This window comes from Festucalex cinctus, chromosome 13 (genome assembly GCF_051991245.1).
Source record: "Festucalex cinctus isolate MCC-2025b chromosome 13, RoL_Fcin_1.0, whole genome shotgun sequence".
Taxonomy (NCBI): Eukaryota; Metazoa; Chordata; class Actinopteri; order Syngnathiformes; family Syngnathidae; genus Festucalex; species Festucalex cinctus.
In genome coordinates, this window is record NC_135423.1 from 10,552,910 (window position 1) to 10,623,012 (window position 70,103).

General features: G+C 39.5%; 7 protein-coding genes across 11 annotated transcripts in view; 4 read left to right on the forward strand and 3 right to left on the reverse strand.

Moving 5' to 3' along the window:
• Positions 1-2,409: 2,409 nt before the first annotated feature.
• Positions 2,410-4,328, reverse strand: gemin7 (gem (nuclear organelle) associated protein 7). The gene is made up of 2 exons (XM_077541388.1): positions 4,217-4,328; positions 2,410-4,035 (listed from the first exon to the last, which is right to left on the reverse strand). The coding sequence occupies exon 2, from the start codon at positions 4,019-4,021 to the stop codon at positions 3,626-3,628; it is 396 nt and encodes a 131-aa protein (XP_077397514.1). The 5' UTR covers positions 4,022-4,035; positions 4,217-4,328; the 3' UTR covers positions 2,410-3,625.
• Positions 4,329-5,200: 872 nt separating this feature from the next.
• Positions 5,201-7,987, forward strand: kcnk20 (potassium channel, subfamily K, member 20). Its single transcript, XM_077541736.1, has 2 exons — positions 5,201-5,534; positions 7,264-7,987. The coding sequence occupies exons 1-2, from the start codon at positions 5,201-5,203 to the stop codon at positions 7,983-7,985; spliced, it is 1,056 nt and encodes a 351-aa protein (XP_077397862.1). The 3' UTR covers positions 7,986-7,987.
• A 1,781-nt stretch (positions 7,988-9,768) lies between these two features.
• calm3a (calmodulin 3a (phosphorylase kinase, delta)) lies at positions 9,769-19,466 on the forward strand. Its single transcript, XM_077542084.1, has 6 exons — positions 9,769-10,001; positions 14,467-14,497; positions 14,888-15,031; positions 16,665-16,771; positions 17,608-17,743; positions 17,860-19,466. Exons 1-6 carry the CDS (start codon positions 9,999-10,001, stop codon positions 17,886-17,888), a joined length of 450 nt encoding a protein of 149 aa, XP_077398210.1. The 5' UTR covers positions 9,769-9,998; the 3' UTR covers positions 17,889-19,466.
• A 143-nt stretch (positions 19,467-19,609) lies between these two features.
• ptgir (prostaglandin I2 receptor) lies at positions 19,610-49,698 on the forward strand. 2 transcript variants are annotated; one of them, XM_077542082.1, is made up of 5 exons: positions 19,610-20,399; positions 25,384-25,453; positions 26,175-26,364; positions 28,433-29,391; positions 47,368-49,698. In XM_077542082.1, the coding sequence occupies exons 4-5, from the start codon at positions 28,546-28,548 to the stop codon at positions 47,668-47,670; spliced, it is 1,149 nt and encodes a 382-aa protein (XP_077398208.1). In that variant the 5' UTR covers positions 19,610-20,399; positions 25,384-25,453; positions 26,175-26,364; positions 28,433-28,545; the 3' UTR covers positions 47,671-49,698. The 2 variants fall into 2 exon arrangements, with proteins under 2 accessions (XP_077398208.1, XP_077398209.1); XM_077542083.1 differs by lacking the exon at positions 25,384-25,453.
• Positions 49,699-50,833: 1,135 nt separating this feature from the next.
• On the reverse strand, positions 50,834-56,024 carry LOC144033078 (amino acid transporter heavy chain SLC3A2). Of its 3 annotated transcripts, none has more exons than XM_077540869.1 (10): positions 55,858-56,024; positions 55,009-55,405; positions 53,976-54,128; positions 53,683-53,771; positions 53,531-53,608; positions 53,409-53,464; positions 52,372-52,567; positions 52,190-52,294; positions 52,058-52,090; positions 50,834-51,311 (listed from the first exon to the last, which is right to left on the reverse strand). In XM_077540869.1, the coding sequence occupies exons 2-10, from the start codon at positions 55,394-55,396 to the stop codon at positions 50,934-50,936; spliced, it is 1,476 nt and encodes a 491-aa protein (XP_077396995.1). In that variant the 5' UTR covers positions 55,397-55,405; positions 55,858-56,024; the 3' UTR covers positions 50,834-50,933. The 3 variants fall into 3 exon arrangements, with proteins under 3 accessions (XP_077396995.1, XP_077396996.1, XP_077396997.1); XM_077540870.1 differs by lacking the exon at positions 55,858-56,024 and adding an exon at positions 55,731-55,804; XM_077540871.1 differs by lacking the exon at positions 55,858-56,024 and adding an exon at positions 55,501-55,559.
• Positions 56,025-57,659: 1,635 nt separating this feature from the next.
• Positions 57,660-63,471, reverse strand: ppm1na (protein phosphatase, Mg2+/Mn2+ dependent, 1Na (putative)). Its single transcript, XM_077540876.1, has 6 exons — positions 62,726-63,471; positions 60,539-61,110; positions 58,581-58,698; positions 58,377-58,491; positions 58,226-58,289; positions 57,660-58,038 (listed from the first exon to the last, which is right to left on the reverse strand). Exons 1-6 carry the CDS (start codon positions 63,129-63,131, stop codon positions 58,006-58,008), a joined length of 1,308 nt encoding a protein of 435 aa, XP_077397002.1. The 5' UTR covers positions 63,132-63,471; the 3' UTR covers positions 57,660-58,005.
• A 3,563-nt stretch (positions 63,472-67,034) lies between these two features.
• rtn2a (reticulon 2a) overlaps positions 67,035-70,103 on the forward strand; it is a 13,104-nt gene continuing 10,035 nt past the window's right edge. Inside the window, exons 1-4 of one of the 2 annotated variants that reach the window (XM_077540873.1) lie at positions 67,035-67,244; positions 68,532-68,585; positions 69,078-69,590; positions 69,921-70,103. The exon at positions 69,921-70,103 is cut by the window's right edge and continues 3 nt beyond it. In XM_077540873.1, coding sequence (XP_077396999.1) covers positions 67,214-67,244; positions 68,532-68,585; positions 69,078-69,590; positions 69,921-70,103 — 781 coding nt within the window. In that variant the 5' untranslated portion in view covers positions 67,035-67,213. The remainder of the gene's footprint in view (positions 67,245-68,531; positions 68,586-69,077; positions 69,591-69,920) is intronic. The other variant, XM_077540874.1, reaches the window with a different exon arrangement.

Sequence of the window (70,103 nt, forward strand, 5' to 3'; positions counted from 1 at the left end):
GCTGCAGCGTCATAATAACAGTAAATATTTGTATGAAAAATACTTCTGGGCCATGACTCTAATAATCAACAAAGTTTGCTTTTTGTGTCATGTGAGCATGTATTACGCCGCTGCACAGTGCACAAACTACTTTATTGCACACTGTTCTGTCAGTGCCATTGTGAACTGAGGACTCTCTGTACTTTGAATTCTTTAGTACAATTGTGCAAGTGGTCAAACCTGAAACAGAAATTCCATACTTAAAAACTGCGGTTGTACATAAACATAAGGCCAATGTTCCAGGGTGGCTATGCTCCCACTTTATCTCCCCGAGCTGCTGGAGTCAGGAAGTGAGGCTGCCATACAGCTCCTGGCCCTCACAATCACTGGAGCTCCTCCAACATTCCCCGCTGATAGCCGCTCAAACAAGTCTGAGGACTAACAGTGACTCAGCCATTCCTATTGTGGTGACCCCGGACTGGCTGCCTTGAAAACACCATCCAATGGGCACGCATGTCACCGTTTTAAACAAACAACCTCAAAACTCACTATAGTGTACATTTTAGAGTTAGAGAACCAATCCATCAATTTTCTGAACCGCTTATTCCTCACTAGGGTCGCGAGGGCGCTGGAGCGTATCTATCTCAGCTGGCTAATAGTAGGTTACTATTGCTCTCTGAGAGGCAGGATGAAGCTAACTAACGTAAAAATACAAAGAACAAGAGAGTAAGGGTGGAAGAATTAGAACTACAAGAAGCTAGGCTTAACACAACCATGATGGAATTGTAAACATTGCTGTGTGTTTAGCCTGATTTAATGGCGTAACGATAGTATTTTCGTAAACAAACTAACATTATAGCGTTGTTTTAGCCATGACGTGTACACACATGTAGCTTACATTGGAGTAGACAAATAAGGGATTCAATTGACTATATAGATGAGAGCATAGCTTCATCCAGAACATAAAATTACATGTTTAGTTTTGGGCTTTGGAAACTGAACTAAACACAATTCAGAGTATTAATGCATTTCTGTCTGCGGAGAAGCTACAAAAGCTAGTAAGTTAGCTCATTTCCCATGTAGTAGGCTATTCCAGCAGGTTCTATCATACAAACAGTGGTCTTGTTGTCTGTGAAATGTTAAAAAGAAGCATCCTAAAAATAAATTAAGCATGAGGTCACAGCCCAGTTATTTCAGTCCAGGTTTGGGCAAAGCATGATGAAATGCTTTTAAAAGTTATCAGACATTGGCCAGGAAGTGTGAGAGAGAGGGCCACAAACAGGAAGGAGTTCGGAATGTGCTTCCCGTCGACCGGCTGCATGTACAGGTCAGATTTCTTGGACCATCACGGCTGAACAACTGTACACCAACACACGCACACACGCGCGTGCACACACACTGAAGTAGAGATGTTTTCCCCCAGAAGGTGGGGACTAGAAGGAAAGCGTGAGGAGATAACATTGAGACAGTGTCTCCCTGCACGGTTACAAATAGAAGCTGCCATAATAATTCAGCTCACTCTTGTAATTGATCACCACATTATCACATATTTATAACTGATATTATTCATTTTACTCCCACTGAATGAATTTTGGTAATATTATCAGACTGATATTTACAGGTGTTACCTAAAAAACAGAATATAATGACATCACTTAACTAAGGTCTACTCGGTAGAATCAAGTCAGTGCAGCACACATAGGGTCTACTTTAGTTGTCAATGAGTGTGACCATCTCAATACTAATGCACAGCACCACTCGGTATGCAAATATGATGTACAGCCATCATGTGGTGGACATGGGTGCTCGTCAGGTGAGAAGAAGTGACAATGTCTGAGGCTGTAGCCCACACAAGCATGTCTGTGTAAATAAAATTAACCTTGCTCGTCCTTGAGGGTTTCCTGATTGAATCACACAGGCCCCGATGACGTCATTTAAGTCATATTTCGGATTAGGGAGGGCAAAGAGGAGGAATGAGTCACTCCCTCATTGATGACTGTCTCCATTGAGTGGTCGGATAATTCAGGTACCAAAAAAAAAAAAAAAAAAAAAAAAAAAAAAGGAGAAAAAAAGACAGGCAGAGCACGGCCGCCTAATGGCACTCAAATAAAATGACTTATTGGAACTCGCAAAATACACCTTTTAGGGAGATTAAATAGTATTGATGTCCCCTGCTCATCAGACTGGCACAACAATGAGGAATCCTGCAGCTCGGAGTACTATATGAAAGATGTGTGCTGCCATCCCATGTGGTCACTGTTTGACTTGTTTGCATTAAAGGAAAAAGAAGAAGAGGGAACTTTTCTTTGTGTTTAAGAGCCACTTGGTGTGGATTTTTCTTTTTAAAATAAATACATTTCAATAAATAGATGCAACATCAATTTTATAATTAATTTTACTGATAAAAACCATAAAGACATGGGAGTGAACTTGCATTTGAATTGTATTTTATTCTCTGAGAAGTATGTAGTCAAATCATAAAAACAGTTACAGATGCAAAGATTAGAATATGACACATCCACTTAGTATTTAACAAAATGTTTTAGTAAACAAGTACATTGAGGGAAAACCAAAATTTGAACATTTACTTCAACAAATCTTAGCCTTAGCAGCATTATGTCTGCCTTATCCTGTGATTTGGGTTTGAATTTCAGCTCATGCCTTTCTGTGTGAAGTTTTCATGTTCTTCCTGTGCTTGTGGATTTACTCTAGTAACTCCAGCTTCCTCTCACATTAAATACATTTAAAAAATAAATAAATAAATAAATTGTTGGGTTCATGAAGATTCTAAAAAGGAATGAGAGTTTGCGTGGTAGTTTGTCTCAACATGCCTTGTGATCAGACTGCCACCATAACACAAACCACCAAAGATGGATGGATAAATTGTAATTTAAATTTAATTGTCCAGCCCTAAACATCATTCAGAATTGGTTATTGTAACACAGATCAAATTAATGCATGTTTGTAAAAAGAAAGAAAAAAAAAACATGGGAAGAAGACCTTGAAAAAAATAACTAAAATCACATATTGAATAGAGGAAAGAAAAATATTAATGTTATTATTTTTCAAAATCATCCTGCCCTATTTTTAAACAGAATAGTAGATGTAGTATGAATGACTATTGATTTTATGACACACCAAGTCAAATCTAAGTAATTATATATGTGGTCCAACACAGTGGGTCCTGCTGTCACAGCAAAAATGAGCCAATATTACTTAATTTACACATATAACTTATAGTATCTTTGTTTAATTATCTATCACTCAGTGATAGAACAAGTATAAAAGTTACATTATAATCCAGACGCTGTTAGACTTCTTCCTAATGTAATCTTTGTGCCTTGGCTCAAAAATAGATGTGACTAACATACACACTATGAGTAGATCGTCATTAGGCACATGTGCAATACAAAACCTGTACGCAAAATTCAATATTTACAAAATAATGATTTCTGCCCTGTACAGACTTCACTGCCATAGAAAAACATGAGCATGTCGCCATCTTGTGTTAGATAGCAGGTTGTGCTTTTAAGTTTGTATCCCAAAAAAACAAAAAAACAAAAACAAAAAAAAAAGCTCACAAAATGGAGGTGTATATTTATGTAATCAAATCCGCCTTGGCGTACAAAAAAAGGGACAAAAGTCTTCACAAATCAAAAGTGTATGAAATGACGTCCTGGCATCTGATGAGCGCTTCCTTCTGTACGCCAATGGGAGTGTGCAGGTCGGACACCTGCAGGTTGAGCACGTCGATGTCGCAGCAGCCGAACGTGGCGTCCACGGTCACGTCACCGTGCATGTGGAAGGTCACCTTCTTGTCGCGTGTGGCCAGCAAACACCTGAGGAAGCGCTCTCGCAACTGCGCACGCGCCACCTGTTCCTGCTTCAGCGCCTCCGGGTCTGCGCACGCGCATGAAGTCGAGGAGGAAGAAATGATGGAGGTGCTACAGAGAGCGATGTAGCGAGGGGATTTGGGGTCGAAGCCACGGCTGTGAGGGTCGGGGCCTCTCGGCAGACGAAGTACAGGCACCGGTGTTGCCATTCCGCAAACTGAGACTTTATTCATAAACAGAAAACAAGGGCTAGTAAAGGGTCCATTTGAGTCATCTGCTCCCGTCTAAAAATTCTCAAAGTAAAAGCCACGTTATGGACGCAAGCGGCGACATACACACAGTGCACTGCTGCACAAATGTTGCAAATTTTGACAATAAAAATCAAATAGGTTTGTTACACTTACCGACTCAGCCCTGTTGTTAGCAACCTGCTAGTAAAACAGCACACATACACACACATTAACGTTGCTTGGTCTTCTTCTGTTGTACTTCATTTGCGTCTCGCTGACGATGAAGTTAACCACTGCCATCCTATGGATAGAAATAAAAGTGCAACTCCTTCCAAAAGTACCGTCGTGCTCATAAGTTACACGTGCAAAATTTGTTGGTAATATAGCCTATGCCTGATGTCTATGCAAAGATAATCTAATTATTTTCCTTAGTGCTGTTTTGTTTATTAATAATTGTGAAATTTAGACATCCCTTGAATCACTTTTGTCAGTTGTTGACATCTGACAAATTCTGCCAAGGCAAGTAATATGAACACCACAATATTTGGAGCATGGATGTCAAACTCAATGGTCAAACAACGTTGACCCACTATATGATTATTAGGCTCATTAATGCAAAAACAGTCAGTCTAGTAAGTCTTTAATGATTCACAGTTGATGTGTTATTTTAATTTGGGCGGAAAATGTCATTGTTTTCCTTCATGTTAAACAATTTAGCAAGCATTTATATTCGCCAAATATATTTTTCTGATTGTTTCTGGCCTTCTAAGAACTTCATGAGAGGTTGTGCAAGCGGTAATAATGTTATGGCCGTGTGTGTGTTTTAAGCTTGTGTTTCCATGCATGGGTGGGAGAGCAGTGGTTTCTATGTTTATGGACTGAACATGTTTGTACTCATAAAAGTAGAGTAATGGCTGATTATTGAGCTGGTGATAAGCAGAAGCCTACCAACACACACAATTAAAGGCCCTTTTAAAGCCATCTGCACACACTGATGTAATCAGAACACAATCGGATAAGGGAGTTGTTGTTTTGTAAGTAACTCTAATTCATTTAATGATTAAAATACAATAGAGGTTTGATTTTTATGTACAGTAATGAAGTAATTTTTTCCCCCCAGTTCACAGAGCGAACAAGTATTCAATGTTTTGTTCCCGCATGCCACTCAGGAAAGATTCCTGCCCATCTTTGTCAGCCAGTGTGGATACCGCTCGCTTCATTCTCCTTGGAATGCTCATTGCCCTTTACATGGTGGCTGGCGCCGTCTTGTTTTCTTCCTTAGAGCGATCAGCAGAAATTCTGGCCCACCAGCATTGGCAAAAGAGACTAAGGGACTTCAGTCACATGCATAATATTAGTTACCAAGATCTGAAATCTCTTTTACACCACTACGAGGAAGCCAGGATGGCGGGCGTCCGTGTGGAAAGTGGCAGAGCTCTGTGGGACGTTCCGGGAGCTTTTTACTTTGTGGGAACTGTGGTGTCCACCATTGGTGAGTTCAGAGGATCAGTCCAAAAGAATTTGCACCATGAGATAGAGTAGTTGATGATGGCACATTATATCTTATAATGGGTTTTAAATAATTAAAGTCCAGACTTTTAATTTTAAGTAAGTGTTCCACAAAAGTATGACATTCACCACTGAAGAATGAATGTCATTTTAATAATGATAATACTATTACATTTTATTTTTATGTCTACTGAATTTGACACATAATAGAGAAGAGCTTGCCTTTTACATTTGAATAATTAAAAAACATTTCCACATATTTAAAATGAGGCTTACATCATAATTGCGTCACAAGTCAAAATGGTGCTCTCATGCTGTATTCCTGGACAAGAGAAAGGTGGGAAATCGGACTTTCCGACTTCAGACCATGAAGTGTGCATGGGAAGGCTCCTTTGAACTTGGAGATCTGAGTTGCAAAGTTGGAGAAAAAAAGACCTAGACATCACCGACCAGCTTTCAATCTGGCGTCACTCGACAATAGAGACAAACCGTGAATATGGCAAAACATAATTTACACTATTATAACCACATTTAACTCTTTAGTTATTATGACATTAGTTCAGTTATTCGAGGTAATCAAGGTATCCAATGTGATATGGACTGCCTTGCTCTAACCACAACAATTGTAATCAGGCATTTGTTGGCCATTTGCCTTGAGCACTTTGAGGTCAGAAGTGGGACAATCCGAGTGATAATTCCATCTTCCCACCTTCCTCGAATGCAGCATTAACTTGTTGAAGCTCTCTGCTCATTGAAAAATATTAGACTTTGGATTGTTGTAATTTGATATGTGTGTACGGATTATTTTGATTTAAAAATGTAATGAAATGTCATTTGACTACTACATTATAAAAAAAAATCTGCAGGGTTTATAAAATAGTCACATTTAAAAACAATACAATATTATGTTTGTTCACTCTGTAAGGTGCAGGAATATTAGAAGTGCTAGATAAGCTACACTGATTCAGTCACACAGTGCGGAGGCGTTTCAACCTCCAGGACAGTCCATCAATATCCCTCTAAATCATCAGGAACAAACAAGTCATTTAGATTAAAATTAAACAAATTTGATCGAAGAAAATCAATTGCTTGCTTTATGACTATTTCCACTATCTTTAGACTGCCTTTGTCACTGTGGAAACGTTGGAGCAAACAACATTAATCACAGATCAATGTCCTTTCTTTTTTTCTTTTTTTTACTGCAACTTCCATGTTTACTGACATTTAATGATGTAACCGTGAGACAGTTGATGTTTCACAATAGCCAGTGATTCATACAGTGGCATTCAAAAACAACTTTTCTATCTCTGCTTCACAAAATTTTGCATATTGCCTGCACACAGTTGTTCAATTTATGTAGAATGTTGACCATTTTAAGTAAAGTACTGATCTTTCCATTTGTTTTTCTGCATGACAGACTCTTCCTGGTTATTTTGGTTCTGTCTACAAACTATCAATAGTTCATGATTCTTAGCTATTCTTCGGTATTTCTAGCTACTATAAGTGCTTTGGTCTATATCCTATGGAAGGACCCATAATCTGTGACACATTCAAAGCATACGATGCCTGATGTAGCAAAGCGGCCCCAGACCAGCTGATGTCTTTTATACATTTTAGTAAGTTAGGGTATTTGGGAGAAACTACAAATCCCATCCTTAATACATCGCATCATTCATGTTATTCTGTGCAATGACAGCCTTGTTTCTCGATAGGGTTTGGTGTGACGGCCCCATCCACAATAGCAGGGAAGGCCTTGCTCGTTTTCTACGGCTTCTTCGGCTGCTCGGCCGCCATGCTGTTCTTCAACCTCTTCTTGGAGAGAGTCATCACAATGTTGAGCTTCATATTATTCTGGTGCCACTCGAGGAGAATCCGACACAGCAGACTTGAGACTCTATGCTGCCGACGTGGCCACAAAAACGAGTGGAAGCCACCCACGTACCAAGTGACCCTGTTGCTTTTCGTTGTCGTCATGGTCGTCGCTTGCGGTGCGGCCTCCCTTTACACGGCCATGGAGGGCTGGACTTACCTAGAATCTCTCTACTTTTGCTTTGTGGCCTTCAGCACGGTGGGCTTCGGGGACTTTGTGAGTGTCCAGAGGAAGCAACACGAGGGCATCCGAGCGTACCAGGTGGCAAACTGCGTCCTGATGCTTCTCGGGGTGTGCTGCACGTACTCCCTCTTTAACACCGTCTCTGTGATGATCAGACAAGGACTCAGCTGTATAATGAGGACACTGGCCAGGGCTTACAGCCGTTTTCTGGAGCTCAGCTGTCTGTCTGACTGTATGGTTTGTCCACGTGCAAGTGATGCGTGCTGTTGTGATGAGGCTAAAGTGGAAACAGTTTGCCACAGACAACTCTCTGACAAAGACAATGAACTTGGGGAGAATTCAAGCAGTAGTAAGGAATCACTTCCTATTGCAGTCATTTGAAATCTTGCAAATAATCTTTTCTTGTGTTAAACTTCCTAGCCCTAGCTCACAAGTGGATTCATAATATTGCATATTTTATTAAATTTGTCAACGTCTGCGCTTGCTTTGATTGTGTAGGCCTTGAGAGGACTACGAACCATAAATGATAACTTCGAACTGGACCCCACATTGCTCACTGTAAGGCAATAAGAACCATGTGATTTGTTCTAGCCAATCATCAAAGAAGATAATTCAATTAAATTGTTTATTTCAAGCTTAAGGTTGAATAAAACAAAAAAAAGATCATATATCAAATCTATATTTACAGTGCAAACATCCTCAAGAACCACAGCCAAATTTTTGTGATAGACCAATATAAATCATTTAAAAACTGGGACCTATAACATGTAAACCAATTGAAAAAAAAAAATCTTCCAAGAGGGGAAGTAAAAATAATCAAATGAGATAACGTGGACAAGTGTACACACCCTCTTCGGTGATTGTTTTCAGAATTAACCAAACACATTCAAACCCATGTTACATACGAGTCAGCACATCTGCCGCCATTTAAAGGATGGCCCATTTTTTCACTCTGATTAACCTCAAATAAAATTTAGATGTTCTAAGACGGGCGCGACACGGTGCGTGAGTGGTTAGCACGTCCGCCTCGCAGTACTGAGGACGCAAGATCGAGTCCGGGCTTCGGCCTTCCTGGGTGGAGTTTGCATGTTCTCCCTGTGCCTGCGTGGGTCTTCTCCGGGTACTCTGGTCTCCTCCCACATTCCAAAGACATGCTTGGGGGGTTGATTGAACACTGAATTGTCTCTAGGTGTGAGTGTGAGTGGTTGCTCGTCTCTGTGTGCCCTACGATTGGTTGGCAACCAGTTCAGGGTGTCCTCCGCCTACTGCCCAAAGCCAGCTGGGATAGGCTCCAGCACCTACACATACATACTGTGACTGGTATTTCAAAGTTTTTATATTTCCCTACATTACTAAGGCCGTATGGACAATTCCATCTGACCCACATTCCTAAAATATGCATGTTAATTGAAGATTCAAAACTGTACATAGGTTTGAATGCGAGTGTGAATGGTTGTTTTTCCCATGCAATTGGCTGAGTGTGCCCCTTGTCTCTTGCCCAAATTCAGGTGGGATAGGCCCCAACTCATCCGTGACCCCAATGAGGACACACGTGATTAAGGCTGTGTAAATCAAATATGTTTTCAGCTAATTTGTGAATTTAAATACACATTTGTGTGTATGCACTTAGGACACTTGGATACTGTAGTTTGACTCTTGTCTTGTTAATGTTGATTAAATATATAATATTGTAACTATTATTTTATGGCTTCATACTGTCATCTTTGTGCATGTGCTGGGATAGTTTTTGTACTGCATGTGTTCTTGGAACAAGTGTTTTCTTCAACTCTTTTGATCATTTTTTCCCCCTCAATATATGTATACATTTCTTTTATTGTACACTGTAATACATTTCAGTACACAGCGAAATTTTGACGGACTGCTTATGGCTTGATTGTGTTTACCAGTTAATAGTATTGTCAGTTTTAATCCTCCATATAGCTCCATCCTCTTTATGGCGTGCTGGGGTGGTATCGCTGCGCCTGGCGGTGCGCAATATAGATCCTCTTTGTTGGGGGATATGAAAAGAGCTTAAATGAATATGTACAAAAGAGCAACTAATTATTTTTAATTTTAAAATAAGTCATATTAATAATGAGGCTCATTTTAGGACGTTTTTTCACACTGCGTGGAGGTCAAGCAATGTTCGGGCGGAGGGATACACTCGTCCGAGTAGAGCATGACAGGCCGGCGTCTCTCGGTTGAGGTTTCCGGGCAACTCTACCGCAATAACGGTATTCTGACTCAACAGATTCTCAGCTGTATCCGCGAATAAAGCCGAATTAGACTCAAGTACCCCCGGCAGAGTGTGCGTCATTGAGGTATTTTACGTCTCAAAGCTTCAACTTGACGTTTTTTTCCCTTCTCCATCTTCGCAGAGCTTGAAAAGTCGAAATGGTGAGTACCAGGCCAACGACGTGGTTAGCTAGCTTGGACATGAAAGTGGATAGCCCTCGATATTGTCGTCAACGATATTAAAACGGCGTAGATGAGACGCATTAAATATTAAGAGAATCACTTTAAAGTCGGTCTCGTGAATTAACGTTTAGTCCAGTTTTGGGCGTTCATTAAAATATTTTTAAATAAGCCCAGCTAGCTAAAATGAGCGATTCCAATGTGGGATTTATAACGGTCACTTACGGTTATGTGTAATTAATTTTGGAGGCTATTTCCAATATACCTATTCGTTTTATATTGAATTACATTTATGTGTCGCAAAAGCCTCTATTGCGCACCTTGTATGTTGTGCTGTGGAACTAAATGGACGCCGCATCCATGGCGTTGCGGCGTAATAGCACGCAAGTCATTTCGATGATTTACAAAGGCGTTTCGTTTAATCCTTTGCTGCACAAGCGTTTTTTTTTTTTTTTTTTTTTTTTTTTTTGCAGCCTCCTTGTAGCTAAATGTGACCGAAGAAGAGTGGGCGTGGTGGTGCAAAGAGGGGCTGCTAAGAATAGACCACCCCGGCCCCGGTGTTATCTTGAAACTCATCTCGTCTCTTATAACCTTTCGCGAGGAGGCAGAAGCATAAAAATGATCGCTCACGCCTTCGTAAAATGCTCGCGCAATAAGCCGTCTGCAGCCGTGGCCGGCGGCTCTCGCTGGTGTGCATCAACAGGGGGTTGTGGATCTACTTTGACATGCGCAACAAGCGTTAAAAAGCGTATTCGCCACCCCAATTGCATTACATAAGATCACTGCCCACAGGTAGTGGTTACACGCGTGTGATGTTTAGTAATCGAGTGCTTCGTAAATGACGGCGTGCTTCCTGCGCCATGCTGTTGAACCGCATTCTGCTCCTGCTGAATGAGCTTCCATGGCACCCCCCCCCGCCCCCAACCCCTTTCCTCCTCCTGTGCCACCCATCCAATCCCCCACCCCCTCCCGCTTCCAACCAAGCCATGCTTGGCGCAGTAGGCTGTCATCATCTGCAGTGCACCCTTCACAATGGGAAGAAACTAATTCCAAACCTCCTTAACTATGCTCAAACAAAACCTACTTCTGGATTCTTTCCAATTGATCATCTCATCGATATTTACAAAGAAAATATAATTTGCGTTGTCATGCATCATTCTTACTAATCACATCTCCACTTCCATCTAGATGACTTGGATAAATTGACTTGAATATCTGCTAGCATTGCATCCACCTTGCACAGGGGTGCACTGATAACACTTACTTAGACGAACAAGTACTTAAATTTGAGAACTGATATTTGATAATGACATTTTGCCTTGCTGTTTTGTTAAAAATGTGTTTTATTGTAAAATATTGGTCAAAGCTAGAGCTGCAGCAATTAATCTAGTATTGACAACTAATCGATTATCAAATTACCGGTACTCAACAATCATTTTGATAATCAATATTTAGACCTTGTTTATTTAAATTTAAAATAATCCAAATTCTCCTGTATTTCAGCGTTAAACAGGAAATGTTCAGTTTTCTGTAGACCTCCATGAAAGCAGTTTTTGTTTTGTTTTTTTGTTAAACAAAATGAAACATTTGAAAACTGCAAATCTGTTTTTACTTTGGCAAAAATGTTTATCACTGTTTGCCAATTTTCTGATATGTTGCGGACCAAACCAGTAGCTGTATCAGAATCATTGCAAAATTGTCTTTTAAAATTTTTTTTTAAGGTTTTTTTTTTTTTTTTTTTCCCCTAGATCTAGTTCGATTAATTGGGAAAAATAATTGTCAGATTAATTCTTAAAATAATTGTTAGTTGCAGTCCTAGCCAAAACACAAACTTTTGTTAAACATATCATGCGTTACTCAAACATAAGACTTCTTATACACACAACCAACAGATCCTTTGAAATACCCATCCATTTTCTGTACTGCTCATTCTCTCTCTTGCCATTGGTGAGTTTTAGCTGCCTGCAGAATGGAGCATTGCTGGGTGGGAGGGTACGGCTGGAGGGCGTCCACCGCAATGGCGAGGCATCTCAAATTAAAAATTGAGAGAGCGGCGTTGCCATGATGTCAGACACCCGCCTCCAATACAAGTGGAGCCTGCGGAGTGATTTAGGGCTATTTTGGCGGGCTTCTTCACAGGTAACAGCATGAGGGCAATGGAGGAAGCCTTAATAAATGCAGTCTCTCATCGTCCTGAGCTTTGGGACACACGAGCGATGACATACAGTGTTGTGAAGAAGACTGCTCCCTGCTCAGCCTGAAATGTACCGTGCCTCGAAGCGGTTTTGGTGGAACTGTCGTTCACAAACAAGATGAAATACTCAGTTCCCACTCAACCATTAGTAAAGGATGCACCCATTTACTTTTCTGCTGCTTGTCTCCTCCTTGAAATGAACAAAGTCAGGGCTGTCTTTTGCAACATTAAAAGATACATCTTGTCGAGTTGCGGCCTACTTTCTCGTCTAAATCGTAAATGTGGGCAACTGGGCATGCTGCTCCCAGGCGCTGTCGTTTTTCCACACTGCCACAAAACCCTTCACACTTGACCAAGTGCTGTGTGAAAAGGGCTTGTGACTTTGGGCGATATTTGGGGTACACCGTGGACTGATCGCTAGACAACCACAGGGCATGTATCGAAGAACAACCATTCATCCTGATTCCTGACAAAACCACTAAAATCGAGTGCTACTCTTCATGTGTAATAAGTTTTTGTGTGTGTGTGTTCAAGTTAAAGCAGCTATATAGAAGATTTAAAATTTCAAATCGCGACTGCTACCTGTGGCCAAAAACAAACTGCACGCTCGTACACGCTGCGCGCACTCGTACGTGCACGACCTAATTACTGAAGACTTAGAGGCTGGATGTTTTCAGAGGTATTTTCGGAGGTAAGAAGTTGTATAAAGTTATACAAAGCTGGCCACTTCTGTCAATCATCAATTCATGGAATAAGACTCTTCCCACTAAACAATTAACATCCACGGGACGTGCAGATCATATTGCATTGGACGGTCGAAGATCAGTTCTGTACTGTACTCCAAAACGATGTGCAAATTACTACTGCGGGTGTCTGGGGCGCGCTAGATGTAGATGGTGGTCTCTTCTGAGTAGACTCCATTGCAGCGAAATACTTCACTAGCTCCGACTTCGGGACTCCAGGAAACAATGAGCGAGAACACGCTTGACGTCACATTGCGGGAAATTCGAACCCGAGTACTTCCTGAAAAATATTGGTCAGAGGCTTGAAGAAGTACCCATTGTGAACAGCTAAGATGTCGATCTACTAATTAGAACATGTTTTAGTCATAAATGGTTAAATAAAAGGCTATTGTAAAGATATTTACCTACATTTAGCTGCTTTAAGATTTGTGAGTTTCTTCACATCATAATGATATACAACTGAGTATATCCTGTTCTTTGTCGTATGATGTTTCAACCTCCTTTGGTCAGTTTACAAATTCTAACTGCCTCTATATTGTTTAGTATTAAGAAAATATTTAATCTATATTATAAGAGTGTGCACAGGCATATAAACAAATGCATTAGCTTGATAAAGCTGTGCAAGCTTAATTGTTGTCTATATTGTCCAATTATTATAACCACTGCAAATACCAGTGCTGTTTGAGTGAAGTTTTCTCATGATTACACAATGTCTTAGTTGTGTTACGACATTAAAACTAGAGCTTGAGACATGCAACAGGTAGGCTTCTCATTGATAACAAAGTGAACCTTACAGGGTTTCAAATTAGATTTAAAAAAAAAAAAAAGGTGCTTAGTGGCGGTGATCTTCGGTGTGCTACATAGGCGACCCTATTCACGTCTCACTAATTATAGCAGACGTGTGTATTTCGGGCCTTGGCGTATTTATACTCGGCCCTCATCACACTTTCACGGCTTTAACTGGACACGCTGACTGAGTTGGACAGGCTTAGTAAAGACCTCACACGGGTGTCAGAGTGACATGTCAGGTGAAGTTAAAAATGAATTATCATAGCACCAGACTCATTTTTTAAAAATATTTTAATCACAGGAAATTAGCCTCTGAGTTGGGCTTGATAGTTAAATCAGTGAGGCCAGATCTCTCAGTATTCAAGTATGGTTCAGTTATAGATATAGTTGTACAAAAGTAATGATTCACTTTGAATAAGAGTCAGAGATGGAATTTATCTTAAATTCAAGTACGCCACTAAATTTGAATGCCCCAAAAGTTGTCAATTTAAAATAAATAAATATAATGCAGTACAGTTTCTTTGTATTTCTTTTGGGGATATTACCACAGAATGTTACCACAGATGACTTGGGTAAATTGTTGACAATTTTCCTATGGGCAAAGTGTTCAATTTTTGTAGGTTTGTTTCATAGAGGTGAGAAATCACATCGGTCGTATGGCAGGTCTTATCATTGAAAAGTGAGCTTCTAGTGATTTATCAATGTCCTCTTCTGTCAACAGGCAGACCAGCTGACCGAGGAACAGATCGCAGGTGAGTGACATAGCACAGCCATGCTTTTAGCTTTAGCAGCTCCGAGGTGACAGAGAGATGATCGACTGCGGAGGATAAACACTTAGCCTGCGGTTGTCACTTGGTATTCTTCGACAAGCTGCTTGACATCATTCAGCCAAAGCAGAAATCAACGGGGCTGTGAGTCAGTCTCCTCTGCAAAAACCTTATTTTGGAGTCAACGCTATAAATTCACCAGAGCTTTTCTTAGGCATCCTTCCAGCATCCATTTATTTAAGCATTTTTAAGGGTTGAATGAGTCATAAACACACAGACACACAGTGCTACCGCTTAACTTTGCGTGTGTCTTTACCACTTGTGAGTCTCTCTGTGTCATGGGGACCCATGTGTGTTAATTGTGTCAACGTGCAGAGTTCAAGGAGGCATTCTCGCTGTTTGACAAGGATGGAGACGGAACCATCACCACCAAGGAGCTCGGCACTGTCATGCGCTCCCTGGGCCAGAACCCCACAGAGGCCGAGCTGCAAGACATGATCAATGAGGTCGATGCAGACGGTAAGGAGGAGATCAACACAACTGGACTTGATGTACTGGACGTACTCACATATTCAACGTAATTAGGCCATTTTATCTATTAGTATTTATTTGTTTTATTAAGTGTGCACCGATCGATCGATTGAGATCAATATTTGCACCAATTTCCTTAATTTGGGGAATTAGTGATCGGCCGATAACCTTGCTCTACAAGATGAATTCTGGCGGTATTTGTGAGTCCACAAACTCCTGAGAATACATCTTGTACCGAGTCCGTTGATTTTCATTGGTTTGGACCAATCACAGAGTGACATTGTATTAGGGGAGGCACTCTCTTAAAATGTTTCCTTTGTTCTTGTTTTTCTTATCTTATTCTTTGCTGCATGACCGATTCCTGTTTCATGTACAGCACTTTGTATTCAACAATGCTTGTTGTAAAGTGCTTTCTAAATAAAGTTGAGTTATTAGTCCAGTAGAGGGCCTCATTGTTACACTTGTTGAAGCAGTGTTTCTCAATTCCGGTCCTCAGGGCCCCCTATCCAGCCCAATTCCCAATGCAGCTGATTCCAATGACAGCTAATCAGCAAGCTCTGGAGAAGCCTGATAACGATCCTCACCTGCGTTGGAATTGGTAGACATGGAAAACAGGCTGGATAGGGGGCCCTGAGGACCGGAATTGAGAAACACTGTTGAAGAGACATGGTTTAGTCTTTGTCATTTGATTTTGATTTTATTAGTTTCAAACAAGCACAGCAATAAAACTATAACAAAGGAAATAAAAAAATCACAATATGATAAAGATGCAAGTTTGAGAAGGGATAGAAATAAGCAAAGCGTATCAAGTTATCCCCCTTTACATAATTTAAAATCAGAATCCATAAACACATGCACAAGTACTTCAATATATTTTCGAAGATTCAAAGAAGTTTAAGGACAAACCTCCTTGTGAAGGAAAATAGTAAAAGAGTCAACTTGTGTTGATCCTCAGCAAAGCTTCTGGAGCTTCATCTTTGTTACTATGCTATTTGACTCGCTGCACAAAGCGTTAGAACATGTTGCAAGGGCACAATATTAACCTTAACCACAAACCACTGATAAGACATAAATATAAACGGTCAAAATTATTAGTTCAAGTTAATGTTTATAACTAGACTAGATGTTAAAATACAACATCTTTTGGTTATCAAATGAATCATTTTCTAATAAATAAATATATAAATAAATAAATAAAATGGCTGGGAAAAAAAAAAAAGTTGTGCCCCCACCCTCCATACACCTCTCCGGTTCACAATTTATCATCAAAGATCTCGTCCAGGCATTACATTGTCTGGCAAAAAAAAAATGTAGCTACTGAATAGGTTTGTGCGACGGCGTATTAGTGCCACGTAGAAATATATACATATATATATGTATGTTTAAGAGGGCGGGGTCAATATGACAAGAAAAAAAAAGTGGCAAATTTTCTACTTTTTTTCTCGTCACATTAAAAAGTGGCAAATTTGACAGTTTATAAAGTGGCAAATTTGCCATTTTCTTCTCGTCATATTGCCCCCGCCCCCGAAAAAAATATATTTGTATGTGGCCCTAATACGCTGTCTTATGTTTTCAAGTACATTTTTATTTTTCATGGCAATTGCTTTGTCTGCTTCGTTAGGTAACGGGACCATTGACTTCCCGGAGTTCCTGACAATGATGGCGAGGAAGATGAAGGACACAGACAGCGAGGAGGAAATCAGAGAAGCATTCAGAGTCTTTGACAAGGTCTGGAACACTGCGAAACAATTGCCATGGCCCTTTTTATGCCAAACGTTGGCACGTATATCATTTGTCTCCTTGTGATTCTTTCTGACCTTTGTTTGAAGAATGCAGTGGCTGGACGTTTAGTTAGCCAGGTGTGAATGCCCTCTTAGAATCGCTGTATTTATTTGTAATATTTTGACAAATTAATCACCTTTTTGGGGCCTCTACTTGCCTGAAAATGTAAGTTTTTCCAAGTACAGTGGTACTTTGGCTTAGAAATTGAATTTGTTTGAATGAAATTAGATTAATTGCTATTAATCCTTGCCAGCCAACCCCAATCCCCTGCCCCAAAACACACCCAATTTTTCAATAATGCAAGCAGTACTCAACAGTATGTTGTACTTTTAAAAACATACAGTAATTTAAGAATGTTAAAAATCTGCTTTTCCATCATAATTTCATCTTTGAATAGTGCTGTTCCTTTTCGTAGCAGTGTAATCTTCATGACTCCTTAAAAATAATTCATTTATTTCTGACTACTTTCAATCAAGTCAACAAAGTTAATATTTTTCCCCTTTTATTACTTCCCATTAAATGCTTTGTTGTTCTTTTCAGAAGAACATAAAAACATGAACACGCCTTAACTTTTATACTTAAGCCAGCAATTAAAAGCTGATGTTTTTCTGTTGTAAAAAAAGAAAAGAAAAAAATAATTGGTACGCTGTTTTGGGACTAAGACTAGAAACAAGTGCAATTCATACACGTCTTAGAATGTTTTATTCATATGAGGTTTTAGAAGTCGAACAAGTGGGTGTTTGTAAGAATGACGGGATTATGTTTGCATGCTCCCTCTGCAGGACGGCAACGGCTACATCAGTGCAGCAGAGCTACGGCACGTCATGACCAACTTGGGGGAGAAGCTCACTGACGAGGAGGTGGACGAAATGATCCGTGAGGCCGACATTGACGGCGACGGTCAGGTCAACTACGAGGGTAAGATGATACTTTTTCTTGGTGATGACCCGACCCAACACAGCAGGAAATGGCTCAGAGGCCTTACATGGCGCATTGGCCAACATTTGATGCGTGTGTGTGTTTGTCTCTTTCAGAATTTGTCCAGATGATGACCGCCAAGTGAAGAGACGGCTGATTTTTCTCTTAAACGTTGCTTGTCCTCTTAAGATCACTTTAAGAACAAAAAGGAACAATTATCAGCTGATGACACCCCCCCTCCCATTTACCCCCCTAATCAAATCCAAACCAGACATTTCATGTAGAATTTGGCCATTTGTTCTTAATACATCCAAGTACTTCTGAGGTATCTGTTAAACATACACCTACAGAATAATCCCTGTAGAAGTTAATGGACCAAGCTTTAAGAGGGCCAACGGCCTTTTACTTCAGACCAAGATTCTGCCGAGTCACCCAGCTCATGAATAATTTAGAGGAAAGAGCAGCGCTGCCACTGCAAGGGAGGGGGGTGGGATAGGAACCGATGCCACCGATCACTTTAGAGAAGTCGGTTATTTAAAATCTTTCCGCTTCCGCAAAGAACCTCGCCTCTCTACTAGCACCAGTGGTGATTTTCTCAATACCAATTTGACTACTCTTCTTGCATGCAGCCGTTCTGTGGTGGTCTCCTGTCTCGACAAGGTGGTTCTGATCCCATCAGAGGTAGTGGTCAGATATTGTACACAGTGGAGGTATATACTTTCATATATAGCTATATATCTGTAAAAAAAATATATGTGTCACTATTGGTTATTTCAAGAGCAACTAGTTGCAGTCTGTGGTGTTCATTGGTGCTTGGTTGGAAATGAGCAGTTCAAAAGTTTGGCTAAGGACAAGTGACTGATTGATCCCTGTTGTTTTGAGCGGGTGGCTTTACATGTTGCCGCGGCAACCGAGCGGAGACACTAGTGTGTCGTGTTGCTTGAGGCTGATTGTTGTGAAGACGCTCATGAGGACTGTTGTTAATACATTTGTTCTGCAAACGGATATCCTGACGATACAATATTGATGTAATGCTTTCTAAATGTGTTCTCAATTATTATGTATTGATGACAAACTTTGGTCACGAAATCTCTCTATCTACAGTATATTGGTGTGTCGTAAAGTTTGCATTGCCTGTTGTTGTTGTACTAAATGGCCCGTGCTCTGTTTTCTCTTTGGTTTTGAAATGTGCCATTATGCTCCCCAAATGCCTCAACCTAAACATCTACGGAACTCTCACACTAGAAGACATAACAGTTTGCACTTGGTATTAATCATGTGGATATTGCAAAAAGAAAAGAAAATTTGACTGCTGCGATAACAACTCGAGTTTCCCTTATTTCTCATCTTTGTTGGCTGTTCTATCTTGAGTTTGTAGTCCAGTGATTTCAACTCCACCCTGCTTGCTTGTTTTACTCAAAAGAATGCATATACTATGCTGTATATTTACAAATACCTTATGTAGTTGGCCTGTTCTAATAAAACATGAGAAGGGGTTGTAGCATTTAATTGAACTGGTTTCAGCGTTTTAACACTTGAGGTGAGTCATCATGGGAGGGGATTGAAACTCGATACCACTCCGAGGCATTTCAATCACAGCGACGTTTGATTCGGATACGAGGAAGTAAACGGTAGTGGACTGTTAGCTTCTGATGGTGTCTCAAAAGATGTAAAGATGTGATATATTTTCCATAAATCAATAAACTGAATGAGCTTTACTTCAGCCTGAATTTCCCATGTCTACTTATGATCACATGCAACATTTTACACTCCTATATGTTGAACAGGTTTAACATTTATGATTGATGACTATTTTCTAAGCAGGTCGGGCAGGAAATCCTAAAACATAACCGGATAATCGCTCATGGTCATCTTTCTGAGACATCTGATAATCGGGCTATCGCTGACTTTGATTGGGCAGGAACTGGGCTCAAAACGGCCCGATTGTTAGAAAGTGAGTACTCTGTTCAACTATTGTCAAACCCTGTTGGGGAAAGAAAATTACTCTTAAAACATCACACACCAAAAGATAATCGTTTTAAGACTTCAGACAATCGGGCTTTTGCTGACGTTGATTGGAAGGGAACTGGCCTCAAACTAGGCGTGATTATGTGAATGTTTGCACACTGTTTAACATTTACGATTGTTACCTCAACTGATTTTTAAGCAGGTGGAGAGGGAAAATTCACTTATAACACACCCCACACCACAGGATAATCGCTTGGCGTAATCTTTCAGAGATATTCGATAATCTGCCTCTTGCTGACTTACTTAGATCTAAAGGGAGGGAAATGCTCAAATTTGGCCCGATTGTCTGAGTACCCAGCTTTAGTTTGCTGAGCTCTGGATTGTGCTGTCTCTGAATTACTGTTCTCAATATTCTTTCCCTGCCAGTTGATTACGTTTCTCGTTGGGGATCGTTCCGCCTCAAACCGGGTCATGGTGAGTCACCCAAGCCCTTCACTGGAGAGAGCCTGGCATTATATTTAGTGGCTCATGGGATTGCTGCCGGAGCCAAGTGTGTAAATCCAGGTCATCCGGGGCTCACGACCCTTAGCCCCGTCGAGCTCCAAATGCGACCAAAAGAGCGCGCGACCCCTGCGGCCTCCCTTTGACAGGCGGAATCCCGAGCCAATGGGACGAGGTGGCCTCAGAGGTGAGTAGATGGGATTGGACGTGCGGTCCAGCGCTATTTGCGTCCGCTGTGGTTAAGCAGATAGAGGAGGCGAATTAGGGAAGAGGCGCACGCTCAGCAGGAAAATAACAAGTGCAGCGTAACAGGCGGAAATGATTATCCTCTGGCTGTCCACATGATAGCTATAGACCTCAGATGAACATGAAGAATACATGCAATTAAGGGAGGAAGAGGGGGACCTACTGAGGTGGGTCTTTTATTAAGGTCCATCTATCAAGTCAAATTACCCGCACTAGTGATTGTATCTTAGCTTTTACACCAGGGGGCGTCGTTACATCAAATGAGTTGTTTGCTTTTGCTTTTCAATACTTGACAAGTTGACAGGATAGAATTAAATGACACTGTTAGAGGATAATGTGACCTATAATTTGTAGAATTTACATGGAAATGGGAACAAATGTACAAAAGATGAAATAAAGTATATTTGATTGATGGATGGATGGATATTATTTCTAGGCAAATAAAGGCGCATCTGCAATAAACTACAATAATCCATAAAACGGTTCAATTGAATATATACTGTATGATATACGTAATGGAGGATGTTTGTTATAGCATAAGTTGGCAGTTAAGACTTTGACTCCGCTAAGTCCTTATGAACCACTAATTTGAACAAGTAATGTCAAATTATTGACTTTATTTAGTTGAGTATTTGCCGAAGTTGCTCGGTTAATATTTAAAAATAATAATAATAATCATTTGTTAATGAACCAAAAAAATAATTATTTTGTTCACATTAGGTCCTACGACCAACTCATGATTTATTTAGTGCCAGGCCAGACTGTTCTGTTTTTGCAGCACACAACTGACAATGAATCATGAGGAATGCCCCTAGATTATTCCACTCTCACATCAAGGTTGAGCGCCAGCGCTGACCACATTATGGCAAAAGTGCAATTAATCAGAATGAAACAAGACACCTTTGACAAACTGGCAAAGCCAGCAGGAAAACAAGAAAATCGCACATTTCCCCAACTGTCAAATTCACTTTCCTAACTTGATTAACAAACCTATTGAAAGCACTATTAACTTTTTTACTCTTTCGTTACATATTTGAAGTTGGAGAACCTGACAAGTTTTAGTACAAAACACACTGAAACCCTCCCTGTTAGTATTCTCACTTTATTCTCAGAATTCTGACTTTAAAGTGAGAATTTTGACTTTCCTGTTTTGCAGCACACAACTGACATTAATGATTCAAGAGGAATACCCCTAGATTATTCCACTCTCATGTCAAGGTTGAGCGCCAACACTAACCACACTCTGACGAAAGTGCAATTAATTCTGACTTTGAAGTCAGAATCCTGAGATTGAAGTGAGAATTCTCATTTTAAAGTCAGAATTTTGTGATTAAAGTCAGATTTGTCACTTTAAAGTCAGAATTCTGAGAATAAAGTGACTAGTCAGAATGCTGAGAATAAAGTCAGAATGCTGCCAACCTTTTTTTTTTTTTTTCTCTTCACTGGCCCTAATTGTCTTCCGTAATTACCAGTACAGTGGTGGCTTGAAAAATTAAATGATCCGACTGACGAGTTTTTCGCGATATGAGCAGTCTTTCATCAATTTTTATTTATTTATTATTTTTTTTGGGCTTTGACCTGCGAGCAAAAAAATAGACACGTGAGCGCAGCTAAGGTGACAGTGAACTCATTTCACAACAAGCAGTAGTATTTCAATGCAAAGCTAAAACTCATAGTTCATCAACCATAGCAAGTCATCCAAGTGGTGACGAAGCAAAACAGCCCTAGACCATCGCTACTGCCATCATGATTACCTGTTGGTATGATGGTCTTTTTCTGAAACGTTGTGTAACATTTATGCCATATATGACTAGACGCACACCTTGCAAAAAGTTGAACTTTTGGCGTGTCTTGCTCATTTCTTTGTATTATATTCTTATGTGTTTGAAATAAACAGAATTAAAAGAAAGTCGTCACGCGCAACTCCTGAATTGTGTCCTTTTTAGCACAATTGTAAGTAGCTATGGATTCATTTCTGCAGAACGCATTCTCAGATTCCATTAGGGTTTAAATGACCTAAAATTGAGTCAGCACCGGCTAATTTCGTTTTTGTCTGTAAATTGTCTGTAGGATGGGGGAAGTCCTGGCTGTCTCTGGGTAATTTCCACACTACCACTCGGGTAGTGCGTGGGTGGTGCTCATCAAAACCTCTTCACGGCAACCATATTGAGGTCACGTATCGCTCATGATATTCATTTACCGTCAGTTAACGCTGATCCCAGGTCTTTGAATGCTAAAGCAAAAAAACAATGTCAAATTTTCCGTCCACCCATTTTGTACACCTCTTATGTGGCCGGGTATGTTGTTTTAGTACCAGGAGAACGTGCACGAGCATGTGAACAGAGCATGAAAATTCCATGCAGGAAGGACAGACCTGAGATTCGAATCGTAAGATCTGTGAATATGCTAATCACTAGGCCATCGTGCTTGTTATTGTAAAAATCAAATGGAAACAAGGAAAATGACTCCTCTAGTGCATAGTTCAGTACGTTTTGAACTTGTCATAAGCACAGCAAGTGAGCAAAATGATATTGGTAGTCTTCAAAATTCCAGGCAGTCATCAACCAAGCGAAAATATGGAATGACATCAACTAAGAACATTCAATGAACTGCAGATGGACGCTTCCATGGTGATGCAAAATGTTTTAGTTAGACAATATAGCAGTGGTGTAATCTTCATGACTCCTTAAAAAGAATTCATTTATTTCTGACTGCTTTCAATCAAGTGAACAAAGTTAATTTTTCCCCTTTTACTACTTCACTAAATGCTTTGTTGTTCTTTTCAGAAGAACATAAAAACTTGAACACGCCTTAACTTTTATACTTTAAGCCAGCAATTTAAAGCTGATGTTTTTCTGTTGTAAAAAAAGAACTGGCATGCTGTTTTCTAGACTAGAAACAAGTGCAATTCATACACGTCTTAGAATGTTGTTCACATACTGGTTTTATACCCGTCACATGGACCTGAATATACAGGGTGTTCCAAAATGGTTGACCCCATTCCAAATGCCCATATCTCCGGGACTACTTGATGGATCTTAATGAAACTAAATACACTTTATGTTGAAAGTCATAAGTTTTATTGGTTAAATTTACAAAGAAAAGTACAAATATTTGTTGGTTCTATGACAGATTTTCACAAGCGTTTAGTATGAGTGCCGCCTGTGATACGTCGAGTTGGTATTTGAGCTCGTGCCAAGGGTTAAGGTTAAAATTTGTGAAAATTTGAGGACATTCCAATGAAAATTGTCAAAATTATTGGCCTACGAAATGGGGTCAACCATTTTGGAACACCCTGTATGACTGGATAGCCGATAGCCCGTACACGCCCATGTAAGCCGTCGAAGTCACAGTGCGGCCATCTTGCACCTCCCACCTCACGAGCAGACAACTGTATAAACCAGGGGTGTCCAAACTTTTTCATTTGAGGGCCACATACAGAAAATCAGAGGGACGCAAGGGCTAATGTTATGAAGAGAAATTGTGTTTAGTCATAAAAATTATACAAATAATTTATTTGTGCCTTTGCATATTTACAAAAATGCTACAGTACATAAACCAATGTATTTGTAATATGGCAGTAGGGTTATTCTAGTTTGGGAATTTTTTATTTTAGTTTTTATTCAATTTTGAGTTTTGTTTTTTACATTTAGTTGGTTTTAATTATTTTTCAGTTTGGTTCTGATTTGATTAGTTTTAGTTATTTAATAAATGCTTAGTTTTAGTTTATTTAGTTTCAGTATTAGTTTTAGTTTTTTTTTTTTTTTAAATAAATGTGTATTACTTGTGCGCAATATTTAAAAAAACGTCATGGGAGTGACGTCATCTTAAGGTGCTTTTCTATTGGCTGCTGCTAGATGATGTCACTTCTGTGTGACATACTTTCAATCGTCATTATTCTGGTTTTTATCAAAATAAATCTACTAAAAATCACATTTGAAATCATCCCCAAAGGCTCATGCACTAAATTAATTACCAAAGACTAAAACGAAGGACATGTTTTCTATAATTGTAGTTAGTTTTAGTTAGTTTTGTGAACATAAAATGTAGTTTATTAGTTTTCGTTTTTTTAAAAGCATTTTCGTTTTTATTTTATTTCGTTAACAAAATTGTTTTTTGGATTGTAGTTTTAGGTATTTCGTTAGTTTTCGTTAACTAAAATAATGTTTAATCGCACAAGTGTTTTTCGACACCCTCCCTTCTTACTTTGACCATCTCCAAGTGACCAACCCGGTTTGTGCCGGGGTGGTCACTATTTTTAACAAGTAAAATAATAATAATAATAATAATAATAATTAACAAGTGTGTGCTGCTTTTTCTTTTTTCGCTCATTTCCTTTAACACCAAATATACCCCTTCTCAGGGTTTACTGCACTGGCTTTTAAATATAGCATTAAGGCCGAGTCATTAAATTTGCTTCCTGTCTCTGAAAGTGAACACTTTACTTATTAACCACATGCTTTTAGTGTCTGCTTGTTTGTAAAGCTTACTGTCTACGTTGTAATACAGCAATGAGAACTTGTCAAGACCCACGTTAGATCCATGCTTCAGATCTCGTGTGTGTTTTGCAAATGCTCCTTGGCATGCATGTCTAGACTGAGCCAGCCTGTCATCCATAACCTGGGAAAATCCACATGGCAATAATACATTTTTCAACCCACACATCCCACCAAAATCCTCATTGTACTGCAAGACTTGAATGTTCATGCGGCGAGTGCAATTTAGGAAGCAACCTGATCCCTATTAAGCAAACATTTGCACTGTCTTGTTCTAATTGTGTTTTTGGCCAATTACGCAAACAGACGGCAGCAGGAAACGAGGCAGAATGTGATTACTTCCAATCATTTCTATTCATATGTGTGGGTTTTTTTTTTTCCTTGTTGAGTTGTCTCACCCCTGCGCTTGTGTTTACTTGTCGTGAAAAGCAAAGAATACGGGAGCACATGAATGGACAAGCTTCACAGGAGCATGATGATCTTTTGCTTTACATTCCAGGTATATGTCATTCTGGTGTTGAATTTAAAAGTCTTTTATGATGAAATAATATACACCGGTACCTTGACATATGACAGACCCAACTTGCACATTTTTTTCATGAGTTACATGAACATTTGACATTGAAATTTACTGTCAAACAGTGAACCAGTCAATCATCACAGTTGTAGTTTTGGCTAATTAAAAATTACCATGATTGTATTGCATCAATGCATGAAAAATATATTTAACAAAAGATTATTACTGCAGAAATTAACTACTTATTGTTTGTTTTTAGCTTCTTTTGACAGCACTAATAATAACTTTATTTGACATGGACAAAGTGGTCAAACAGTTGCCGACTGATTAAAAAATGTTACAAACAGCTTGATGTGATGCATACGGAGGCTAGCTAATGCTGGTTTTAAATTCCACTCCACAGTTGGGCATTGCAGAACAACATGTTAAATACACATCAATTAAAAAGCCAAAAAAAAACATCAATCAATAATACAATATTGCATTTACAGTATGATATTAACATGAAGGCACTAAGGCTATACAGTACAATGTACAGTACAGCAATTTAAAAATTAAGACAAACAAAAATAAAATCCCCTGCCTTATAAAATCAGAAAAACTCAACTGAGGCAATCCAATAAAATCAATATTATTTGCATTTCACATGCTTCACTTCCCGTTCTCGTTTGTAATCAGTTTTGTTTCTCCTTTGGTGCAACAGTGTTGCAAAAAGTAGGTGTGGTGTTACAAGAGCAGGCGGGATGAGAGGTTGCGAGGGAGGGAGAGAGAGAGAGCAAGAGAGCAGTCAAACTGGTGTTGCTGAGCGCTGCTTTCAAACTTCAACCTTCCTTTCAGCGTGCCTCACATGTGGACCGATCCACGTAACCACCCAAGAACACCACCATGGGAAAGTGAGTTGTCATTTTTTTTCTTTTATTGGATTTGAAAGCTTTGTGCATTGTTAGGGATTGCACTCTTACCTCTGTTTCTTTATAACATGTTTTTTTTTTTATATATTCAATACAGAGCAGTAATTCCAGTGCGTGTAAAGAAATGTCCTTACTGTAAGCTAATATTTTCTGTCGGCTCCAGTTTGCCATTCAAAAAGCCGTGTGTGATTTTTTATTTATTTATTTTTTTTTAATTTAATTTTTTTAAATGGACAAATTGAGGCAGATTTGCGACTGAACTTCATGAACTCTAAGTGGCAAGAGTAAGATTCTATTGATATTTGTGGTTCTGCATTTGCTGGATATAACAATTTGTGTTATTTGTGAAACCTCTTTCATTTGTAGACAAAGTTAATGAGAATACTCTTTTTTTTTTTTTTTTTCCTTAACGAATAGTCAATTGACTACGGTACATTTTCTTGATCACTAGTTTTGAGCAAAATAATGCTGAGCAAAGCAGTTTTGCCATAGCATTGGCCTGCATGGATTTTCTGTAACTGAACTAATGTACTTTAGAGCAATAGTCACGTATTTACATGTTGAAAAAATCTCACAATAATGATCTTGTCTCATTTTACTCATGTACTCTCTCAGTTTAAAATATGGACCTATTTATGTTATATGAATGGCAACAAGTGGGTACACAGTTTAGTGGAAGAGCACTTAATCATTTTGCCAGTCACAATACGTCGCTAGATAAACAAAGAGATCATCCACTGTGGCCTTGCTACTTCAGTTTTTTGTTTTGTTTTTAAATCTACTTCTGCAATTTATAGGGGTCATTTCAATAGGTCTTCACAGTAGACTTACTATAATGCCCTCGATATTTGGGAAAGGAGACCCACAGTCCTGATGCACTTTTCAGTTGATTAATAGCTGGACGAACAGGAAAAGATAAACACAATGAGCACGCTCCTGCCTCTGCGCAGACACTCACGTGCAAACTCGGTATAGCTCGAGCCAAGCTCCTTCGCCGACATCAGACACGACGCCAGCTAATCCGACCTCACCTCCTTAAGGCATCTAACACGCGATACAATTGATACAGTATTTGTTTGTGTTTGTGTTGGAGAGGGGGAAAAACTATCAAAACCATACGTGTTTTGTTGTGGTCTCTGTTCAGATTTTTTGCTCTGTTGCAGATTTTCTCCTTTTGTGAGTAGGTCTGGATCATGCAAAGAATGAATTGAAATTGGATCATATTGATGTTCCCACAGCACATGTGATGATTTGTCACAGCTGCTATCAACAGCAGATTAGTTAAGATTGAATCAACATCAAAGAACTGTGTTGGACATGTTTTTATGCACTGCTCACAGAAAGTTAGGGATACACTACTACTTTAACATGAAATTTCAGGATGAACCTAAAATGCCCAAGAGCTTCTACAGGTTAAAAAGCTAAACAGCAGAATTTGTGATTTGGCCTTACTGAATCAATTTGACGTGCTAGTTAAATTGTCTTCGTCATCATGCCATTCCTATTTTGACATCATGATGACCAAGGTGATACCTAGCAATAGATCAAAATTAACTTGTCATTGTGAGGTGTTAGACAGGATGTTCACAGAACGAAGTGGGCACTGAGGTTAGCGTGTCTGAGTGCCATCAGCTACATTAAAGACAGAACGACCGGAGGAGTCACAGACTACGCTTTAAAGTACATGCAGTCAAAATTTGGGTTAAGGTCAAAATTCTGGTTTTGGAAACATTTGGAATAACCCGTTAACATGCGTGCAACTAATAAAGTAGTCGTTTCCTCCTGGCTCCAAAAGTGGTTCATGCGTCTTCAGGTTTTTTTACCTCTGCTTATTATTTCCTGTGGGTTGCGTGCAAGATGCACAGACTCATATTTACATATGTAGCTTCTTCTTTTAACAGTTGGACATCCTTTTAAAAATTGAGCCAAATTGAATTCACAGTAAAAGTTGTGGAGAATTTTAAGTTCATCTTGAAATTTTGCCCAAAAGCCGATCGTCTTCGTGAGTAGTCTGTGTGTGGTAAGTAAATATTGTTGCTCCCATCCACAGAAGGCTTTGGTGAGAACATTCTGACCAGCCCTGCCCTCCAAATGAAACCAAGACTGCCCTGTTGCTTCTTTGAACATCTGGGAGCCGTTTAGAGTCCCTCCAGTGACTCATCCATGAACACGAGTATGGCGTGTGACGGACTGTGTCCCAACATCACATGCAACGGGAGCCTCACAGTAAAAGGCGACAGCAAGCCGGCCACCAGCATCATCATGTTCCTGGCCGGCGTGGTGGGGAACCTCCTGGCGCTCTTCATCCTGGGCGTACACCGCAAAGAGCACCGCTCCACGTCGTCCGTCTTCTCCATCCTGGTGACGGGGCTCGCCCTGACCGACCTGCTGGGCACCTGTCTCCTCAGCCCGCCCGTCTTCATCTGCTACGCCCGCAACGTGTCCCTCGTCGGCCTGGGCGACGAGAGCCTGTGCCAGCTCTTCGGCTTCGCCATGAGCTTCTTCGGCCTGGCGCCCACGCTCATCTTGTGCACCATGGCCGTGGAGCGCTGCCTGGCCATCAGTCACCCGTACTTCTACTCCGTGCACATCCGGCGGAGCTTTGCCAAGGTGACGCTCGTCGCCATTTACCTCTTTTCCCTGGCCTTCTGCCTGCTGCCATTCGCCGGTGTCGGCAAGTTCAGACAGTACTGCCCGGGAACGTGGTGCTTCATCGACATGGACGCAACGGGGGACGCCAACGCCGAGCGGGTGCAGGCCTTCTCGCTGACGTACTCCTCGTTCATGGCACTGATCATCCTGGCCGTGTTCGCCTGCAATGGCTCGGTGATCGCCAGCCTCTGCCAGATGCACCGCAGCCAGCTGATGCGGCGGGGCTCGGCCGGATCCGCGGGCAGGAGGAGGAAGCTCAGCCTGGCCTTGTTCGGATGGGGCGACGAGGAGATGGACCACTTGGTGCTACTGGCGCTCATCACTGTCATCTTTGCCGTCTGTTCGCTGCCTCTGACGGTAAGTACATATTCTACTTAGTTTGTGTGGGTGTGTCTGTGCGTATTTTTTTTAAACAACATTTTCAACCAAAAGCAGGAGTTGGTTTACATTTGTCAAAGGGAATTTCAAATTGCTCACTATGGTTAACCAACCAGAAGTTACAACTTTTTCTACTTATTTACTTTGACTTGAATAAAGGAGTTAAATTATAAAAATAAAAAAAAAATTGTTAAATTAGTACTTCTACTTTTACCAGCCTTTTTTTTTTATGCACACATTGGGCTATCTTCTACAATTTTTGTTTTAAACTGGTACATAGCAGTGCACTCAAGTTTTATTTGGTACAGCTTTTAATGTATGCCCGCACATTTTCTATCCGGGTTCAAGACAGACAGTGGCCGGGAGTCAAACCTGCATGATTTAAAATGTACTTCAAGCTGCACTTTGTAAGAAATTGCCCAAACGTATCTTTACAATAGCCTTTTTATTTGACCATTTATGACTGAAACATAATCTAATTAGTAGATTAACGCCTTAGCATAATGAGAACTCCTGCAAGCCTCTGGCCAATTATTTTCAGACTGGATTTGGGATTGAATTTCCCAGATGTGACGTCATTTGCGCATTGTATGTACGTATGTAAAATGCAATTTCATGTTTCGGCCATAGGTGGCAGTAGTGAGTCGAAATTCAATTTTCCGAGTTCAGTAGCTTTAAGAAAAAAAGATCTGTCAGTTATTTAGAGTACTTATTAAAAGAAACAAAAAGTAAAAAAAAATTAGCCAACGTTAGCTGGAAAAAAAATAGACTGAGTAAATGGGCTTTCACTTGTATAGTAAATTAGACTTTACCTGTATGTGCTGTGTCAGATTTAGAGAATTTTTGAATGCCAAAAGCAGGTGGTGTTTAGGCTAGCGCATGACACAAAGCACTCACCAGGAATCTTGCTTCTCCAAGCTGTTACATCATCGTTGTTATTTCTCACTGGTTGACGTTCCTCCATTTCACTGCTGTCTTGTTTTTCCACCTTATAAGGCCTGAAGCTATCAATCAATCAAGATCTCAACTGTGTCCTTAGATGGATAAAAAGGCTCAGTTTTGAGTGACATAATCAAAGTGATCTTAATATATTATAACAAAACGGTGTACATTTCTTGAGCAGAATCTTGTCGGGGATTGCAGATAGATAGATAGATAGAGTAGCATATGAAGAACTTGGAAATATGAGAATTTTAAAACTTTTCAATTTGTTTTTCTTTCGGTCTGAAGTTCCGGAAAAAGGTGATATGTGTAAGCTCCTGACAGTGCAGTCCAGAGTGGAGGGATTGTGATTGTAGCGTTTCCTTCTTTAAAGTGACCTCAGCCTATCAATGAAGCTGCTCCTCTGCCTGTAGATGTGCAGTAGAGGATTTTAATTGGCCACGATGGACAACAGCTTGTTCAGCCTCATCCTTTCCGCCAAGTATATCAGGCCCTTGAACTCTGTGCCCATGATTGAGCCTCCCTAGTTCCACACAACTGCATTACAATGGCGCTCGCCAGCACAGGCTGGTAGAGCATCTTCCGCATCTTTTTGCAAATGTCAACAGAAGCCAGTTTTCTAAGGAAATGCAGGCGGCTCTGTCCTTTCCTGCAAAGGACGTCAGTGTTGGCAGCCCAGTCTAGCCTTTCATCCAGCTGCACACTGACATCATTTATGCGAACCAATTCATGGTGAGGTTTGGTCCTCCGGAAGTCCACCATTTCCCTGGTCTTGGTGGTGTTCAGGTGCAGGTGGTTGTTGGAGTTGTACAATTTGACAAGGGAAAAAAAGGTGTGCCTTAGGAATGTCGCTGCATTCACCACACTGGCGCTTTGCCTGTGTGTGTGCGTGTGCGCGCATGCGTATGTGTGCTCATCAATCTTGAGCTTTTAAGTGGAACCATTTGACAAGTGTCATTTAAAAAAGAAATGAACCCAAGGATGACAGGTTAATCAGCGTCTTGTGCATGCCCCAAAGCACGGGAAAAAAAAACAATTTTAGAATGCAAATGTAATTCCATTGTTGAGGTTTATGTTCAGATCATATACGGGAAGCATTAAAAGTGCTCGATTCTGCTCATTGTTGCTCACCCAAGCAAGGTCTCATTTTCTGCTTGTGGTGAATACTGAAGCTGACCACCAAGAACGAGATCATACATGTCAAGTAGTTGAGAGGCCCGTTTGAGGGAAGGTTTGTGACATCACCGTGGATTACGGCCTCTGACGTTCCGATGCGGTCCTGTTTGTCTCACTTGCTTCATGTTATGAAACTGATCCTTTTGTTCTGGTCGCACTCATCCAAAACTGATCATTACTGACTTCCGAGTCCTGTATTCACATGGGCGTAGCCATAAAAGCTGTGAGACGGCGGTGGTGGCGGCAAGAACGCATGAGAAGGCCAGCTGCAACATCATGACCAACATGAAATAGGTTCACACTATTGCAAACAGATGTGTGAGGAAACAGATGACTGCACTTGATGCATGATTCGGCTATCTAGACTGCAATGGTTTTATTTATGTTAACTAGAGCAGCATATCAATGACTCAATTTGTTCCCTTCTGGGAATGAGTAATGTTGCTTTAGGGATCAGGTTGCATAGTATTTGGGAACAAGAATCCACAACATTTTGGTATTCCACGAAAGCATATTGAATGTGTCACATAAATGTGCAATCGTTGAATCGAAAACTTGGTCCTCCTACACTGTTTGTTCGGTGTGCAAGATAGTCAAGCTAGCCATAGCAACGCTATATGACGGTAGCACTGCCAATGTGGTGAGAAAGCCAACTTCCAAATGAAATCTTCCAAAAATACAGTAATACAAGGACATCAGTACCTTGGTATGCTTTTATTATGTTAAATTGTTCATGGCAGCACATGGTGGTGTAGCGGCCGTCTTGACTCATCGTACTAGCTGGAAGTTGGAGCCCAGTTTAAGTTTAAATTGCCATCACAAACTGTTGGCACCAACATCAATACAACGTCATCCTTAAATCATGTTCATTCCTTAATTAAGGATAAAAAAAAAATAATCATTACACTCACATTGTAGAATTCAGCATCTGTTCCAAGCATTAGCAGATAGTGGCTAGCAGCTAGCCGCTAAGCTAGTGTCTGTCTGGATCGGTCTGACTCCTTTTCAAAGGCAGTACCATTGCCGAAAATGACTACACACTTTGATGCTGACAGCCTGACATAATTGCAGTCCCTATTGATCCAATTTTTTACAAACCAAGCTTACTCAAATATGCTTTTAATCACCAAAATCACTCCCGTGGTTCTGATGTCACTTTGTCACTCTCAGAGCCAAAATCTCTCTCTCTGTTTCTTGAGAAAGAAATACAGTTTTCTGCTGTGCACACTGCACAGTTTAAATTTAGGGGGGTTAAAAGTTGAATGCTCGATTATTCAATTGAATTTTCTGTAAGATAGCCAAATAACAAAGTATTTGATAGCCGCAGCCCAATTCCAGTAGGACTTTTAACCTCGCATATCACTACACCACACAGGTGTCTTAACACGTTAATTTGGCCTACATCAATGGTCTGTGGTTATATAACATTACTGCGTGGGTGACAGCAAACAAATTTCTTCGCTTTAGTGGATGTGTGCCAATAAGCACGCCAAGAAAAATGAAAAGGAACTGTCACAATGAAAAAAGTGATTGTTGGCACTGACTGTTTTCCGAGCAGTTTGGGAAAAATTACTCTGAGCACACCAGTGTAATTAGGGTTTAACACAAACCGATTTAAACCGGAAAATCTTTTTTTTTTTTTTTTTTTTTTTAAGATGCAACACCACCGAATCGAACTGAATCGTTCCACTTTGAAATATATTGGCATATGTATCGAATCGCCTTTTATTGGAGAGATATATATTAGAAAGAAATTGCACATTTTCAGCACTGACAAGTTCATTCAAATGTATGTGAAATGACAACAAAATTAGCATTTAGCAAACTGCATCCTACCCTCTCGAACTGAGCCATACCATATCGAATTAAATCCTAAACCCGCATCAGAAAATCATGGTTTAAGATTTTGCTGACTTGGATTGGAACAGGAATAATACTAAAAATCTGCCCTGATTATTATGTTTATAGCGCTTAGATAGCTCAGCGGTTGTCAAAGTAGAGCTTGGTTTCGTGAGTTGCTTCACACATTCTCAAAGACAGCTGACAACTTGGTTTCCACCTGTTTAACCTGTTGCTGCTCTGAAGAAACCACTTGAAGTACATCACAAAGAAACGGTCTTGCAGTAACGTAAGCCTGGTCTAGCTGTGGAATGTCTTATTTTATTGCTGTCTGTGTGCTTGTCTAGAGAAAATCTTAACCATCAGTAGACGAAACCAGACAAATACTTTGATAGTAATGGGAGATACAATTTGATTTAAAAAAACAACAACAACAAAACATGCAGTTATTATCAGCCTCATGAAACTGTCTCTCACAACCACACAAATCTTGCATTGACTCAGAGCAAAACAATAATCCAAATTTCTGTATTTCTAATGCATGATTGTCAGATGTTCAGACAGTTTGTGTTATGCCATGTCATGCCATGCAAAGTCATTGCTGTCATGCTTCATCAGAGGGGCTTTTGATAATTTTGTCTCTTGAGTACGGTACTATTTTTACAGACTGTTGTACAGAATTCCAGAATTGGAGGACAATTTAGGCACCAGTATATATATAATGTTTTTTTTTATTAATTAATTTTTTTTTTTAGCAATTTTATCTGTCAAATGGTCAATTTTGCTGTCTTTGGCTCAACTCTGTTTTACAGTTACTCAGGCACCTGAAAAACATACATTTTTATAGCTAGAACAAATCTTTCCTAGAAAGAAAAACGTTTTATTTGAATGTGAATTTTATGTTGGTACTATATAACTAATTATAGTAAGAGCGATACATGCTATATTATTATTATATTTTTCTTCTTTTCCCCCATGATTATATAACTGTTATCTTACTTAATTTATTTTCTGGTTGGTCTTATTAGTTATATGTAAAGTTAAGCTTTGATAGTTGAAAATACTAACTTTTGAAATCAATGAATAATCATGTTTAATAATTGTGATTTCAATATCAATTAAAAATAATTATGATTGGTATTTTTTTTTCCAGTAATCTCAAGGCACTACAGTAGATGTTATCTCTGTGGGAGAAGAGTTAGGGAAGTATTGCTTTTTTGTGTCTATTTCAGGATTTCTCTTATCGCATCACTTGTTTTTTCTCAGGCTTGTCAAATTAACAGCTTGAATGTAAAATATCATCGCTACTTTTCTTACAGTGACATTATGCGGCGCTCACAGTGTGATTACAGTGGACAGTTTGTAGAGATAAGACCGCTTTAACCAATGGCCAATGAATGTTATCAGCGCAGATGGCCTGTGAAAGAACGTTTGATTTGTTTGCAAAACAGGAGTGTCGTTCACGCGCAGCGTTTTATATTCCGTGCCATTAAGTCAATACGATTATATAGCTTTGTTAGCTTTTTAAAACGTGTGATCATGTTACATAACACTTTGTAGCCGTTCCACTCACAACTTTAAAGGTAAAACTAAAGTGGAAACGAATAGATAAGAATCAGAAGCTAATAGCAGCAGTAAATTGTCTAATAAAATGTCTCTTTCACATAGTGAATACACTGTGTTAATATTAGTCCCTGGGATTGTGATTATGTATTTATTAGGCTTCCAAAGGCATCCTGAAGAGACTCTGTTGTGCTTTTATGAATTAGAAAAACAATCAACAGTTGAATCAATTTTTCTGGAATATTGGAGGCAATTGCTCGGCCATTTATCTTTAATTAATCTCTTTTTCCTCATCACACTCATTATGTTAGGGACAGGTACAGACTAATTGAACGCCCACCTCCACTAGCAGCATCAGCACTGTTTCCATGGTAACCATCAGTCAATATTCAGCTCGATAAAGTGTTATTTGAAGGGCCTAGATGCGATTATACTCATAAATCCCCTCCCATCTTTATTGAAGACTTTGTTGAGGAAAGTCCTCACTCGTCATATGTTCAGCTAATGTGAATCATTAGAATGGAAACTCACCGAAATTGTTAATGTTTTGGTGTCGCGATGAAAGGTTTCCATTAAGTGCTGCTGCTGTTTGAGTGACTCAGTCAGCACGACAATATTGACTCAATTAGAGTTGGGTGATGCGAACGAACGCCGAGTTTAAAGTAAAAGTGCTGGATTAATAAATAAATAAATAGCAGCAGTAATGAGATGAATTCGGCTGTTTTGTAAAGAAAGTTTGAGGTGGGGAAAAGCAAAAAAGCAAATAACATTAATACAAAATCTATTGCACGTAAAGAATTATAGCTCAATGTTTTAAAAGATTGAATGCAAATGACTTCTACTCAATAGGTGGATACAACTGAACTCTAACTATGGAAGCACGCTGGCCCCCCACCAGAAACAACAAATAAAAAAAGTTTGGTCATGTGATGTTCTCAAGCTAATAACAGTCTAAACTTAGGCTCAATCTTCAGTTTGAGCATTTAATTCAGTGATTCTCTTACATACCACGAGAGGGAGCCCACATTGAGATTTGTTGCATTTGTGTGCCACACTGTTAAAGTTAACCACTAATTTAATTTAATGACTAAAACTAATAAAACTAACTTCACATTGAGTGGAAACTTACAATTTACGTCAGTGTTTCTTTAAACATATTCTAAAACGCTGCTATTATGCTTTACAAGTCTTTTCCGTCAAAAATCAAAGAACAAAATGTACTGAACAAATGCGGGTAAATTACTCTCACTGCTCCTCTTCCTTATACCACAAACAGAAAAATCCACCATTGAGTCATTTGTTTAACAAGTCCAAATTAAATACTATTTACATTGCGGTTGCTGCTGGTTCTCTCGTTACAGAAAATACATCACAACCTGAGCCGCACACATCATCCTTCTTTCTCTCAGCTACCAAATTATCGAAGAATGTCAAGAAGAAAAAGAAGAACTCGTTTTTTTGTGACATGAGTATGGGGAAATGATCCTTGTGTGGGCTGAGGAGCTCTTGGTATGATGCGATTGTGTAAGAGGAGGCATTAAATCGCGACCTCCTCAAGAGAGTTGAACCTCATAAATCTGAACGACTTGACAGGCTAAGCAGGAAGCAGACGTACATAAACAAAAGCATGTGTGCATTCTGCAACGGAAAATTGGTTGATATTGCAAAATATAAAAAAGGGTGGCCTTAGATTGCTATAACACTCACAGTCCGTTTAGAGTGCATAAAGTTCATTAACGTTCCCATCCACATGGTGTAGATAACTCGCACTATAGTACTGTTTTGTTTTGTTTTTGTTTTTTTAAATGCCATTTCCATCCATTTCCCAACCATTTGTAACCATGCATGTGTTACAGAGCAAAGCGTGACACTGATGTGCAAGAGCATAGGCGTGGCTCAGGTGAAAGTGGTCGTCTTTGTTCCGCGCACTTTTGTTGTCCTGCAGCTGCCGCCTGTTTAAAAAAAAAAGAAAGAAAGAAAGAAAGAAAGAAAGAAAAGCTTCCACGGGAGGAAAGATGATTCTCGTAATGTGTTCTAAACAATTAGGAATGCCCCTTCTTTGTGGAAGGACATTTAAGCCTCCATTCAACATGTTTACCAAGAGTATGAAGACGGCTGCAAACATTGATTTGCAGATAAGCTTACCTGCAATTTGTCCGTTGACCGTATTGACTTCAAGAACAATTGATCATTGTAATGAGGTTAGCAGCCAGGCCCAAAGGCTTCCATTAAATGGTGATGAAAAGCTGCGCAGGACATTTTTGATGATGGATGAAGGTCAAAGACTGCAAACGAGATGCAAATTCACTCAACCTTTATTGAGCCAACACTGTCTAAAAATGTGACCTCAAGATAACCGCTTTAAAGCAATGTGCCTGGTAAACTGGCCTCTCATAAATAATCGCATCTTTATTGTTGCCATGGTGACTCAGATCACTTACTACAATGGTGCCCTAAGATACAAAATACACAAATCAGGTCATATTTCCTGTACTTGTAATGAATAGAAATGATGTTAATTCTTTCAAGTCTCAGCAGTAAAACAGGCCAAAATACAGATGCCAGGGGGAAAGGCAACATCCATGGATGAATATGTGGATAGAAAATTCTAAATTACAATAACTAGACATTGCATTTAAGCGAGAGTCTTACTTTGATTGTTGTGTTTCGAGTCCCGGCAGTTTTCACCAGCACCGCTGTTTTTTTTCCCAATTTTACACAGATTCCCCCCAATTTTTAATTTTTTTAATTTTTTTTTTTACTTAGTCTAGTCAGCAACCCAAATGTTTGGACCATGTGTTAACAATTAACTCATTTGCTCCCAAAAATGTATAAAAACATTCTATCTTAAATATTGCCATGGTCCCAAAAACGTTTTTATCCGTTTTTTTTAATGCTAGAGCATACAGAAGGTTTTGATGCAGCATCTGACCTGAAGAGGTGGCTTAAAGCAATGGTAGTTATTACAAATAAACGGTCAGCAGGTGGCATCTGAGTATAAGAGATCATCTAGGGCCATGGCCATGTTGCAACAAGCTCCTTTTACCCAGTGTTTTCAACAGGTTTGTAAATAATGATGAAATTTGGCTATATTCTAATGCTAATTGCTGATGAACGGAAGCATACAAATATAAGTTTTTTTTCCTGATGAAAGAAGAGACTGTAATCTTTCTTTTGGTTGGTTACATGTTTTTATAGCAATCGAACACAATATTCTGTGGCCCTTGAAAAATCAGTCTAAATCCAGTAAAACAGCCGCGAGCGTAGGGGGTTGCTTCAGTGAAAATGGCTAGGAGTGATTAAAAAGGAATTTAATTGTTAAAAACAGTTAAATTATTTACCTTCACATTCACATTTATGTTCTTACTCTCATCCGTATCTAATCGCTAGCTGGCGTCCCATTTTTCCGTCATGCCGGAACTAGAACTACGTAAATTACTATAGACTATGTGTCTAAGAAATCATGGGAAAAGTAGTTCAACTAACTAGCCTAATGCTGCAGATTGAAGACAAGCTGACCGTTTCTGGTGGCACATTTCTAATATTACCGAAAAATAATATTGATGATAATGGTGAGTTTATTGTCTTCTTTCATGCTGTTTAACTGTCAACTAACATACCATTTAGCATTGGCTAAAGTACCAGAATAACACAAGACCCAGTCACCAGATTCACTCGCGATTAAATTTATTTCAAATAGTTCCTGGTGAACGTTTAATTGTATATTTGATTTTCTGTGAAATTGTAGCGTCCCGGTTTTTAGTTTTGAAAATGTGGTCACCCTATTAAAAATAGGCTTTGTGTACATTATAAAAAGCTAGCCTGACAGATAGGTACTGTAGATAGATTGTTCATCTGCCTCGAGATGGCGTTGTGCAGCAGTCATTCTCGGGATTGTCCATGATTGACAGAAACTTGTTCGGCAACCAACCGTCATAACTAAATGAGCTTCAACTACATAAAAAAAAAATGAAACACTCAAGGCGCTACTGAAAAGGCTCCCACCTGCGTCAGCGACGTCAATCAAAGCGCGTGTTGAAAAGGACACATGAGCTCACTGTTTACTGGCATCGTGCAAAATATTACAGGAATGATTTTGTGTTCTTTTATATAAAGCGTTCATTTTCTTTCTGCTGCCAGTCATTTTGTTGGCGCCTTGCGTTCGTCCCAGCTGTGTCTCAACTGTGTTTTTTATATGCTCAGACTTTTCAGATCCTTATCGTTGATATCATTTATCAATGTGGCTCATGTCCTTGCTTGCCTTCTGCTTAGACTGAAGAGTATCTGTGTCAACAATCCACTTCAAACTTGCGCACAAAAATATTCACATACGTTTTGATTCATTGTCCACTACGCATGCGTTTTAGCTAGTTTGAGTAAATCCAGCTTTAGATGCAAGTCAGCGCTCCTCGGCATGTAATACATGTCTTAAAATATAATATGGGTCAGAAAGGATTTTGAAACACTCTTATTCATACTTGACATTTCTGCGTTCTACATGAGTCAACAGAAGTTGACTCATTTTTCTCAAGAATTTCAAGACCAACACGTTTATCGGCACAGGATTGCTTTGCTTTGAGATGAAATGATTGCGATATGTCAAATGCAGCAAAGCAGAGAATTTGTTTTAAGGATGCCAGCTTTATCACTATCAGTACTATGAGATTGAGCCAATAAAAAGCTGGCCAAGACACATTGTGGTGAAATGCAACACCCTCATGTCATAAAAACATATGAGAAGTATAAAAATGTCCATCAGCCTACTGAATTGTCATTTAAGTGTGAAAAGAAGTTGCCCACACAACTTGTTAGTTCCTTTTTTAATGTCCAGTCATAAATTCCTCTTTCTTTCCAATGTTCCCTTCAAAGATTATGGAAAGGGGTTAAAATGTGGCAATCATAAAACCGTAAACGTTACAGAATGTTTTGCACAACACCATAATGGTTGAGTATAAAAATAAATCAATTATTAAAATTAAAATGAATGAAACCCTGATGTTTTATAATATGGAACAAAATTATTATTTTTAAACATATATGTTTACATTTTTTTGTTATTTGTATTTAGTTAGAAATTATTTAGAAGAGTGTACTGTAGATTATTACAAATATTAACAGAATAATTTTTTGCACTGCCACCATACAACACAATTTTAGCTGGCTCTGGGTTACGTTCCAGACTACCCCCGTGATAAGTGAAATCAACATAAATACTTGGTGTTTACAGTAGACAAGATACTAGCACACAGTTTACATCAATAATCATGCCCAAAGATGTACATTATAAAATGAACCTACAGCGTTTGCATTCTGTAGGTGTTAAATGCAGGATGGACGAGGATTGAGACATCTAAAATTCTATCTCTTAATCTCTTTCGCAAAAATAAGTCAAGACATGTTTCTGGGCGGCACGGTGGACGAGTGGTTAGCACGTCCGCCTCCCAGTTCTGAGGACTCGGGTTCGAGTCCAGGCTCCAGCCTTCCTGGGTGGAGTTTGCATGTTCTCCCCGTGCCTGCGTGGGTCTTCTCCGTGTACTCCGGTCTCCTCCCACATTCCAACGACATGCATGGCAGGTTGATTGGGCGCTCCGAATTGTCCCAAGGTGTGCTTATGAGTGATGAGTGTGGATTGTTGTTCGTCTCTGTGTGTCCTGCGATTGGCTGGCAACCGGTCCAGGGTGTACCCCGCCTGCTGCCCAAAGGCCAGCTGAGATAGGCTCCAGCACCCCCCGCGACCCTTGTGAGGAATAAGCGGTCAAGAAAATGGATGGATGGATGGATGGACATGCTTCTCTTATGGCCAGAAGTGGATTAGCACCTCAAAATAAAGAACAATATAAAAGTTATAACACAAACAGAAAAAAAATAAAAAATCTGAGAAATTGCGGGAACCCAGAACCTGTGATGCAGAGGGGTTTACCGTACTTTTGCTCACTTGAAAATGTGGTCTTGTTAATGTAACAAGTTCTGCCATTTTCTTTTTTTTATTTTCTCCAGATGTTCATATTTGAATTTAAAATAAGAACTGTTGACTTCTTGTCTTGTCATTTCTAATCTTCTGAGATCTTCATCAAAAGTAAAGTAATTGTTCTCATTGGGCAGTGTCAGAGTGATAAAAAAAATCTGTTTTCTTTCCAAAACATTTTGGTGTTGCATTACTTTTTCCCCCCCTCTGAAAAAGTCAACTTAGTCATGCAGACAACAAAGGGAAAAACGAACAAAACAAAGGAAAGGGGGGATAATTACCACCAGGCACTGTGGAAGGTTCTGTGGTTTGTGGATTATAGGGCTCAGTGAACCGTCGCTAATGTTTACCAGCTACAAGAACATGAATGGTAGAACTGACTTTATGCCTACCTCAGTAGCATCACTCACTCTTCTAAATAAAAGTACAACTTCCAATTACCGCAAATGTCTACTGTTGGTGGCCAGGAGCACTTGTACAGACTTCATTTTAGCCAGCATCATGTGAACGACTGAGCTAAAGTGTTGCATGTGTTAAGCCAAGTTTAGTGCTGTTACTGGAACTAGGATTGACCAACTTTTGGATTTCCAAGCCAACTAAGATTTCAGCCTCAATGTCATGAAATTTCCTAATCGATCAGTTTTAGGGAAGAAAACAGCATAAATATTTTGGATTTTTTTTTTTTCTTTCAAAGTGCAAATATTTTAAAGTTGCTCTTTTCGAGTGAGTTTGCCGTCGAGCCATAACTGTTAGCTAAGCAAGTAGCAAGTCCTAAAATTGGCATCTTGAGTCTGACTCGAGTTAAATCGCGTGACTCAAGTTCCTTGCCACATTCACATGCGCAGTAATAAAAAGTGTTTCCTGCTAAACAAAAATTGCAAATTTGTCTAGCTTTTATCTATTCTTGGCATAAATCAAATATAAACAAGAGGAAACAAAGTTCAATTTTCCATAATAGGTTACCTTTGAGGTTAATGCACCAGTCTCAATGGAAATTTTACATTGTTCAATTAAATATGCACTACATATATATATTTTTTTGTGGACGCATTCAACACTCGCTTCCTTCTTCACCTTTCACTTAACCCAGTTTCAACACTAGGGGGGTTTTCACTCTCTTTGCTCATTTTCATTTCCTCTTTTTGTGTGCGTGCGAGTGTCTGAACATGAGTATTAGTTGCAATATGATTATTATTATTCACAGTTCAAAAAAATAGAGCAGCTCTGCCATTTTGGCCCCAGAATAATGAGTCCGTAGTGTCAGAGAATACACACACAGTATATGATTTATGCTGCTTTCAACTCTTAAGTGAGTAAACTCAATTTAAACACGGCGGATCAATAAACGGCCAGAAACTATTTACGACGTAATGGTGCTCCCTTTCCACCAACACTGACACTCAGCATTTACACACTTGTGTCTAAGTATTAATGGTGAAATGTAAAACTAAATTGGCACCTACTACAGTTTGAAATGCTTCTCATTAAACCCAAATAAGGTTAGCTGCTCTAGTCGGCTCTTCCTGGCGTATTATGCTCAAATTATTATGGTTTGTTTTGTATTCTATTTGCAAAAAAATATTAGGGAAATTTGAGAAATGTTGCGGAAAAGAAAATTCTAAAAGTCTACATATTTGGCAAAAATATAGAAATATATATTAAATATGGTGTAAAAATGATCTCCTTCACCTGGACAGCCCTCCACAATTTCATTTTGATAGACCAATAGATGCCTCCGATCGAACCCAAATAAAGTTCTGATGTACTCGTCGACTTTTCCTGACATGTACAGACAGACAAATATCATCTACAGTGGCTATAAAAATCTGCACACACTTGAGAAAGACCAAGATAAATCATTTCCAAACTTTTCCCACCGTTAATGTGACACCTTTCAAGAATGGAAGTAAAACTAAGTAACTGACATGATGTGGTTGCAGAAGTGTGCACACCCGCTTATAATATATGTTTTATTTAACCAGTCACTTTCAAACTTGAGTTAAAGGCGAGTCAGCATACACAAGCCACCATTTAAAGGACCTCTAATTAAACTCAAATAAAGTTCAGCTGTTCTAGCAGGCTTTTCCTGACCTGTTTTTCCCTCTTCATGCAGAAGCATGAAGGTTTTGTGCTAACACTTTTTGTGCTAATTAAGTTATGGTGTTCTTTTGGTGATGAGCAGTTGGTGTCAACTTCAACCTTGGTTTCCTGTGACCATAACACAATTTCTCAAACACACGTGGGAAAATGTATGATTTGATTAAACCAATGTTGAACCTTTTGGCCATTTGGGAGAGTATGGGATGCATCTCTTGTATTGACTCTCATTCCATTGTGTGTTGCGGAAGTACTTGGAAGTATGCCTCTAAAAGGATCTTTGTGTCTGCACTGTTGTAAATGATGCTCACTAAAAGGCCAGTAATGTGTGTGTGTGAATATGCGAGCTGTGTAATGATTGGACTGTCAAAGAGAATCAGGAAGCAAGCAAGTCAGGCAAGAGCCCTCCGGGGTCTGAGCTGGGGAATTAACAGACAGTGAAACGTGTAACGTTGTAGACGTCCATTAGCGGGGCTCCATTTCTTGGAAGTTGCGGACGTCCTCGCCAGCTTGTATGACGCGTCTCGGCCGGAACACACCAAACTGAAGACAAAGTGGCCAGATGTCGTGGAGGTGTGAGCGCAAGCAAAGTGATGCTGCAATGACTCACGGCAGAAATAATTGGACAAAAACATTCATTAATGTGTTTGCTGATTGGGCAGCGTTCCAGTGCGCTTTGTGTGGTTGCTGTGTACAATCGCATTAAGATCCACTCACGGGACGCTTCATTAGGTACACTAATCACACCTATGAGAGGGGGAAAAACATTTAGCTCCCCAGGTTCTGTTGAATTTAGGAATGTTTTGACCCAACTAACATATTTGCGGTGTGCATCTGCCAGTGAAAGATAATTTGAGACGTATCTCATGGGGTGCGATACAATTTTATTTTCAAAGTTTTAAGAAAATCCTTTTAACTAGTAAAAGGCTGTTGTTAATTATTTTAAATATTTTACACATTTGTATTTATTTATTATACATTCATGTTTGGGTTTTTTTGGGGAAATATATTCTTCATATTAGTTTATTTTAATGAAACATTTTAGTTGCCACTTTTTTAAGAGTACGTTTTTATTTTATTTTAGTTTTTCCAAAATAAATATTTTTCTTTTACTTGTGCCTTATTTTCATGCATTTTCACATTTAAACATCTTCATTTTTCCTATTATCTAACTTTTTCTTGAACTTAAAGGGATGTTTGACTCATTGAGCCATTTTCATCAGTGAAAAGTTCATATTTGTCGATAATTAAAGGGATACTTTACTTATTTAGCTATTTTTTTATACCTTTTTATTATTTATTTTACTTTAATTATTTCAGTGCAGTGAAGTTTTTCTGCTTGTTTAACTTTTAGTTGTTGAACTTATTTTTCTCATTTCATTGTTTTTATCAGATTTGTTTTTTTTTTTTGTTTTTGTTTTTTTTGCATCATTTCATTTTTTATTTACTGTATTTAGAAACTATTTCCCCATCCTGTGTGCAGCATGTTGAGCCCCAAAGCTTTTGAATGGTATCCAACAGAACAACTCAGGTTTAAGATGACCGGATGATTGAGGGAGTATAAGGAAAATATTTCTTGTTGGACACGCAGTAATAGTTTGTGGACGCTGCTGGACGATGGCAGGATGAAAAATGAGTGTGCGTGAGTGTACAAAACAAACAATGTACTTTCCAATTGGCAACCTCCAGACCGTGTCTTTATGGGGCTCGTGAGCTTCAGCCTCAGGCCAAACACATTCATATTCTGCTGTTTAAAGACCACCTGACACCTTAACACTTGTGTCCCCACCGCCTTTGACAGCTGAGATTTGTGTCCTGCTTGTGAACCGCCTGGAGAACCATAAGAGGCTGCGTGGTATGAACGTGCAGAGGTAACAGCGCAGGGTGGCAAAGCTCATGATGAGCTTTCTGGCAACACTTTATGATGGATGATGACGTGCATTTCCAAGACAACAAATTGCTCTATGCAGTGGTGGGAACTAACAGCGCAACAACAGTAATCCATGATATATAGAAATACCCAATTTAGATACTCTTAAAGGCATGTTTTTGTAGCATTTACAGCACTTCACTTCTTTTTTTTTTTTTAAAGAGCAAGGATGACACAAAAATATTGTGCAAACTGCAGTAAAGTGATTCTTCTGTTTACAGTAAACAAACCCCAAAGAAACAAATCTAATCATGCCCAAAGATGTGCATTATGAACTGAACCCAATTGCTTACTGTAGCTTAAAAAAATAAATGAATAAAATAAAAGATTGCCACAGATGATATTCAATAATTTCCCACAAAAGATGACTTGTTGCTAAAACCAGGATTATTATAGTTATGGAATTTTCGTTAAAATTAGTTTTATTTCATTATGACTTGTTTGGAATTAGGTTGGTTTAAGAGCTAGTGTTTTTTTGTTTGTTTGTTTTGTTAATGCTTGCTTTGATTTTAGTAGTTTTCGCTTTTTTTTTTTTTAAATGTGTAATAAATATTTTTTTAATATGTTATAAAGTACAGTAAACTACAATTTTCAACTATTTGATCTTCTTCTGTACTGACATGCAGAAATACAGAAATAAATACATTTAAAATAAACCCAGAAATTTCTTCTATGATATTAATTGAAAAGATGAAAGCACATTTTATGTCATATTTTTTTTTCAGGTTTAGTATTTTGTTAGTTTTCGTCAACTGTAATAACCTTGGCTGAAATACAGTACATTAATTCCTGTGTCCTTCTTTGAATTTACACCATTGCAAACTAAACAAATGTGATGCCATCTAGTGTTCAAAAATGAAATTACACCTTTTTTTTTTCTGAGAATGTACACCAAAATAGTTTTTAACTGTACACACAAAAAAAGTGGAATAGCGGGACCGCAAACCTGCAACCCGCCATGGTGTTTGGTGGAGGTCTGGGAAATACCTGAAAAAATAAAAATAAAATTGCGCCTCAAAGTGATAAAGTTGCTCCTCAAATGAAGCCGGTTGCTAGTTTCATCATCTAAGCTACGTCTGCATGCACGTGGACCAAAGCAGCAAATTGGCACTCTGATTGTGACAGCAGACCACTGTTGCTTGTGAAACTCAAGAAGTTCAAAACTACCTCCAGTCAACAGACTCAAAAGGACAACTTCCTTAAAACCATGAAACACACATGGGCGTTGTTTTTGCTTCCACTTTTTGGGCCGTGTGACACATGTTGGATGACAACGCTCTTCCATGGGATTGTGTATGATGCTTCAATAGAGAGTTGCTGTTGTTTTGATTCCCCCACCCGACCCCTCCCACGTTTCAGGGGTGACCACATCCGTGTGAGCCTAAATGTGGACTCGGGGCTGGACTCACTCTTGCTGGGTTTTTTTTTTAATCTGTCATCAACTAATTCGTGCATGGTGGAGTGAGGCCCCTAGCAACAGGGAAACATTTACGGCAGGACTGAAAAAAACAATCTGTCATTGAGGTCTGCAGGGTTTGTTGTTTTTTCACAGAGGTTATGGAGATTTGTTGATAGAACAGAAGAATGAGGTGAGAAACGGTCTTCGCGAGCCAGCTGTTGCCTGCTTTTGAGCTTCCAGCTGCTGCTGTCTGGCTGCGTGGCCTCTGCTTGGCCACAGTTTGCGGTTTTGTCCATTAGCTACCACTCGAAGTAGGTAGGATACTTACTAGGAAAACAACACGACTACAACTGTCTAACTTGGTTTTTTGCTGAGCTGTGCCCCAGACATGCAGACTGGCCAATCACAGCACAGTAACAGTACAGAAAATTAGTTCAAAATTTTACAGTTTATTTACAGTTTATCTACTTCAAATTAGAGTTATTAAAACACGTTGACTGAGTCTTTTAAGCATTCACTACGGCAACTTCAGTCACATTTTTTTTTTTATCGTAGTTAATTGCATGATGTCAAAAATTAAATCATGATTAATCAAAAAAAATTACTCTCACATTTTATAACTGCTGTAAATGTACAATAAAATATTTCCCCCAAATTTTTAATACTGTTAACATAAAAGCGGAAAAATGTTAACCTGAAACAAATAGGGTGTCATCTTTTAGTTAATTGATACAGCAATTTAATAGTAATTCATGAAGCTATTTGATGTTAAAAAGAAGTACTGTACTGTACTGTAAAAAAAAAAAAAAAAAAAAAAAAAGTCAGACATTGATTTGTGTTGAGGTAATTTTTCTGCCAGTAGATGGCATGAGCGTTGACTGTTGGACATTGATGAGAGCACAATGCAAGCGTTATTTATAAAAATAAAAACAAAACAAAAAAAACAAACAAAAAACTATTAAATTAATAGTAGGGATATAAATAAATACATACATACATACCATACATACATAAATAAAATACAAATCCTTCCTGTCTTGACAGATCGCCGGCTTTATCAACGCCATCCACCCGTTCAGCGGCGACGACGAGAACCTGACCGCCTTCCGCTTCTACGCCTTCAACCCCATCGTGGACCCGTGGGTGTTCATCATCTGCCGCAAGTCGGTCCTCCGACATCTGCGCTCCTTGCTGAGTTGTCGCTTCAGCCGGGGGGCCGCCGTCAAGACGCCGTCTCACTGCCCCGCCGTGCCCTTGCCCCAGGAGGGCCACGTGATCCAGCGCAAACCTCCGGACGTGATGCAGAGCGGCTTCTACTCAGGTGTGCCCACGTCACCCGCTACATGATGGACTCGATTGTGCGAAAATCTATGTTCGACAAACGTAAACAAGGCACACGGACTCTTGAATAGAGGATAGTGGCCTATAGACTGTCGCAAGGTGAAGACATCCCTTGGTAGTTAGCACAAAGGAGCGCATTGACGTCATGTGGTCGTGGAGGGAATAGCGTACTGTACAATCACCCTTTGGACATAAGGTACACTTACACAAGCTCATGACATATAATGAAGGGATGGGCAACTTAAATGATGGAGGGGGCCACAATTTTTTATTAGTGCTATAATATGCGCCAAATGTATGACAAAAATGCCATTTATTTATTTTTTTAATCATATGGGAAAAAATGCAAGCTCTTATTTGATAATACACTTTCCAATGAATGTCTAAAATATTCACTATCCAACCCAACAATAAATGGTTTGAAGTAATCAACAAAATACCAGTTTTTTTTTTGTTTTTGTTTTTTTTATGTAAAAAGCTCTTTTACACAAAAATAACCATTCAAAGACGGCTCAAAACTGCTGAACAAGAAAACATTGACAAACTTTTTTTTTTCTCATATAAATGAACTCATTGAAAATGTGTAATTACTAAGGCAGCGGTACTGTTTCTCCAGTGTATCATTCCAATTCCGGAAAAAAAAAAAAAAAAAAAAAAAAATATATATATATATATATATATATATATATATATATATATTAAGCCTACTCAGTAATATAAGGGCAGCAAAATACACAGTGTAAGCACAATAAAATAAAATAAAAAAGTCTGCCATCTAGTGATTATTGGTGATATTACAACTGAAAACTATAGTCGCCGTTAGGAACCCGCAGATTTGCAGATTTTCTGATTTCTTTTTTTTTTCTTTTTTTTCCCCAACACTGTATTTGTTCATATTTTGGATTGGACCAACCCCTCTAAATTAAACCCCATTTATTATGAGGGGAAAGTATAGTAAGTGCTCATCAGCGTTTTGTGAAAAATTCTTTGAGTTTTTTTTTTTTTTTTTTTACCAAAAAAAAACATTTTTCCCCCCTAAAAAAGTCCTTGTATCTGACTTTTTTTTTTTTTTTTTTTTTAAATAACTTTACAACATCTTCAAATGGTTGCCAAACTTTGACACTATGTTTCGCCCACATCAGATAGCCTAGGGGAGAATGTTTGGGAAGTCCAGGGTACATGCATAATTTTTGTTGTTGTTGTTGTTCTTTTTTTAATACTCCATTTCCACTCATTGTTACTGTACTTTTACAAGGTTGGGTTCATTATTTTGACTCAGCAGATTGGGTTGAAGATTGAATTTGAAGCTGAAACAGGTGGCCATTTTGGATAAAAGACAATAATGCTGTTAGATGTAGGCTACCTAATAAAGTGTCCAGTGCGTACATATGGCTAAAATCATTCATGAATGTTTACATTGTTCTTTCATTATGATTCAGTCTCAACATGACCAATGATGTGAAAGTACCGACTCCTGTATGAATACTTGGGAAAGAGTTTTATTGTTGAAATGCGTACACTGTTGGGATTTAAATCTACAATGTCACTGCATGAATAATATTTGGGTCGAAAGAGCTTTTGTGGTGCGTCCTCTGTAGCTTGTGCAGTTTTAGAATGTGATTTGTTGTGAGTGTGCCTTTCAGGTGTGTATTTGTGCCTGTTTACCGTTGTCACTGTGTTGTGTGTTTTGCACAATCGCTTTCACTTTTGAGGTTCACCCGTGCATGACGTGCAAGCCAAGTACTTGTTACAACCCGTGTTGAGAATGAATGTAGAATATAAGATATGATTTGGAAATAGCAATGGACGGTTCAATAACACTCTACTTTTTTTTTTTTTATGTGAAATGCAAAGTTATAAAAAAGTATTGGAATGCTTAAATGACATTTTTGCTGATTTTTGATGGACATTTGTGAATGTGTATTTTGAAGTCAGTATAAAATTACAATTGGAAGCACAATGGAATGAATAGCTGTTTTATGTACTGTTACCCATTATCCTGTTGCTGTAATAAATTTTTATTTGTCGAATGTGTATCTTCTAAGTGTAAGATATAAAGTAGCAAAAGATTGTTTTTCTCACTTTTCACTACATGCACTGTTGGCTATATCTAATACTGTATTCCAAATGAGTACAGTACTTCATTAAAATGTTCTAAATTCTGCTAAAATTTAATGAAAAAAAACAGTCAAATCATATTTTTATCTGCATTCTGTAATCTAGCTAACTCTTTAAATTGCTACATTTGCTATTTTTTTCCTAGCTAGGAACCATCCCAGGTGGTCAGAACAGCACCACTGTTTGAATTGCAATGAGAGAAGTTAAACTGTGGTATCATGTGCATGTGTAATATTAAAGCCGAGGTGCCACTGAGCAAACTGACTTGCAAAACTACAGAGAGAGGGAGGAGCAAAGTAGTATTCACAAAAGTCAATTTCTGGTTATTATGCATTACATAATGTGCGCTGTGTTTGATATTAAACTTAAAAAAATAAAGTGTTGATATTTTTTGTACTCACTGTTGGCGGTTTATTCACTCCAGAAAAAGTAAATGCAGTTCATTTGTATGTAGAGGTGATGCTGTATCAAAATGAGTATTCCTCCTTCAGAAATGTCTTTTAAAAGTCTAACCCATTCCTCGTTCTATGTGACTCAAATGAATTTACATAACGTCTATCAGATGTGATGCTTTAGTCACGCTTTCCCAAAAAGTGTTATGCAACTCTTTCATAAATGATAGCATGAAAGTGCGTATATGTACAAAGCGAATTTAGCTTGCAAGCAGCACCTGATACCAGAATTGGCCGCCATCTTGTGGCCGTTTTACGATCAGGAAATAGAAATAACAATAGAAAATTGCCATTAATATCATACAATTTTAAAGGACGTTATCTTGAAAAATACATTTCTTTTCTGTGGAATTATGAGTACTTGTTTGACAACGAGAACCACTCAGTGGCCAGGCGTTTCTTTTTCTTTTTATGTTTTTGTTTGTTTTTTTGTGTTTCTATGCCACCACCTAGTGGCCTTGTCAATCTGATGTTTGACCGTCTACTGGTGCTCAATTAGGTGCGGGAGTCGGACAATGCAGGATCTACTTCTTCAAATACAAACCACTTGATCGCAACATTTTAAATTAAGGTCAATTTTAGCACATAAAAAAAGCCGATTCGAGATGTAATCCTTTTATTTTACAGACTCAAACAGTACAACACCTCACACTGACAATAACGATAAAAAAAAAAAAGAACTTTAACATTGCATAAATGTTACGAGTAGCTTCCAGGCTCAAACAGTTTGACGACCGCGGCTTCGCGGGGCCGCAGCGCCAGTGTGCCCAGGTTAACGGCGCCCAGGCGGTCCATCGCCGTGCTGGCCACGAAGACGCCGGCCTCGGGCAGACGGGGCGCCCAGTTGGGATCCAGGCCTTGGGGCTCGGGCCCGGCGTTGAGCAGAACCAGGAAGTGGACGCAGCCCCACGAGCGCAGAAATGCCAGGAGGGGAGGCGGGGAGGAAGAGGACATGTTGGAGGTGACGTTGAAGGGGAGGAAGGTGAAGTTTCCGAAGACGAGAGCTTCTTCACGTGCTCTGTTATGACTCAGAGAGCTGAAGAGGGCCACTGTGGAATGCCTCGACTTGAAATTATACTAAAGAAGAAGAAAGTGGTTCAGTCTGTTTCAACAGTACAGCTACTTGTATCGTGTGGTGGTGTGAGCTAAGGTAACTAGCAAACAGCGCCACCGTGTGGCGTGTTGTACTACCATAAAAGACTGTTGTAACTGGATATAAAAAGTCTACACACCCATGTTCAAATGCCAAGTTTTGTGTGATAAAAATGGCACCAAGCTAAATCATCTTTAAACCTATAAGCTATACTATACAACTCCATTGGGAGGAAAAAAAATTGAGGTGAAACAAAAATGATCACATAAGATAATGTGGTTGCACAAGTGCGCACACCCTCTCACAACTGTGAAGTGACTGTGTTCTAAATTTACCAACCACATTGTAACTAAATGTTAAATGGGAGTCAGAAAATGAATGGAAAGACGATCTACATATGTGATTATGAAAGTGTACTATGCTGGCTCCCTAGTGGTAGGTGGAGAATCTCTGAAATTAAATATCCAAAAATTTACGTAGGTAACATTTTTTTCTTTATCAGTAAATTACATGCAATAATCACTATATAAGTAACTTTTTTTTTTTTTTTTTTGCATATTCAAGCACATTGTATAATATTGTTAAATATAGTTTTTAAGAATAAACTAACATGCCTCCCTAATAGAACTAATTATTGGTCTCCATGATTACATACATATTCCATGACTTAAAGCTATAAAAGCGTCAACTTTGTGAAAATAAAATATACATAATGCTAAAAAAAACTCACTGTGGAGTCGGAATATTGGCTGCCATTTCCTCCCTGCAAAATGCAATCATGTGGAGAAACAAAAAGTTGTATAAGACTTGAATTCAATACTGTACTTTGCAAATAACTTCAAATGTGAATCTTGAACTGAACCTGTCCGGGGTATAACTGGTCGTACTTGACCACAGGCGTCCCTGGCAGTGTCATGAGCAACACCAGCAGCAGTCTCCTCAAATCAGAAGGCGCTTTGCCTCCAACCTAAAAAGAAACAAGTTGTCATATGAAGAATGTTCACTTTCACACCATCCCCAAATCACGCACACATTTGTTTTTACCATCCAGCCGAGCCACGTGTCTTCAGGCGTCTGCAGGTGAGTCTCGATGGCATCGGTCACCTGGCGGGCCGACAGCGGGCGAGGTGAGGCGGGCAGCACGGACCTCAGGACCACGTCCACCAAGGTGACATTGAGCTGCTGGCCGGACACCCTCAGGAGGGGAAGGAGCTCTCGCGTCTGCTTGACCACAACAATCCTGAACAAACAAACAAATAGACATGTTAAATTAAGGCTCCCGTCAATTTCCTGAAGTATTTATAAAGTTCAAAATAATTCAATTGAAATGTATTTAATAATTGTATTGTCTTTGATTAAAAATAAATTAAACTGCTATGATATCATGAAAGAAGACATCAAGAAAACTTTCGTAATCCAGGATTATTATTATTTTTTTAAACGATGGATTCAATGATTATATTAGGTACCACTAGAGGGAGCCCTCGTACTACTAGTAATTGAAATCGTTAGTATTTCTAAGACAGCGGTAAGAAAAAAAATAGTGTTTTAAATGTGCAAATGCAAAACAACAACAACGACAACAACAAAGATTTTAGCCTAGAGAAGCGGCTTTGATTTTAGGGCTCGATGGCAGGCACACTCAATTTAACTCATTTCACAACAAAAGGCAGTTTGATATAATTAGTGAAGTCTGAATATTCTTCTAAAAATAGACTTCAAGTTGTCGATTGAAACTGCCAGTTCAATTTTACCATCAAATTAAAGCAAAAATAATTACATGTGTATGTAAAACAACCCCATAATTTTGCCAAAGGAAGTCTGCTAGCTTAATGCTAACACATAATGCAAAACACCGTCGACAGGCTAACAAATAGCATAGAAGTTGTAGCGTTCTAAAAACTTTTGAGCAACGGATATTTGAACACAAATAGGGCAAATATAGACAATACAGCATAAAAACACTCAAGATACACATTCCTAAACCTCTGCGAAAAAATGATTAATATTATTGCATTTTACTGAGCACAAGAGTATAAAAGTGAGCGTAATCTACCCCCCCAAAAACTAATTGACGATACCTTTCTTCATCTTCTCTGCTGAACTCCTCCAAAACACCTCTCCACAGCATCAGAGACTGCAACGCCAATATCCATTTAATAACATATTTTTAAAAAAACTCTTCAAGTGATAAAATATTTACCTTTTCTGTATAAGCTGCATCTGTGTCACACATTAAAAATCCTGCCACGCCTTGACCCAACCAGAAACGAAGTGTATGCTGTGGGAATGTTATACACATTTCGGCAAACGTCGCATTGTTTAACCAGAATTTCACAATGAGACATGCCAGACCTGCGTGGCATCCCAGGCTTCTTTTGTCTCCACGTCTTCACGAGCCCCAAATGGCTGCACATCGCACACGTCCAGGACCACTTTGAGGCCTGCAAGTCCAGACAATTAACACTAAACCGCTCCGCCAGCTGTGAAAAGGGCTTAATACGGATTTTAAAAACATAGGAAGAAGACCTTCAAAATAATAATCTCACACACACAATATTGCAATATTGAGAGGAAAAGCAGAAAAAAAAAATCACAATGAGATTATGTTCCAAAATCGTTCAGTTAAAAACCTTTGACTCACTCACCCACTTTGTCGCTCTTGCTGAGCAGATGCTGGACCTGTGGCAGCGTTCCTGAGCGCTCCCAGCTCTCTGTTGCATTTGACGGGCCAAACAAGCCACTCAGGATGAGAGCACTGATGCCCAAAGACTTGAGGTAGGCAAGATGATCACACAGGGCTATATTTAAAAAAAAGAAAAAAAAGCAGTTTTAAATTCGGGTTAAGGTCTCCAAGTATGATTTTAATCTAGGCTTTGGGTTTAACATTCGGGTTTCATATTAGGGTTTCAACTTTTGAATAAGGGTTAGGGTTAGCTCTTTTTAAAGAACGTGTACGTTATAATTGGTGCTATATGCACTAACCAGCCATAACATTAAGAACAGATAAAACTGAGTTGTTGCTGTTTTACATTGACAATAATGCTGACTTTTGATTACTTCTGTGGAACAGCATGTTTGCTATTGTGGTTGGCTGGTTGCATTAATGATTACTGAGCCTCATTACTTTCATAAATAAGTCACAATTGAAAACACAAATTTTGCAATGGCTCCCCTTGCACAGAGGCCTTTGTTGTACCAAATTTGGTTAAGAAACTAGGTGCTATTTTTTTTTTTTTTTTTTTTTTTTGCAGTCAACAGGAAACTGCATGCAGTCTGTGCGGTTTCCGACGCGGTATCATTCATCTTCAGTCAGGTATTCCCCTGACGCTAGCTTACCTTGGACTGGTGGGAGGCCAATCACAGGGTATTTACAGACAAACAACTATTCATATTCCTACCTATAACCTAGAACACACCAGGTTTCATCCATGAATCGAGCGTGCGTTAACACTTCCAAGGACGTCAGTGCAATAGTGTGTTGTTCCTATCTTTAACACTAGGGGGCATAACACTTTTGAAAAACTAGTTATTGTACTTTCCAAAGAAGAAGTAAAATCAGTAAATAAATAAATATTATAACATTATTAAATAACCAACTACCATATAACAGTCGTAACTGGCTGCAACAAACTCAAAATACATTTTAAATATACTGATAATTGAGCTTAATCGTCTCACCGCCAACGGCTCCTGAGCCCGCAGGTGGCGTCCCAGTGAATAGATTGTGCTGCAGTTGGAAAAAGACAGACTTTTGCCACCAGGTTAGCGGTGTCGCCACAGGCCGCGGGCTGGTGACGATGATGGCCACGGCGGTAGCCAGCATGGCGAACCACGCCAGCCAGAAGAGCACCACCAGGTAGCAGCGGAGCCTCCTCCAGGCGGGCCCTCCAGCTGACTCCTCCAGTTCCTCCTTGCTCATGGGCCGCCATTCCTGTTCCCGCTCCCCTTCTTCCCCGAGTTCCGGGACGAGCAGAGCGTCCGTCTCCGAGGAGCCGGCGGCCCCGCTGGACGAGAGGCCCTGGCCGGCTACGCTGCCGTAGCCGGTGTCGCCGACGTTCAGGGGCATGTCGCTGGGCTGCAACCAGGTGAGAGAGGGGATACTCGTAAACCGGCTCGCCCTTTCTCGTTAGTGGCCCTTACAGTCACAGGTGTTTTATGACAAGGCCTCACCTCACTTAATTCAACTCTGGTTGACAATGTGTTTGTTTACATTCACGCTGAGTACGATTTAAAGGCCAGATGAATGCACATTCAAAACTTGTAGCAGTTTTGAAATTGCAAACAGCCTAATCAGAATCAGAATAATCTGTATTTCACAAGTATGTTAAATGAATAAAATATGACAAAAAAAAAACATAGAAGGAATTTGTTAGTTTCTTCAAAATATCCAATTGTCATACCTTGTTTTTGAGACACTCAAAGCTGATGCACCAAGCACATATTCTTCCCAATGTGATCTTCGACTCCACTTCATATTTCCCTGCCGTATAACAACCAGCCAAACAAACACAGTTACTTACTACTCACCTTATCTCTTTCCTTTCAAGTTGTCTTGTCGTCGAACTTTTGTCTGCATGCAGCGTGGGGTCTCGCTGTCCTGACTTTTACAGGATGAGGAGGTGAGAAGAAACTTCTGTCCAATAAAGGCACTGCTGAGTCACTTAATACACAGGTGCCGATCCTCACAGCGCACCCTTATAACACATTCTGAAGACACATGACAAAGACCTTCGTCTGCTCTTTTAACCTCTCATGTCAGACACAGAAGTATTTGGGTGATGATGGAGCTTTCATGATTCAATAGGGTGATTGAAATGGAGACTCATTTTCTATCCGCAATTAATTGAATTGAAATGCCATTCATTTGTTCCTGTGCTCCAAAATACGGCATCAATACGAATAAATAAAAATATCACTCCATATTTTTTTTTCTTATTAAAACATACAGTGATAAGATAATTACATCAAATGTAAAACCTAAAGCAGTTTGTGCATCATGATAATTCAATGTTGCTTCTCCTGGTGTTGTACACCTTGGCCACCAGGAAGCAGCATAATGCATACAGACATACCATGTGTTGATTTGTTGAGGAAACAAAAGGTCATCTCATCACACTAAACTGCAGTGGTCTAATACTGTATTAGTAAATTTTTTCAGAGAATAAAGAATATACACCTTTGAGTATTGTTTTATGTTCCATCTACCTGTGTTGGTAGTTGGTACTGGTTATAACTATAAGTTGGTTTATTGCTGCTGCAATATCGACGCTAGTTTTGTTAGCATGCCTATGGTGTTTCGTAATGTGAAGCATTAAGCTAGCAGCATTAAATGACAACGTTTTTGTGGTTTTCATTAAACGAGTAGATGTGATCTCTGTCTTTTGTTAAGTTTTACAGTAAACTTCAGCTGGGAGCTGCAAGTGTTGAATATGAAGGAGGGAGTTCAATAACTTAACTCATTCACTGCCTTTTACAAGTATACTTGTCAATTGTATTTTTTAGAGCGGGGATAGATGGGGGAGAATCTGATGATGCTCCACTGTAGATGTCAAACTTGTAAACGACTTTATTGATGTCCAACCACCGGTAGATGACATCATTGCCCCATTTTATACGAAATAAACACAGTATCAGAGTCCATGGGAGAAATGGCTGTATTTTGGCAAACCTACATTTTTCTACTGTCAATTATAAAAGAACGGGACGAGGTAAAAAGTAGGAAGTCTGTTCAGTCATGTGGTAGATTCGGTTTATATATAATTATTGAACGTAATATCGCGTGGGTATTGAAAATTTTGACATTTTCTAAAATGGCTGTCAGTGAATGTACCATATGTGTAAAATGCAAGTGCACATATATGCCCATGTGTGATGTCCCGTCAGGTGGTGCTAGCATGCTATTTATGCTAGTGTCTGAGCTTATAGTTTAGATGTAAAGGTGGTGAGTTAGATTTTGAACAATTTAACCACTGAAAACAATCGTATATGTAACATGGGTTCAGGATTGTGTACATGCTAGCCTCTCCGTTTTAAGTGCTTGTAGGGTGGCGTCAATTTGGTTTTTTTTGTTTCTTTTCTCGGCCCATGTTCCATGACGTTTGTCTTTATATTGTATGGCATGAACAACAGTTACAGAATCTGTGATGTCACACCTCACACAATCTTCCAAAATTCCCGTCAGTCATTTAATAAAACATTTGTGCTAATTCCCTGTATCTCTCTCCTCGAGTTCGCTTATGCATTCTTTTATCCCGTCGTGGCTTCCTGCTCACCTTTTGAACCCTGACAGCATCGTGTCAGCTTCTTCAGCGTATGTCATCACGAGAGCATGCGGCACGTGCGGACAGTCCGCACATTGTTTATTGTCTTGTGTATGGTACAGCGCCAATATTGTACACTCACGGTCACGGGACACTTGATTGAATACAGTAGGTAGACAATCTAATAACATCCAGTACAAGAGCTGTATCCAAAATATTACATTTACAGGATGATTATGCTTTGTTTTGAGTGCATGATGTGGAATTTCACACTGAGAGTGGTTTCATCATACCTACTAAATATTGCTATTATTTGGTAAAATATTTACATATGCAATTTAATCACATAAAGCACATTATTAGAAATTCCATGAAATTTACAGATGTTGACGAAAGGGTTTCCATGGTGATGCTTTTAGCTGGAGTCATCTTCTGATCCACCAATGTCCTTAAATGGCATAAAACAGCAGAATTATGCACTGTATGTTGTAAAAACCAAAACATCTAATGGAAAAATAGGTTAAGGATGATGGATGTCCAAAAACAGTGTAATAATATCAAATGATAAATAATAAATAAAAATGACGAGAACAATAAGAGATAAAATTCCATTTTGTGTCTGTAATATTGCTCACCATTGGCTCGTGACTCCTGAGAGCTGTGAGATGTTTCTGATACGAAGAGATGATGCAATCTCGCCTGCATGGTGACAAATGTCAAACGGACACCTCAATTTTTAACGATTGGATCCTCAATGTGAACCCTTATGTGTGTTTCAGCGCTTACTTGCTGGTGATGCCGCCCCCTGGAGGAAGTCCAGGTATCTCCTCCTCGGTCAGGAACTTGATCACATACAAAAGGTCAGGATCCTCATCTTTAAACCGCATCATCTTGATGATTTCTGGAAGTAAAAATTGATTACAAAGAGGAGGGGAAAAAAAAACGTCTTTTTTTTTTTTTTTTCCCCCCTTTTAATTTTGAGGTGAGCACCTTCTACTTTCATGTCAATGTATTGTTCCAGTGCTGCCTCCTGCTGCAGTGCCTCTTGGGACACCTGGGGGGCGCCAGGGAGGCACACTATGATGATGCTGATGTTATCCAGGCTGCCCTGCAGGGGGCGACAGGTTAGTATTGATTAATCAACCAATATGCAAAAATAAAATACGTGTATACTGTAAAACGGGAAAATGAATTAAGTTTGACGACTCACTACAAATGTCTAAATGAAAAATGTAAGACTATAATTAAATGATTTGTATCGTAATTTTGATGACGTCACCAAATCAAAATGGTTTATAGGGCTCTTAAAATAAGTATAGTATTTATGCCTTGAAAATGTGAAAGGTACTGCATTGGCCAGTATATTCTGGGGTAGTGTTGATGCCGATTACATCATCGACATCCTCGACGATGTCATCACACAGAGGAGGAAGAGCAAGTCTCATGAGTGAGTGCTGGTAGACTTTCAGCTTTTCAGGTGTAACAAATAGAAAGCCATGTTAGTGTAGGATAATGCCACTGAGCTGGTGTATATTGCGCAACAGCACTACCTCACATTCAGTGTTAATCCCAGCCATGTGTCGTTCAATGTCCCAGCCTAGCATAATAGCGCACGCGCCTATTTATAGTGGCAGGTTGACGCTCTCAACTGGGAGGCCGGATAAATCTACTTACAAATCGACGTCAGTGTAATGCCTCTTTGTCATGCTCACGCCTCCCTTCAATTTAAAGCTCTCCATTCATTGGGAACATCTGTTGTACTTGTAACTGTTGTAAAAAAAAACATCAAACCTTTCACTGTTACTTGCTACACATTACTTACATCACATTTATTACCCCTGCACGGTGTAATGATAACAAAATCTGCTGTAAAATGTTACAATCGTATATACATTTAACAATTGAGTTTGATTTGTTTTTGTTATTGTTGTGCCCCAACCTGGGGATCGAACCCGCACCATGACCACGTCTCTGGTTTAGGAACGCATAGTGCTGACCAATGAGCTAAAATTCTAAGACAGCTTGACCACATATTTGAAGGAACAGGAAATGAGGTTTTAGAGAAAATTGGAACTCAAAATTTGATGGCGACAAGAAAAACCGCAACCATAAAAACTCTTTGCAACCGTTTGCAACCTTCAACAACCCTTGATGAGAAAAACACACTCTCACAAGCCTCACGGAGTAAAATGCGCTCCACATGTTGCCCATTTTTACGGGGGAAAAAAACTCAATTTGGAGGTAATTATAAACAGTTCCAACAGCTGAACTTTATCTGAGGATAATCAGAGAAACTTTAAATTGTGGCAGTTATGTGCTGACTTCTATTTAGTAAGTTTGAATGTGATTGGTTAATTCTGAACGCTATCATGTCCCTGCTTATTAGAGGGTGTGCACACTTGTGCAACAATAAAGCATATGCAATTATTCAGATACACAATGTCGTTATTCAAGTACATCTTCGACAATAATATGTTTTATGTGACCTCACATCTAAACATGATTAATTCTGATTAATATTACATTTGTCGAATATGAATCATGAAGCAAAATCCAGCCGTTTTTAATCCATTTTGCCACTTGTCGACGGAAGATGACATCACAGTTGCTCCAACGACCAATCACAGCTGACCTGTTTTCTGAAGCTGAGCTGTGATTGGTTGTTGCCTCAGACGTCATCTTCAGTCGACAGCAAATGGCAAAATGGCTGCTGATGTTGATATTAATAAGAACCGCTGGATTTTGCTGCTTGACACATATTCCACGAAAGCAATATTAACCAGAATACTGGCTGCATATAACAATATATGGTCAATTTTTGCTGGGGAGATGACTTCCCCTCTAAATTGAAATTTAAAATTGGGAATTGGATTTTCATGAAATAAATAAATAAATAAATAAAATTAAGTCCGTATGGCCCCACTTAACTTATTTGCATCTCGTCTCACCTTGTAGAGACAAAGGTCGATGACCTGCGTGCAAATCTCTCGCAGGTCGTCGCACACCTGCAGGCGGCTGCGCACGAAGGCGCAGAGCTCCTCGTTGCCGATGGCGTCCCAAACGCCGTCGCACGCCAGCACGATGAACTCGTCGCGGGCCGCCCGCGCCACCTCGTACACTTCGGGCTCGGGCGACACCAGCTGCTCCGTCTGCGGCCTCCAGTCCACCTCCTTGAAATCGAAGTCACCCAGCGCTCTGGATACGGCCAGCGAGCCGTTGACGCGCTGCAGCGTGACAGAGCCGCCGGCGTTCTGTATGCGCTCTTTCTCCCTGGGGTTGAAGGGCTTGTGGTCTTCGGTGTAGAAGACCAGCTGGCCGTCGTTACAGAGGAGAGTGCGCGAATCCCCGCAGTTGATGAAGTACACGTATTGCGGGGAGATCATGACGGCCGCCGCCGTGGTGCCGCTCCGGTCCCAGTCGTCCTCGCGGGCCAGTTTGTGCATGTGGCGGTCGATTTCGAGGAATCCCTCGCGGATGCCCTCCTTCACCTGCTCTGGGTCTTCGCTTGCTTTTACCCCACCTGTGTCAAACGCATGGCACTATGATATTGGTCAGGCCTTTGCTGACAAAAGAGCCATTTTAGGCAAAATAAATAAATAAAAAAAACTGCCAAAACATTTGAACATTGTGATGAGCGAAACGGTGTGTCTGCATCCAATACATTGAGATTCATTTTTTTCTTCCTCTGTTTTGGGATTATTTTTTTTATTTGTAACTTTTCATACTTTGTTTTTCATACATTTTGAGACTTTTCTGCCAAATTTCTGACTTTTTTTTTTTTTGGCAATTTTATAGACATGGTAATTTTCTGAGACATTATGGCTTTTTTGCTAATTTTTTTCTGACATTTTTTTATTTTGTTTTTGGACATTTTATGGTTACTTTTTGAACATTTTCCATCCTGCTTTTTCTTAAATCAATTTTCTGACTTTCTATTGGCAATTTTGTGGAATTTTTATGGTAATTTTCATGATTACTTCTTTTGTTTTTTGACATTTCATATAGTTACTTTTAAAACATTTTAATTTCTGCTTTAAAAAATATTACATTTTCTGTCTTTTTTTGGCAGTTTTGTCTGCATTTTACAGTAATTTTCAGGATTTCTTCTTTTGATATTTGACATTTTATAGCTACGTTTGACTTTTTTTTTTTTTCTGCCTTTGTTTTTATTCTGACATTTTTGGCAAATTTTTTTTTTTATGGTTACTTTTTGAACATTTTCTTTCCTGCCTTTTCTTAAATCAATTTTCTGGCTTTGTATTGGCAATATTATGGATTTTCTATGGCAATGTTCGGGATTTCTTCTTTTGTTTTAGGACATTTCATAGTTACTATTTAAACATTTTCTTTTCTGCTTAATAAATAAATACATTTTCAGAATTTTTTATTAGGGAGGTGGCAATTTTGTCTACATTTTACAGTCATTTTCGGGATTTCTTTTTGTTTTCCACATTTTATAGCTACTTTTAAATTTTTTTTTTCCTGACTTTTTTGTAAATTCTCTGACATTTTTGCCAATTTCGTGGACATTTTTATGGCAATTTTATGCTTTTCCTTTTCCTTTTTGGGCATTTCATGGTCAGTTTTTGGGCAGTTTTAGTTTCTGTCTTTTGTCTCCCTTTTTCTGACAACTCAAAAATTTGGAGTCTGAAAATTTTTGAATATTTTAAAATTTTGGAGTCTGACCATTTTTAAATATTCAAAAATAGAAGTTATTTTGAATATTTAAAATTGTTAAATATTCAAAATATCTTTTTTAAACATTTGAATCATTAAATCATATAAAGATTGTTTTATCTAAAAAAAAAAAAAAAATCTGTGCAAAAATATATCCATTTCTACTATTTTATTTTATTTTATTTTATTTTTTAGAGATCCACAGGGAGCCACATGAGGGACTAAAGAGCCAAATGTGGCTCCAGAGCCGCAGGTTGTTGATCCCTGCACTATGACATTGTTGCCGTATTTTCTTTCTTAAAAACAGGGTGCTTTTTGAAAGACATGCCCATAATCCATGCAAAATACTGACACTGTGGCATATTGCTAGGGCAGTCGACTTCAATATGTTATAATATGCACATGTAATATACCTTTTAGAGCCAAAAATAAATCCGTTTGAGTTTATGTTCCAGTACCTGTGGCGAGGATGTGATCCAGCAGGTTCCTGGAGCAGTACTGGGCCACGGTGCTCCCCGCGTGGCCATCAAACACTGCGAAGTAGGCCCACTCGCTCAACTCCCCTCTCATGTGAGGCATGCAAGTGTGCGCGTCTTCCATCTGAGCCCTCCAGCCCTGCATGCTCGCCACCGCGTAGTTGACCCCCGACTGAGACCCCCCCTCGGACACATGCTTCTCCAGGACGGGCCTCTCCAGGTACGGGCTGGGCATGTCGTCCTCTTCGTCGAAGGTGTCCTGCTCCTCTTGCCCCTTTTCTCTCGAGCCGCCTTTGAAAAAGAAGGTCACCATCTTCTCCGTTTCTTTAACCAGCTGGCGGAGGAAGGAGGGCACCTCCACGTTGCTCGCCCTGCGCGCCGTCCTCATCACGCTTCGGAGGCGCTTCTCGAGCTTCTTGCTCGACCTGGCCGCCGCGAGCCGCCGCCTCCTTCTGGTGACCCTCCGCTGGACCTGAGTCTTCCTCAGTAAGTCCAGGGTAGCTGGTGAGCAGGTGCACCAAAAACGTAAGTCAAAAAGATGGACTCAAAATCAAACACTGAGCTCACGCGGGTTCTTGCATCCTTTTGTTAATTTGACCACAACTCTTTGGGTCTGGATGTCCTGTACTCCTCCCTTCTTAGCCGCTAGCGTCTATTGGCTTGTCTATTTCAGCATCTTTATCCTACGTCCCTTCCACCTTCCTCCCTCCCTTCGTCTCAAGAACGCTGTTAATCACTGACATGATTTGCCTGCACACATGCAGCCATTAGAATACGCAGGTTGCTGGTTTAACTCTAATTGATCTAAAACAGGGGCGGGCATCGAGGGCTGAAGTCCTGCAGGTTTTGGAGGTTTCCCTCTTCCAACACAAGCTGATTCCAATCAACAGATCGTTATCGGGCTTATGCAGAGCTTGCTGATGAGCTGATCATATATCAGCTGTGTTGGAGAAGGGAAACATCCAAAACCGGCAGGACTCCAGCCCTCAAGAACCGAGTTTGCCCAGCCCTGCTCTAAAACACATTTCCGGGAGGTGGGGCTAACTTTGGATAAAGGTATTATTACACTCTGAGTGACCCTTTAATTAAAAAAAACAAAAAAAAAAAACAAAAAAAAAAACTTTTTGGGAGATTTTTTTTTCCCTTTATAAAGTCCAAAAATTCTTCCGTAAACGCTGTTAAACATTCTGATTTTTCACACAAAAAAATAGAATAAAACTGAAACAAAAAACCCAAATATTGAAAAAATTGAAGACAAATCTTTTGTGAATATGGGCGCTGAACTGCAATTATCCCTAGACCAGGGGTGGCGAGATCCGGTTCTCGAGGGCCGCAGTCCTGCTGGTTTTGGATATTTCCCTTCTTCAACACAGCTGATTCATGATCAGCTCATCAGCAAGCTCTGCAGAAACCTGATAACGAGCCTGTTAATTGGAATCAGCTGCACTTCGAGTAGGGAAATCTGCAAAACCTGCAGGACACCGGCCCTCGAGGACCGCAGTTTGCCACCCCTGCCCTAGACTGTAGTTTGAAGTTGTAATATCACCATCCACCACTAGATGGCAGACATGGCTTGGATGCGCTTACGTCAGATCTTGTACAACAACGTAAAAATAACGAAAAAATACACAAAATGAGTTGGTTTGTTGTTCATTAGTGTTGTGCTGTCCTTGAATGGTAATTTCGATTTTTATGCAATAGAGCCAAAAAAAAAAAAAAATCACTCTGGTTGTTTGGTTAGGACACTGGATCGCTTATACATGCATTGAGAAACATGAATGATTATATTAAGAACACACGTTTTGCACATATAGATTTGTTTTGTCCATTTCATGGCATTTTTATCACTCATCTCATTACGAGATTTGTGGCCCGTCCAATAATTAAAAGTTGTCCATCTGTGGTCTACACTGTAGGTCTTAGGTGTGTGTTGACTCTACACATTTGAATCTTCGTTACTATGAATCTATAAACAGACGTAAACCTTTAATCAGTGTCGGTCACTGGCAGTGTGACAAGTTAATTTAAGCTTGGCCGTTTGCCTTTCAAATACCCAATTAAGACTGTTGACACGGCAACCTGGATGGGGACTAAATATTAGGTAGACATTTTAATGACGTACAAGAATCTTTGTGAAGATAAATCTAAGTTACAATATTAACATTATATACAGTATTTATTTGGATTTTAGTGTAAATGACACCTCTCCTTGCCCGTGTAGTCTCATAAGGGAACACAAGTAGTAACATATATTAAAAAACAAAACAAAAAACTCCCACTTGTGCCATCTTCAACTTTAATGTTTATTTATATAATGTCTAATAGATAAAGAGTATGAAAATGTAATTATTGTTCACTGAATTTAATGGCCAGCGTAATCACTCAATGTCACCAAAAGTCAGCTTGTATAGGCTCCAACTCATCTGCAACCTTAAATAATGATGATTTTAATTGAACCAGACTACAAATGTGAAATTTTGATTTTCCCTTATATTGAATATCTTCTTGTGGTTTATTTTTGTTTGTGGTGTGTAAAGCACTGTGTGTTATCTGGTTGTTGGTATGTTGAGAGACACGTAAAGTGTATAATAAATTCAGAAACAACAAGTAATAGTAATAGGTTTAAAAAAAAAAAAATACATAAAAAATCAGCCATGATCTGAATGAGCTACAGCTCAACGCTTCCCCCTTGTGGTGTGCCTGTAGAACTCCCTTTACTCTCAAGTCATCTTTTTGTGCATCTTTTGTTATTTAATGTACCAATATTAACACGCTTCATTCTCTTGAGGTTAGTGCTGTCAAAGGATGGTCAAATACATTTTTCCTCAGAATGTGTACGTGTTGTTTTCAGTTAAAATATGAAGACATAAAATTGTTTGTGTGGTATTAGTTCAAGCAGACTGTTTATTCTTATGATGTAGATAATCAGATCACATTTTATGACCACTTTATGCTGTAATTAAAATACATTTGATCCCAAAAATATTAAAAATAGATTGATGCATGTCTAATATGCGTTTTCTATGAAAATTGGGGAAAAGAAATGTACAAATATAGCAATCCGCTGGTGCTGAACAAATGCGCAGGGGTCCATGCACTGTATACTATATTTGATACAATAATAGCCATTTACAATGCTAAGTTTTAATAAATAATGAAATGAACAGTTTTTTGTTGTTGTTGTTGTTTTTTTAATCAAATGAAAATGTAATACCTTAAGTGAGCTCAAGAATAATAACTAAATACTTTCTGGGGAAATAAAAACTTCAAAATGTAATTAAAATAAATGTGGTGAGTCTGCCTTTAAAGGGATATTTTACTTATTTAGCCATTTTTCGGCAGTCGAACATTAATATTTTGCCTATAATAAATTTGATATTTTCATTATTTTTCATGTACAATTAGTACCTTTAAAAACACATTTTGCAACTTGCTGTCGACTGAAAATGACATCACAAGGGCTCAGGTAACCAATCACAGCAAACTTGTTTTCTCGGTTTGGTCATGTGACATTCACAAGCTGAGCTGTGATTGGTTACCTGAGCCCTTGTGATGTCATTTTCAGTCGACAGCAAGTTGCAAAATGTTTTTTTTTTAAAGATACTAATTGTACATGAAAAATAATGAAAGTATCTAATTATATACAAGATATTAACTTTTTATTGCTATAATGAGCTAAATAAGTGAATCATAAGAATAATAGACAAAACTGAATTATAGATATGAAACTAGCATAATTTAATTTCAAACACAACAGTATTTCACAGTATTGAGTTGCTAGTCTGCTCTCAAGCTAATGTTAGCAATGCCAGTTAGCAAAGTTTTCTAGTGCGCTAGCAAGTCTATAGGATTTATTTGATCGTTGCTTAACATAGTAACTCTCATAACTGCTTGCAAATGTTCATTTGAAGGTGTAACCTTATATTTGTTCATCAAAGTTTCACTTTGTATGTTGTGGGCTACTAAACAGATGCTAACAGACCGCAAATGCCCCCTGGGCCGTAGTTTGGTTGGATATAAGCCTAAAAAAAACTCAATGTTGTGTATGAAACACAACATAATACAGTCCATGTGCTGCATGCTCTCATCTCATTCATTATTGACGTCGCCTCTCTTCCCCCATTCGATGCTCACATGACTTGTCCATGATGTCCAGACGAGAGCCATCCACTCGAGCGTCTCACATGTTTACTGTAGCGCATGCTGCTAGCCGCATCCGTGGCGCTGATGTGGGAGTAGGAAGGAGGAGGATGAGGGGGCGCGTGAGGGGGATGCTGGTGTGAGGCAGGGCGGGGCGGCTGAGTGTCGGAGCCAGAGGCAGGAAGGAAGCTGCTCACGCACACCGCCGAGGACCACAGAGGCAGCGGGAGAGAACGACCGGAGGGTTTTCCGAACGATTCTCTGAGAGTGGAGGGGGGCCGGAGGCGGTGTCTTCCAGGCTGGAAGGGCTCAGCGATGTCTTGATGGAGTATGGGCCAGGTTTTAGGATTCTCCCACTGCCGTGAGTCTGCTCTTCTTTCCTCGCTTTCCCGCTGACGAGGGAGCATATCCCTGCTTCTCATGGCTGTAGCTCAGCATCTTTCGGTCGCTAGCGATATCGTATGTTGGCCCTCCGCTTCATCCTGCCGCTTTCCTGCTCTTTGATAAACACATGACTGAACAGAGGTGCTTGCAGCAGCACCGTTTGCTGGTGTCGCGTACATATTTGTGTATTCACGTAGGTTAGACGGAAAATACTGTAAACCTATTCAATTGTTTTATCATGTTTTGTCAGAAAATCGTTTTTTATTTATTAAAAGATGTGAACCAACTCATCATACTTGGAATATTGTAATTTATACATTACCCACACATTGGCCCTCCTTCATTTTGCTCTATCACCAACAACATAGCTGAGGTGTTTGATAATAATACTATGTTTTTGTTTTTCATCTAAGAAAACCAGGGCACTGTTTGGCGACCCAACAGGTATACCATTCTGTCTCCCCCTGATGGTTATTGTTTTTCATGTCTCTTGGATGAGTTGTTGGGGTGTTAAAATCAATTTGGCAATACATTGCGATATTACAGAGCACAATTCTTGTATACAAAATGAGGCCGAATCAATGTTTAAACATCAATTTTTGATAGAATATTCAACAGAACGTCTTACTTAGGGTTAGGGTTCACACTTTTAGCATAGATGTCATGACTAGGGTAATGCAGGGGTAATGTTTGGGTCTTGACTCCTGACTGGTTCACATCAGGGTTAAGTTTGGGTCAAGACCGTGAGGTCAAGTGTCTGTTTTGAACTGATGTTTTGAACGGTTGTGATCAGCATCTAGTTTCAACTGGTTTTAAGCTATGTGATGTCAGGAGCTATGTGATGTCAAGAATCTTTAATCTCTTTACTGGGTCAGCAGCCAACCAAATAATTCCATGTCAGTACTGTTACCCACATGTCTAGCCACAACCAGTGAGATCGATTCACTGCCTATTTAAGCCAAACTGAGAAGTGTGTGTTTTGTTGGATTATTACCTCTGTTCCTCTGTGCAACTCTCGTTGTTTCTCGTCTAGTCAGGTTTGTTCCATGCCTCTCGATGTGAATAAATAGTTAAAACCTTATTTGTTCCCTAAACATAGCGGTTTAAGATTCACCTTACATTATTTCGATCTGGTTGGTGTCATTGTATTAGCCAGATTTTAGCATAATTGTATGTTAAAACAATTATGTGACACTGCTAATCTGCCAGTTTTCAGAGGAGCCATTTAAAAAAAAAAAAATGCTGCCCTTTTGTTGTCTTGCAGAGGAATATGGCTCAGTGGCCTCCACTCCAGATTCGACGCCCCCGTGCACCGATGGTATGAAAGCTACACGCTAACACTCTGACATATAACTCACTGGAGTTTCTGCTTTTTGTCTTCTTTTTTTTTTCTAAATAATAATGCAACTCTGACATCCCGCTCTCTCTCTCCTCAAATACTTTCACTGAAGAGCTACAAGTGATCGCATGCCTCCTTTATGATCTCTCAAAGATGCTTTCAGCTCTCTTTCAGACATCAAACATAAGGCACTCCTGAGGAGATTTTGTGGGAACAAAAGAGAGACAAAGCGATTGAGATGTGGAAATTACAAATGCAGGAAGTAGATGGCAATAGGTTTTTAGTGTGTGAAGTGCACCTTGCTTGGGAAAAATAAAGAAAAATATTTGAGAGTGACAGCGCTACAAATTAATAAGTGTCTAGACTCTGGAGATAAGATCTACTAATTGATTAATTTCTACAAAATATGCGCTATTTGGAGTGCAAATAGTGCTTAAAAAAAAAAAAAATCGATGACACTATTCCCTCCAGGTGGTAATGAAGAGTCCGAGCTGTACGAGCTGCAAACGGCGAGGGACTGGTCGGAGGATGAAGAGGTCGGATACGACGACGACGACACGTTGGCCTCCTCGCCGTCAATCTGGGGCACGCCGCGCCAGAACTCCCTCGAGCTGACCTTCTCCTACATCGCCATCGCCGAGCCCGAGGCCGTGGGGGCCTCGCGCACCCATCGGGAGAGACGCCGGGGCGGCTCGCGGGGAAGTCGCACCTCCCTGGTGCGTACCGACACCCCGGAGTCCCCGACATCGCTGGACTCCAACGTTGACTGGGAGCCGCAAGGCTTCCCGAGTAGGGCTGATGAGGACGAGGGCGGAGTGGACGTGAGGACCGCAAGCCCCAGGAGGAGGAGGAGGCAAAATGAGACCATAACAATGCAACCATCGCCCCAAACTGCGGACATGGAGACTCAGGACGGCCATGCAGGGATCATAAACGAGGAAAACAATTTGGTCCAAACTTTAACTGAACCGCCGGCACCTCCAGGTATAATCAATTTCACACAATTCGAATCTTTTTTTTAACAATTAATTTGGAAATGCTGTTTTCATTCATTTTCCTGAATGAATGAATTTACGTGATAGCATGTTAGCCGCTAGTTAACAAGTAAATGCCTCAATAATTAAACATCATTAGAGATTGTTTGTATTGTTTGTATGAGCTCATTTTATCCACAATATTGTGACCCCACAATGTCGTGATAATTATCGTATTGGTGGTCTTCATATTGTGATAATATCGTAGTGTGATGTTTGGATATCGCTACATTCCTAGTAGTGATGTCATGTGATGTGTGATGTCATCCCTTTTTCCCAGCAGCATCCTCATCGAGCCCCAAGCCTGAGTCACCCGTCGTTTCGGAGGAGCCCCTGCGGCCGACCGAGCCCGAGTCCACGTCGCCGGATGCCGTTGCTCCGCACACTCAGGAAAAGCCGCTCAACCAGTGTTGGTGCTCAGCCCTTCACCCGTCAGACAGCGCCACAGTGTGGCCACACATAG

Excerpts from the sequence above, each read along its gene's own strand:
- gemin7 (XM_077541388.1), bottom strand. The coding sequence starts at position 4,021 with ATGGCAACACCGGTGCCTGTACTTCGTCTGCCGAGAGGCCCCGACCCT.
- kcnk20 (XM_077541736.1), top strand. The coding sequence starts at position 5,201 with ATGCCACTCAGGAAAGATTCCTGCCCATCTTTGTCAGCCAGTGTGGAT. Across the intron at positions 5,535-7,263 it reads AACTGTGGTGTCCACCATTG|GGTTTGGTGTGACGGCCCCA; the intron begins GTGAGTTCAGAG and ends GTTTCTCGATAG.
- ppm1na (XM_077540876.1), bottom strand. The coding sequence starts at position 63,131 with ATGAGGACGGCGCGCAGGGCGAGCAACGTGGAGGTGCCCTCCTTCCTC. Across the intron at positions 58,699-60,538 it reads TCGACCTTTGTCTCTACAAG|GGCAGCCTGGATAACATCAG; the intron begins GTGAGACGAGAT and ends CGCCCCCTGCAG. Across the intron at positions 58,039-58,225 it reads TCAGGAGTCACGAGCCAATG|GACATTGGTGGATCAGAAGA; the intron begins GTGAGCAATATT and ends ATGCCATTTAAG.
- LOC144033078 (XM_077540869.1), bottom strand. The coding sequence starts at position 55,396 with ATGCCCCTGAACGTCGGCGACACCGGCTACGGCAGCGTAGCCGGCCAG. Across the intron at positions 53,465-53,530 it reads ATGCAGCTTATACAGAAAAG|TCTCTGATGCTGTGGAGAGG; the intron begins GTAAATATTTTA and ends TTGGCGTTGCAG. Across the intron at positions 52,295-52,371 it reads ACACGTGGCTCGGCTGGATG|GTTGGAGGCAAAGCGCCTTC; the intron begins GTAAAAACAAAT and ends GTTTCTTTTTAG.
- ptgir (XM_077542082.1), top strand. The coding sequence starts at position 28,546 with ATGAACACGAGTATGGCGTGTGACGGACTGTGTCCCAACATCACATGC. Across the intron at positions 29,392-47,367 it reads TCTGTTCGCTGCCTCTGACG|ATCGCCGGCTTTATCAACGC; the intron begins GTAAGTACATAT and ends CTGTCTTGACAG.
- calm3a (XM_077542084.1), top strand. Across the intron at positions 15,032-16,664 it reads CAATGAGGTCGATGCAGACG|GTAACGGGACCATTGACTTC; the intron begins GTAAGGAGGAGA and ends CTGCTTCGTTAG. Across the intron at positions 16,772-17,607 it reads CATTCAGAGTCTTTGACAAG|GACGGCAACGGCTACATCAG; the intron begins GTCTGGAACACT and ends CTCCCTCTGCAG.